At 41.5% G+C, this 63,027-nt stretch overlaps 1 protein-coding gene across 2 annotated transcripts; it reads left to right on the top strand.

The window, feature by feature from the left end:
- The first annotated feature begins 28,320 nt into the window (after positions 1–28,320).
- Positions 28,321–51,336, top strand: LOC110288135 (cytochrome P450 4A10). Of its 2 annotated transcripts, XM_085839073.1 has the most exons (13): positions 28,323–28,599; positions 29,718–29,862; positions 30,348–30,392; positions 30,974–31,101; positions 34,174–34,298; positions 34,651–34,805; positions 35,228–35,334; positions 35,423–35,613; positions 35,710–35,843; positions 46,918–46,982; positions 47,125–47,201; positions 50,205–50,378; positions 50,823–51,336. In XM_085839073.1, the coding sequence occupies exons 1-12, from the start codon at positions 28,411–28,413 to the stop codon at positions 50,371–50,373; spliced, it is 1,530 nt and encodes a 509-aa protein (XP_085695199.1). In that variant the 5' UTR covers positions 28,323–28,410; the 3' UTR covers positions 50,374–50,378; positions 50,823–51,336. The 2 variants fall into 2 exon arrangements, with proteins under 2 accessions (XP_085695200.1, XP_085695199.1); XM_085839074.1 differs by lacking the exons at positions 46,918–46,982; positions 47,125–47,201; positions 50,205–50,378; positions 50,823–51,336 and adding an exon at positions 37,508–38,818 and having other exon boundaries at positions 28,321–28,599.
- Positions 51,337–63,027: the final 11,691 nt, after the last annotated feature.

Below are 63,027 nucleotides of genomic sequence, written 5' to 3'. Positions count from 1 at the left end.
TGGCTCCCAGCCCTCAATTCCCTACACTGGGGCATCTATTGAGCCTTCATCGAACCAAGGACCTCTCCTCCCATTGATGCATGACAAGGCCATCCTCTGCTACATATGCAGCTGGAGGTGTACTCCTTGCTTAATGTCTTAATTCCTGGAAGCTCTGGAGAGTCTGGTGAGTTGATATTGTTGTTCTTCCTATGGGGTTGCAAACGCCTTCAACTCCTTCAGTCCTTTCTCTAACTCATTTATTGGGGACCTGCCACTCAGTCCAATGGTTGGCTGTGAGCATTTGCCTCTGTATTTGTAAGGCTCTGGCAAGGCCTCTCAGGAGACAGCCATATCAGGCTAATGTCAGCATGCACTTCTTGGCATCCACAATAATGTCTAGGTTTGGTAACTGTATGTGGGATGAATCCCCAGGTGGGACGGTCTCTGGATGGCCTTTCCATCAGTCTCTGTTTTACACTTTATCTCCATATTTGCTCCTGTGAGTATTTTGTTTGCTTTCTAAGAAGAACTGAAGCACCCGCACTTTGGTCTTCCTTCTTATTGAGCTTCATGTGGTTAGTGAATTGTATCTTGGGTATTCCAAGACTTTGTGCTAATCTCCACTTAACAGTGAGTGTATACCCTGTGTGTTCTTTGTGATTGGGTTACCTCACTCAAGATGGTATTTTCTAGTTTTATCCATTTGCCTAAGAATTTCATGTAATCATTGTTTTTAATAGCTGAGTAGTACTCCATTGTGTAAATGTACCACATTCTCTGTATCCATTCCTCTGTTGAGGGACATCTGGATTCTTTCCAGATTCTGGATATTATAAATGAGACTACTATGAATATAGTGGAACATGTGTCCTTATTACATGTTGGAGCATCTTCTGGGTATATGCCCAGGAGTGATAAGGCTGGGCCCTCAGGCAGTATTATGTCCAGTTTTCTGAGGAACAGCCAGACTGATTGCCAGAGTGGTTGTACCAGCTTGCAATCCCAACAGCAATGCAGGAGTGTTCCTCTTTCTCCACATCCTCCTCAGCATCTGCTGACACCTGAGTTTTTCATTTTAGCCATAGTGTGAGGTAGAATTTTAGGGTTGTTTTGATTTGCATTTCCCTGATAACTAAGGATGCTGAACATTTCGTTAGGTGCTTCTCTGTCATTCGATATTCCTCAGTTGAAACATCTTTGTTTAGCTCTGTACCCCATTTTTAATAGAGTTATTTGGTTCTCTGGAGTCAAACTTCTTTTTTTGTTTTTGTTTTTTCAAGACAGGGGTTCTCTGTGTAGCCCTGACTGTCCTGGAACTCCCTCTGTAGAATAGGTTGACCTCGAACTCAGAAATCTACATGCCTATGCCTCCTAAGTGCTGGGATTAAAGGCATGCACCACCACTGCCCTGTGGAGTCTAACTTCTTGAGCTCTTTGTATATATTGGATATTAGCCCTCTATTGGATGTAGGATTAGTAAAGATCTTTTCCTAATCTGTTGGATGCCTTTTTGTCTTATTGACAGTGTCCTTTGCCTTACAGAAGCTTGGCAATTTTATGAGGTCCCATTTATTGATTCTTGATCTTAGAGCATGAGCCATTGGTGTTCTATTCAGGAATTTCCCCGGGCATCCATGTGTTCGAGGCTCTTACGCACTTTCTCCTCTACAAGTTTCAGTGTCTCTGGTTTTATGTGGACATCCTTGATCCATTTGGACTTGAGCTTTGTACAAGGAGATAATAATGTTTCGATTTGCATTCTTCTACACACTAACCACCAGTTGAACCAGCACCATTTGTTGAAGAGGCTGCCTTTTTTCCACTGGATGGTTTTAGCTCCTTTGTCAAATATCAAGTGATCATGTGTATGTGGGTTCACTTCTGGGTCTTCAATTCTATTCCATTGATCTTCCTGCTTGTCTCTGTACCAATACCATGTACTTTTTTTTTTTATCATTATTGCTCTATAAAACAGATTAAGGTCAGGTATGGTGATTCCCCCAGGTGTTCTTTATTGTTGAGGATAGTTTTCACTATCTTGAGTTTTTTGTTATTCCAGCTGAATTTGCAAATTGCTCTTTCTAACTCTATAAAGAATTGATTTGGAATTTTGAAGGGGATTGCATTGAATCTGTAGATTGCTTTCTGCAAGATGGCCATTTTTACTATACTAATTCTGCCAATCCATGAGCACAGAAGATTTATCCATCTTCTGAGATCTCTGATTTCTTTCTTCAGACACTTGAAGTTCTTGTCATACAGATTTTTCACTTGCTTGGTTAAAGTCATACCCATGTAATATTTGTGTTTATTGTGAAGGGTGTCATTTCCCTAATTTCTTTTTTATTTATTTATTTTTTTGTTTTTTGTTTTTTTGGTGTTGTGGAGTTTTTTTGTTTTTGTTTTTGTTTTTTTTGTTTTGTTTTGTTTTGTTTTGTTTTTTCGAGACAGGGTTTCTCTGTGTAGCCCTGGCTGTCCTGGAACTCACTCTGTACACCAGGCAGGCTTCGAACTCAGAAATTCACCCGCCTCTGCCTCCCAAGTGCTGGGATTAATGGCTTGTGCCACCATGCCCAGCATTTCCCTAATTTCTTTCTCAACCTGTTTATCCTTTGAGTAGAGGAAGGCTACTGATTTGTTTGACTTAATTTTGTATCCAAACACTTTGCTAAAGTTGTTTATCAGGTTTAGGAGTTCTCTGTTGGATTTTTTGGGGTCACTTAAGTATATGATCATATCATCTGCCAATAGTGATATTTTGCCTTCTTCCACTTCATGGTACTGGTACAATGACAGACAGGTAGATCAATGGAATAGAATTGAAGACCCAGAAATGAGCCCACACACCTATGGTCACTTGATCTTTGACAATGGAGCTACAGCCATCTAGTGGAAAAAAGACAGCATTTTCAACAAATGGTGCTGGGACAACTGGCAGTTATCATGTAGAAGAATGTGAATTGATCCATTCCTATCTCCGTGTACAAAGCTCAAGTCTAAGTGGATCAAGGAACTTCCTCTCCAATTTGTATTCCTTTGACCTCCTTTTGTTGTCTAATTTCTCTAGGTAGAACTTCAGGTAGTATATTGAATAGATAGGGAGAAAGCGGGCAGCCTTGTCTAGTTCCTGAATTTAGTAGGATTGCTTCAAATTTCTCTCCATTTAGTTTGATGTTGGCTACTGGTTTGCTATATACTTCTTTTACTATGTTTAGGTAGGGGCTTTGAATTCCAGATAATTCCAAGACTGTTAACATGAAGGGATACTAAATTTTGTCAAATGGTTTTTCAGCATCTAATGAGATGATCATGTGGTTTTTTTTCTTTACGTTTGTTTATGAAGTGGATTATATTGATGGATTTCCGTATTGAACCACCATGCATCCCTGGGATGAAGCCTACTTGATTGTGGTGAATGATCACTTTGATATGTTCTTGTTTTCGGTTGGCAAGAATTTTGAGTATTTTTGCATCAGTGTTCATAAGGGAGATTGTTCTGAAGTTCCCTTTCATTTTTTTGTCTTTGTGTGGTTTAGATATAAGTGTATTTGTGGATTCATAGAATGAATTGGGTAGGATTCCTTCTGTTTCTATTTTATATACTAGTTTGAAAAGTATTGGTATTAGGTCTTCTTTAAAGGTCTGATAGAATTATCCACTAAACCCATCGGTCCTGGGCATTTTTTGGGTGGGAGACTATTAATGACTGCTTCTATTTCTTTAGGGGTTTTATGAGACTGTTCAGATGGTTTATATGATCCTGTTTTAACTTTGGCACCTTGTATGTGTCTAGAAAATTGTCTATTTCATCCAGGCTTTCTTATTTTGTTGAGTATAAATTCTTGTAGAAGAATCTCATGATTTTTTTAATTTCCGCTGTTTCTGTAGTTAAGTCTCCCTTTTCATTTCTGATTTTACTAATTTGGATACTGTCTCTGTGCCCTCTGGTTAGTCTAGCTAGGGGTTTATCTATCTTGTTGATTTTCTCAAAGAACAAGCCCCTGATTTTGTTGAGTCTTTGTATAGTTTATTTGGTTTCTATTTGGTTGGTTTCAGCCCTGAATTTGATTATTTCCTGCCATCTAATCCTCTTGGGTATATTTACTTCTTTTTGTTCTAGAGCTTTCAGGTGTTCTGTCAACCGGTTAGTGTAAGCTCTCTCTAGTTTCTTTTTGAACACACTTAGAGCTATGAGTTTTTCTCTTACCACTGCTTTCATTGTGTCCCATAAGTTTTGGTGTGATATGTCTTCATATTCATTAAATTGCAAAAAGTCTTTAATTTCTTTCTTTCTTTCTTCCTTGACCAAGTTATCATTGAGTAGAGCATTGCTCAGCTTCCATGTGTATGCATGTTTTCCATTGTTTTTTGTTGGAATGTAAGACCAGCCTTAGTCCATGGTGATCTGATCGGGTGCATGGGATTATTTCATACATCTGTTAAGGCCAATTTTGTGACAAATTATATGTTCAATTTTGGAGAAGTTACCATGAGGTGCTGAGAAGAAGATATATTATTTTGCTTTAGAATGAAATGTTTCAAATACATACATACATACATACATACATACATACATACATACACACACAGACACACACACATACACACACACACACACACACACACACACACACACACATAATCAGTAGTTAGATCCATTTGGTTCATTACTTCTGTTAGTTTCACTGTGTCACTCTTTAGTAGTTTCTTTTTCCATGATCTGTCTATTGCTGAGAATGGGGTGATAAAGTCTCCCACTATTATTGTGTGGGGTGCAATGTGTGCTTTGACCTTTAGTAAAGTTTCTTACATGAATGTGGGTGCCCTTGCATTTGGAGCATAAATGTTCAGAATTGAGAGTTCATCTTGGTAGATTTTTTTCCTTTAAGCAGTATATAAGTGTCCTTCCTTACCTTTTTTGATAACTTTTGGTTGAAAGTCAATTTTATTTGATATTAGAATGGCTACTCTGGCTTGTTTCTTAGGACCATTTGCTTGGAAAATTGTTTTCCAGCCTTTTACTCTGAGATAGTGTCTGTCTTTGTCACTGAGGCATCTTTCCTGTATGCAGCAAAATGTTGGGTCCGGTGTATATATCCAGTCTGTTAGTCTATTTCGTTTTATTGGGTAATTGAGTCCATTGATATTAACTGATATTAAGAAAAAGTGATTGTTACTTCCTGTTATTTTTGTTATTATAGGTGGAATTATGTTTGTGTGGCTATCTTCTTTTGGGTTTGTTGAAAGATTACTTTCTTGCTTCTTCTAGGGTGTAGTTTCCCTCTTTCTACTGGTGTTTTCTATCTATTATCTTCTCAGGACCTTCTGGCTTTCATAGTCTCTGTTGAGAAGTCTAGTGTAATTCTGATAGGTCTGCTTTTATATGGTACTTGAATTTTTCCCCTTACTGCTTTTAATATTCTATCTTTATTTAGTGCATTTTGATGTTTTGATTATTATATGACAGGAGATATTTCTTTTCTGGTCCAGGCTATTTGGAGTTCTGTAGGTTTCTTGCATCTCTTTCTTTAGGTTGGGGAAGTTTCCTTCTATAATTTTGTTGAAGATATTTACTGGCTCTTTAAGTTGGGAATCTTCACTCTCTTCTATACCTATTATCTTTAGGTTTGGTCTTCTCATTGTGTCCTGGTTTTCCTAGATATTTTGGGTTAGGAGCTTTTTTCTTTTTTTTTTTTTTTTTTTTTTTTTTTTTTTTTTTACTTTCACTGTTGTGTCAATGTTTTCTATGGTATCATCTGCACCTGAGATTCTCTCTTCTCTCACTTATATTCTATTGTTGATGCTTGCATCTATGACTCCTGATCTCTTTCCTATGTTTTCTAACTCTAGGGTTATCTCCCTTTGTGATTTAATTATTATTTTTTCTTTCCATTTTTAGATCCTGGATGGTTCTGTTCATTCCCTTTATCTGTTTGACTTATGTTTTCCTGCAATTCTTTAAGGGATTTTTGTGTTTCCTCTTTAAGGGCTTCTAGCTGTTTTCCTGTGTTCTCCTGTATTTCTTTAAGAGAGTTATTTGTGTCCTTCTTAAAGTCCTGTATTACTGTCATGAGAAGTGATTTTAGATCCGAGTCTTTCTTTTCCAGTTCTGATAGTGTATCCAGGACTTGCTATAATGGGAAAATTAGGTTCTGATGATGCCAAGTAAACTTGGTTTCTGTTGCTTATGTTCTTATTCTTGCCTCCCACCATTTGATTATCTCTAGTGCTACCTGCCCTTCATGTATCTGACTGGAGCCTGTCCTTCGTGGGCTCCTGGTTGTGTCAGAACTCCTCAGAGTCCATCTTTCTCTGGGATCCTGTGATTCTGGGATCCTGGGATCCTGAGATCCTGGGTGTGTCAGAGTTCCTATGGGTCAAACTACCCCTGCTACCCTGAGATCCTGGTTTGACCAAGCTCCTGGGATCCTGGGATTCTGTGATCCTGGGTATATTAGAGTGCCTGGGAGTGGAGCTTACTCTAGGTGTTGTGAGACTGTCTGAGGAGTTTGCACGCAAGGTAAACCAGTGCAGGCCAGGCCACTGGTTAGGTTGGGTTCCTGTGTCCTTGGATTCCTCTGGTCCCAGTTACTCCTGGTGGTGTTGGAACAGATGTTGTGTCCTCCTCACCTCAACCCTATGATCCTGTGCCTGTTAGAGTACCTGGGAGTGGAGCTTCCTCTGGGTGTTGTGGGACTGGCAGTAGTCTGGGCACCTGTTATCTTTGTAGCACATTCTATATTACTGGTACTGTCAGACCTCATGGTCATCAGTCTTCACCTGATTTTAAGTGTCTTCTGCACAGTTTGGTGTTGTTGCTGACAAAGAAGCTTGTTTTATTCTCACTGAGGGATTATTGTGGTATTAGAAGCTGACCTTTCAAAAACAAGATTTTCAGTGTGAAGATCCCATTTCAAATAGGAGAAATACTCAAACTAACAGATGTGAAAAACATAGCAAAGAAGTGCTAGGAACACGTAAAAGCAAGACAGCATGTCTCCTCCTCAACCATTAAACTCAGATACTGAAATAAGTAAATGTTAAGTGATGAGTCAAACGTTTTCTAGAAAAATATGACTGTGACCAGAAAGAGTATACAGGGAAGCAGAGGCAGAGAAATTTAATCCATGACTTCATGACCTGAGAGAAACAGCAAAAAACAAAAAGCAAAACCAAAACAAAAATAACAACAAACAAACAAACAAACAAAGCCTAAGGTAGTTCATGACCATGAAGCTAGTACTGTAGAAGATACTTGAAAATATTATACATAGGGAAGAAATAAAAACAGTTGGTACCCAACACAGTAAAACAACCAACTCTTGATCTGAATAGTGATAAAAGTAAAGAACAGTAATACAACCAATCAAAAAACAGACAACTGGGGCTGGAGAGATGGCTCAATGGTTAAGAGCACTGACTGGTCTTCCTGAGGTCCTGAGATCAATTCCTTTCAACCACATGATGGCTCACAACCATCTTTAATGGGATCTGATGCTCTCTTCTGGTGTATTTGAAGACAGCAGCAGTGTACTCACATAAATAATAAATGAACCTTTAAAAAAAATCAACTAAACTTCAGAAATCAGTAAATATCTCTCAGTAATAATTTCAAGTGTAAGTGGTCTTGATTCACTAATAAAGAAATGCAAACTAATTGATATAATTTTAAAAACTAAATACAACAATCTTCTTCAAGAAACACACATTGTTGTTCATAGCACTATAGTCTGGAATCAAAAAATAGAAAAAAAAATCTATCACTAAATGGAAACTGAGAAACAAGCTGGTGTGTAGTTATTTTGATATCTGATGAAGGAAACTTCAGAAATTAATGAGAGAGAAGAGATAATGAAGGCAACTAATGTTTGTAGAGAGAATAACTGACCAAAACGGGATAATTATAAATAAATATGGAGCAAATGCTTAGGCATTAAATCTCATAAAACAAACAATAATGTACATAAAATGTCAGATAAATCATGATACAATATTATTCAGAAATCTCAGTACCAACTCTATACAAGCATAAGTCATCCAAACAATAAAGAAATCAAAGTTAATGTACACCGTAAAGCAAATGGACTTAGTGGGTACATACAGAACATTCTAAACAACAAACACACAATACACATTTTTCTTTTTTTTTTATTAGGTACTTTCTTCATTCACATCTCCAGTGCTATCCCAAAAGTCCCCCACACCCCCATTAGATTTGACCTTAGTACAGGCAGGCAGAATTCTGTAAGTTCAAGGCCAGTCAGAGTTCAGCAGTAAGACTGGGTGGGGGGGTTGGCAGAGAGAACAGGAGAGTGAGGAGAAGGGAGAAAGGGAGAGAAAAAGAGAAAGGGAGGGAGAGGGAGAGGGAGAGGGAGAGGGAGAGGGAGAGGGAGAGGGAGAGGGAGAGGGAGAGGGAGAGGGAGAGGGAGAGGGAGAGGGAGAGGGAGAGAGAGAGAGAGAGAGAGAGAGAGAGAGAGAGAGAGAGCCCAAATTAGACATAGAGACTAAAGGTGGGGGAGTTACAATTGATTCCATATAAAGATTCATTCAAGAATAATTTGAAAGCATGTAACTTTTTGGTAAAATAAAAGCACAACTTTAGTAAATAGTTATTTTAGACAATTTGGACATCAATATAATTAAACTTGTAAAAAAAAAAAACATTATAAAAAGGTTGGATGGACTTTTCAGATTTCCAAATCAGAGTCAACTGCACATTTACACAGAATTGTCTTTACATGAAGCCCAAAGGGAACAGCATAAAAATGAGTGTTTCTGTAGCCCCTTAAGTTTTGCCAACCAACAGTTTGTTTTGAAAAGCAGCTGCAGGTTTGTTAGTCAAGGTCTGAGGCAGTAGAAGAGTCAAATGTGTCATGAATTCACTTGTATGTAACTTCATGCCTGAATATCAGCCACTCTGGAGGAGGTGGAGTCTTAATGTGCTTGTTCTCAGCTTGAAGGTCTTCAGGTCTGGCATTTGTGCCCAACAGACTGTGCAAATATATATTAAGGTTTTGGCAGCCTGCAGAATTTTGGTCTTTGTTTCTTTTGTCCAGCCTGCTTTTAGGCAATGTTTTGCTGAGTTTGAATCTTCTGGTGTCTATAAACTGACCGGTCTGGCATCAGGAAATGAAGGCCTGAGCCCTTGCACCACTAAGGGCCTCCAACATCTGCCAAGGAAAGAGTGGGTAGACCTGGGAGTACAACCCACGTATTGCATGCCACCATGCCTAAAGTTCTCTTTTTTTATCATGCAATCCATATTTATTATTTCAATATTTTTTATTCACTTTACATCCTGATCACAGATCACCCATCTTCCTTTCCTCCCAGGCCCACACTTACAAATTCCTTTCCTAAATTGGTCCCTTAATTTCTCCTCAGAGAAGGGGGAGCCTCATCTTGGGTATCATCCCACCATTGGACATCTAGTCACAGTGGGATTAGGAACGTCCCCTACCACTGACTCTGAATCAGGCAGTCCAAATAAGGGGAAGGGGATCCAATGGAGAGCAACGTGGACCTAGACAGGCCAGTTCCACTTGCCAAGGGTCTCACATGAAGACCAAGCTGCACATTTTCTACAAATATGTAGGGAGCCTAGGTCCAGAACTTGCTTGCCCTCTGGTTGGTGGACCACTCTCTGTGAGCCTCCTTGGGCCCAGGTTAGTTGACTCTGTAGGTCTTGTGGTGTCCTTGACCCCCCCCCCCCCCCAGCTTGCTCAGTTCTATCCCTGTCTCTTCCACCCGAGTCCCCGAAATCCACCTGCTGTTTGACTGTGGAACTCTGCATCTGCCTCCACTTGCTGATAAAGCCACTCAGAAAACAGTTATGTGAGTTCCTGAATGCAAGCATACATAGCATAGTATCATATATTCTTTAGAATATATTCTTTAAGAACAAAAACAGAAGAAAACAACAAAGGTAGGGAGAGAAATGCAAGCTTGTGATCCCAACCTTTCAGGAGGCTAAAAAAATAGGATCAATAGTTCAAGAGCATCATTAAAAAGTCTGACTTCAAGGGCAGCCTGGGTAATTTGATAAAACTCAGCCTCAAAGTCAAAAGTCAAAAGAAGACTGGAAATGTAGCTAAGTGGTAAAGTACTTACCTAGCATTGGTGAGGCCCTGGACTCAACCCTACTACTTCAAAAGGCATAAATGAAAATAAAATAGAAAGCAAATGTGGGGTAATCCCCACCCCACAGGAGTATGCTATTCAGGATGCCATTGTGGGGAGATGCTAAACCATTAAGTGTATTAAAAAATATCGATTTATTTTTTAAATGATAGTATCACAAACAAAAGCACCCCTGTTTAAGATGGATATCCAACCATTTCAAAGTCTTCCTTAGGTTTGGGACTGATGTTAAGTAATAGAGCATTTGCTTAATATACTCAAGGCCAACATTCAATACCCAGTTCTTCCCACCCCCAAAATAGTTTACTCAGCTCCACTTCACCTTTTGCCAAATCAGTCAATATATTGGATATCATTAATGGGCATTAGTAGATTTCTTATCCATTCTGCAGAAAGTGTACAGAGATGAACTATCTGGGCAGCAGTTAAAAGGGAAACTTGTTTTGTTAATAAATCTTGATGCTAACCAGACTTTTTTTAAGTTATGCTGATAATTTACATGTGACTACATAGTATGCTTTCTTGTAAATTTGGCTTATACACTTCCAAGTCACTCATGGGAATCATTGAGAAGACAACACAGCCAGCATCTAGTCACAGGTTGTCCATACACCCTACGAGAGCTTCCTGAAAACTTTGTGCCAACACAGATCATCTCTGACATCTTCTGCTCTGTGGGAATATTAGGGGAAACATGAAATGGCTTCTGAGAAATTCATGGGCTGCCATGTGGACAAGAGGCTCTGCCTAACCACCATCTTCGTTACATCCATAGCTAGCCACAAAGTCCCACAAACAGACTACCTGGGTTAGAATCTAGCCTGTACCTCTAACCAGTGAGGTGATCCTGTGAAAACAAATAATTTATTATACTTAGTATTTTGCAAGGAAATATGTGAAACTTTTTATTCAATACTTGATCCTGTAACTTACTAAATAAATGCTCACTCTGACCAAATAGGTGGCCCAATAGGAAAGAACACCTTGGAGTTTTTTTTTCTTTTCTTTTTTTAATTTTCTTTTTCTCATCATTTTGATAATTTTATACATGAGTACTGTACGTATATCATTTACATACCTCCTGCTCCCTATTCAATTCCTCCCATGTCCCATCTCTCAGTCTCTGTCAAATTCAAGATATTCTTTCATTATATATGTGGTATGAAGATTCATTTAGGGCTGATGACTTGACCTATCAAGGGTATCATCCCCAGATAAAGCTAATTTTCCCCTTCTCATTTGTTGCCTAAGGCTCTTTACCAAGAGATGAATTCTTCTGACATTTTCCCTATTGATGTTTACATATTAACTGATTAAGCAGGACTTATTTAGGTAACTACATTGTTGAGATTTCATAACTACAACTCCCCTGCCATGTCTAAAAGACTTTCTAACCACAGGTTTCATGGTCTTCTGACTCTTACAATCTTTTCACCACCACAGCTATGATGGTCCCTAAGCCTCAGGTAAGCTTGTGTTGCAGATGCACTAACTGTCACTGAGCACCCTGAGCTCACTTATTCTCTGCACTTTGACCAGAGCATCTGCCTGTTGTGAGGAGCTAGAGGAGTAGGAAGAAGAGGAGGAGAAAGAGAAAGAAGTTGTTTCTTTAATGAGGGATGGGAGTGACATTTGTCAGTGGGTATAAGATTAACTATTCAGAATACAGTTAGAAATTATATGGGCTTAGGAAAGTGGATGTAATAAGTTCTCGCCAAAGATGACACCAAAAGACTTGGTAACATGGAAGGAGAAAAGCTCATAAGGACATGCATAGGCATACAGGAAGCTAAGGAATACTGAGAGCAAGGGAAATGGTCTTCTCCAGGGAAGAGTACATTTGATTATCCAATAACAAATAGTAAACTCACAAAACATACAAGTAACATTATATGAACTGATCAGGTTGTATTTCTGTATTAGGCACACACATACACACAGAGAGAGAGAGAGAGAGAGAGAGAGAGAGAGAGAGAGAGAGAGAGAGAGAGAGAGAGAGAGAGAGAGAGAAAGAGAAAGAGAGAGAGAGAGAGTTAAAAACCACAGAAAACAGAAACCATGAGCTAGAAAGAAAGTAAGAGAATTTGTGGGAAGGAGGAAAGGAAAGGGGGAAAGTGTAAATTATAATTTCAAAAAATAAAAATAGACTATGTATATGAGCAAAAATTTCCAAAAAGAACAAATAAAAAGGGCAAGAAGATACTGTCAAAGTGTTCAACATTGCTAATTTTGAGATATCATCTTATGCCAGACAGAATAACTAAGATCAAGGAAACAACTGTCAACAAATTCTAGCAAAGATATAAAGAAAAGGGTCAACCCCTGGCAGGTTGACTATGTCCCAGCAAATGGCCACACACACAGGAGTATATGTATTACACTAACTGGACTTGATTGGTTTAGGGTCACAAGAAGAAGACAAGGAATTCAGTCTATAGGGAAATGGAGTAGAGATCTAGAAGGAACTGTGAGAGCATGAATGTAATCAAAACATGTTGTATAACATTTTCAAAGAATTTTTTTTTTTTTTTGGTTTTTCGAGACAGGGTTTCTCTGTGTAACCCTGGCTCTCCTGGAACTCACTCTGTAGACCAGGCTGGCCTTGAACTCAGAAATCTGCCTGCCTCTGCCTCCCGAGTGCTGGGATTAAAGCCGTGAGTCACCATGCCCGGCAAAGATTCTTTTTTTTTTTTTTTAAATTTAATATTTTTTATTACATATTTTCCTCAATTACATTTCCAATGCAATCCCAAAAGTCCCCCATACCCCCCCTTCCCTACCCACCCATTCCCATTCTGTTGGCCCTGGCATTCCCGTATATTGGGGCATATAAAGTTTGCAAGTCCAATGGGCCTCTCTTTCCAGTGATGGCTGACTAGGCCGTCTTTCGATACATATGCAGCTAGAGACAAGAGCTCCGGGGTACTGGTTAGTTCATCATGTTGTTCCAACTGTAGGGTTGCAGATCCCTTTAGCTCCTTGGGTACTTTCTCTAGCTTCTCCATTGGGAGCCCTGTGATACATTCAATAGCTGACTGTGAGCATCCACTTCGGTGTTTGCTAGGCCCCGGCATAGTCTCACAAGAGACAGCTATATTTGGGTCCTTTCAGCAAAATCTTGCTAGTGTATGCAATGGTGTCAGAGTTTGGAAACTGATTATGGGATGGATCCCTGGATATGGCTGTCTCTAGATGGTCCATCCTTTCATTACAGCTCCAAACTTTGTCTCTGTAACTCCTTCCATGGGTGTTTTGTTCCCAATTCTAAGAAGGGGCATAGTGTCCACACTTTGGTCTTCATTCTTCTTGAGTTTCATGCGTTTAGCAAATTGTATCTTATATCTTGGGTATCCTAAGTTTTGGGCTAATATCCACTTATCAGTGAATACATAGTGTGTGAGTTCCTTTGTGATTGTGTTACCTCACTCAATGATGCCCTCCAGGTCCATCCATTTGGCTAGGAATTTCATAAATTCATTCTTTTTAATAGCTGAGTAGTACTCCATTGTGTAAATGTACCATAATTTCTGTATCCATTCCTCTGTTGAGGGGCATCTGGGTTCTTTCCAGCTTCTGAATATTATAAATAAGGCTGCTATGAACATAGTGGAGCATGTGTCCTTCTTACCGGTTGGAACATCTTCTGGATATATGCCCAGGAGAGGTATTGCTGGATCCTCCGGTAGTACTGTGTCCAATTTTCTGAGGAACCGCCAGACTGATTTCCAGAGTGGTTGTACAAGCTTGCAATCCCACCAACAATGGAGGAGAGTTCCTCTTTCTCCACATCCTCGCCAGCATCTGCTGACACCTGAATTTTTGATCTTAGCCATTCTGACTGGTGTGAGGTGGAATCTCAGGGTTGTTTTGAGTTGCATTTTCCTGATGATTAAGGATGTTGAACATTTTTTCAGGTGCTGCTCTGCCATTCGGTATTCCTCAGGTGAGAATTCTTTGTTCAGTTCTGAGCCCCATTTTTTAATGGGGTTATTTGATTTTCTGGAGTCCACCTTCTTGAGTTCCTTATATATATTGGATATTAGGCCCTTATCTGATTTATGATAGGTAAAGATCCTTTCCCAATCTGTTGGTGGTTTTTTGTCTTATTGATGGTGTCTTTTGCCTTGCAGAAGCTTTGAAGTTTCATGAGGTCCCACTTGTCAATTCTCGATCTTACAGCGCAAGCCATTGCTGTTCTTTTTTTTTTTAATATTTTTATTACATATTTTCCTCAATTACATTTCCAATACTATCCCAAAAGTCCCCCATAGCGCCCCCCACTTCCCTACCCACCCATTCCCATTCTTTTGGCCCTGGCATTCCCCTATATTGGGGCATATAAAGTTTGCAAGTCCAATGGGCCTCTCTTTCCATTGATGGCCGACTAGGCCATCTTTCGATACATATGCAGCTAGAGACAAGAGCTCCAGGGTTCTGGTTAGTACATCATGTTGTTCCAACAATAGGGTTGCAGATCCCTTTAGCTCCTTGGGTACTTTCTCTAGCTTCTCCATTGGGAGCCCTGTGATACATCCAATAGCTGACTGTGAACATCCACTCCTGTGTTTGCTAGGCCCTGGCATCGTCTCACAAGAGACAGCTATATTTGGGTCCTTTCAGCAAAATCTTGCTAGTGTATGCAATGGTGTCAGCGTATAGAAGCTGATTATGGGACGGATCCCTGGATACAGCAGTCTCTAAATGGTCCATCCTTTCATCACAGCTACGAACTTTGTCTCTGTAACTCCTTCCCTGGGTGTTTTGTTCCCAATTCTAAGAAGGTGCACAGTGTCCACACTTTGGTCTTCATTCTTCTTGAGTTTCATGTGTTTATCAAATTGTATCTTATATCTTGGGTATCCTAAGTTTTGGGCTAATATCCACTTATCAATGAATACATATTGTGTGAGTTCTTTTGTGATTGTGTTACTTCACTCAAGATGATGCCCTCCAGCTCCATCCATTTGGCTAGGAATTTCATAAATTCATTCTTTTTAATAGCTGAGTAGTACTCCATTGTGTAAATGTACCATAATTTCTGTATCCATTCCTCTGTTGAGGGACATCTGGGTTCTTTCCAGCTTCTGGCTATTATAAATAGGGCTGCTATGAACATAGTGGAGCATGTGTCCTTCTTACCGGTTGGAACATCTTCTGGATATATGCCCAGGAGAGGTATTGCTGGATCCTCCGGTAGTACTGTGTCCAATTTTCTGAGGAACCGCCAGACTGATTTCCAGAGTGGTTGTACAAGCTTGCAATCCCATCAACAATGGAGGAGAGTTCCTCTTTCTCCACATCCTCGCCAGCATCTGCTGACACCTGAATTTTTGATCTTAGCCATTCTGACTGGTGTGAGGTGGAATCTCAGGGTTGTTTTGAGTTGCATTTTCCTGATGATTAAGGATGTTGAACATTTTTTCAGGTGCTGCTCTGCCATTCGGTATTCCTCAGGTGAGAATTCTTTGTTCAGTTCTGAGCCCCATTTTTTAATGGGGTTATTTGATTTTCTGGAGTCCACCTTCTTGAGTTCCTTATATATATTGGATATTAGGCCCTTATCTGATTTATGATAGGTAAAGATCCTTTCCCAATCTGTTGGTGGTTTTTTGTCTTATTGATGGTGTCTTTTGCCTTGCAGAAGCTTTGCAGTTTCATGAGGTCTCACTTGTCAATTCTCGATCTTACAGCGCAAGCCATTGCTGTTCTTTTTTTTTTTTAATATTTTTATTACATATTTTCCTCAATTACATTTCCAATACTATCCCAAAAGTCCCCCATAGCGCCCCCCACTTCCCTACCCACCCATTCCCATTCTTTTGGCCCTGGCATTCCCCTATATTGGGGCATATAAAGTTTGCAAGTCCAATGGGCCTCTCTTTCCATTGATGGCCGACTAGGCCATCTTTCGATACATATGCAGCTAGAGACAAGAGCTCCAGGGTTCTGGTTAGTACATCATGTTGTTCCAACAATAGGGTTGCAGATCCCTTTAGCTCCTTGGGTACTTTCTCTAGCTTCTCCATTGGGAGCCCTGTGATACATCCAATAGCTGACTGTGAACATCCACTCCTGTGTTTGCTAGGCCCTGGCATCGTCTCACAAGAGACAGCTATATTTGGGTCCTTTCAGCAAAATCTTGCTAGTGTATGCAATGGTGTCAGCGTATAGAAGCTGATTATGGGACGGATCCCTGGATACAGCAGTCTCTAAATGGTCCATCCTTTCATCACAGCTACGAACTTTGTCTCTGTAACTCCTTCCCTGGGTGTTTTGTTCCCAATTCTAAGAAGGTGCACAGTGTCCACACTTTGGTCTTCATTCTTCTTGAGTTTCATGTGTTTATCAAATTGTATCTTATATCTTGGGTATCCTAAGTTTTGGGCTAATATCCACTTATCAATGAATACATATTGTGTGAGTTCTTTTGTGATTGTGTTACTTCACTCAAGATGATGCCCTCCAGCTCCATCCATTTGGCTAGGAATTTCATAAATTCATTCTTTTTAATAGCTGAGTAGTACTCCATTGTGTAAATGTACCATAATTTCTGTATCCATTCCTCTGTTGAGGGACATCTGGGTTCTTTCCAGCTTCTGGCTATTATAAATAGGGCTGCTATGAACATAGTGGAGCATGTGTCCTTCTTACCGGTTGGAACATCTTCTGGATATATGCCCAGGAGAGGTATTGCTGGATCCTCCGGTAGTACTGTGTCCAATTTTCTGAGGAACCGCCAGACTGATTTCCAGAGTGGTTGTACAAGCTTGCAATCCCATCAACAATGGAGGAGAGTTCCTCTTTCTCCACATCCTCGCCAGCATCTGCTGACACCTGAATTTTTGATCTTAGCCATTCTGACTGGTGTGAGGTGGAATCTCAGGGTTGTTTTGAGTTGCATTTTCCTGATGATTAAGGATGTTGAACATTTTTTCAGGTGCTGCTCTGCCATTCGGTATTCCTCAGGTGAGAATTCTTTGTTCAGTTCTGAGCCCCATTTTTTAATGGGGTTATTTGATTTTCTGGAGTCCACCTTCTTGAGTTCCTTATATATATTGGATATTAGGCCCTTATCTGATTTATGATAGGTAAAGATCCTTTCCCAATCTGTTGGTGGTTTTTTGTCTTATTGATGGTGTCTTTTGCCTTGCAGAAGCTTTGAAGTTTCATGAGGTCCCACTTGTCAATTCTCGATCTTACAGCGCAAGCCATTGCTGTTCTTTTTTTTTTTAATATTTTTATTACATATTTTCCTCAATTACATTTCCAATACTATCCCAAAAGTCCCCCATAGCGCCCCCCACTTCCCTACCCACCCATTCCCATTCTTTTGGCCCTGGCATTCCCCTATATTGGGGCATATAAAGTTTGCAAGTCCAATGGGCCTCTCTTTCCATTGATGGCCGACTAGGCCATCTTTTGATACATATGCAGCTAGAGACAAGAGCTCCAGGGTTCTGGTTAGTACATCATGTTGTTCCAACAATAGGGTTGCAGATCCCTTTAGCTCCTTGGGTACTTTCTCTAGCTTCTCCATTGGGAGCCCTGTGATACATCCAATAGCTGACTGTGAACATCCACTCCTGTGTTTGCTAGGCCCCGGCATCGTCTCACAAGAGACAGCTATATTTGGGTCCTTTCAGCAAAATCTTGCTAGTGTATGCAATGGTGTCAGCGTATAGAAGCTGATTATGGGACGGATCCCTGGATACAGCAGTCTCTAAATGGTCCATCCTTTCATCACAGCTACGAACTTTGTCTCTGTAACTCCTTCCCTGGGTGTTTTGTTCCCAATTCTAAGAAGGTGCACAGTGTCCACACTTTGGTCTTCATTCTTCTTGAGTTTCATGTGTTTATCAAATTGTATCTTATACCTTGGGTATCCTAAGTTTTGGGCTAATATCCACTTATCAATGAATACATATTGTGTGAGTTCTTTTGTGATTGTGTTACTTCACTCAAGATGATGCCCTCCAGGTCCATCCATTTGGCTAGGAATTTCATAAATTCATTCTTTTTAATAGCTGAGTAGTACTCCATTGTGTAAATGTACCATAATTTCTGTATCCATTCCTCTGTTGAGGGACATCTGGGTTCTTTCCAGCTTCTGGCTATTATAAATAGGGCTGCTATGAACATAGTGGAGCATGTGTCCTTTTTACCGGTTGGGACATCTTCTGGATATATGCCCAGGAGAGGTATTGCTGGATCCTCCGGTAGTACTATGTCCAATTTTCTGAGGAACCGCCAGACTGATTTCCAGAGTGGTTGTACAAGCTTGCAATCCCACCAACAATGGAGGAGTGTTCCTCTTTCTCCACATCCTCGCCAGCATCTGCTGTCACCTGAATTTTTGATCTTAGCCATTCTGACTGGTGTGAGGTGGAATCTCAGGGTTGTTTTGATTTGCATTTCCCTGATGATTAAGGATGTTGAACATTTTTTCAGGTGCTTCTCTGCCATTCGGTATTCCTCAGGTGAGAATTCTTTGTTCAGTTCTGAGCCCCGTTTTTTAATGGGGTTATTTGACTTTCTGGAGTCCACCTTCTTGAGTTCTTTATATATATTGGATATTAGTCCCTTATCTGATTTAGGATAGGTGAAGATCCTTTCCCAATCTGTTGGTGGTTTTTTTGTCTTATTGATGGTGTCTTTAGCCTTGCAGAAGCTTTGTAGTTTCATGAGGTCCCACTTGTCAATTCTCGATCTTACAGCACAAGCCATTACTGTTCTATTCAGGAATTTTTCCCCTGTGCCCATATCTTCAAGGCTTTTCCCCACTTTCTCCTCTATAAGTTTCAGTGTCTCTGGTTTTATGTGAAGTTCCTTGATCCACTTAGACTTGACCTTAGTACAAGGAGATAGGAATGGATCGATTCGCATTCTTCTACATGTTAACAACCAGTTGTGCCAGCACCATTTGTTGAAAATGCTGTCTTTCTTCCACTGGATGTTTTTAGCTCCCTTGTCGAAGATCAAGTGACCGTAGGCGTGTGGGTTCATTTCTGGGTCTTCAATTCTATTCCATTGGTCTATTTGTCTGTCACTATACCAGTACCATGCAGTTTTTATCACAATTGCTCTGTAGTAGAGCTTTAGGTCCGGCATGGTGATTCCACCAGAGGTTCTTTTATCCTTGAGAAGAGTTTTTGCTATCCTAGGTTTTTTGTTATTCCAGATGAATTTGCAGATTGCACTTTCTAATTCGTTGAAGAATTGATTTGGAATTTTGATGGGGATTGCATTGAATCTGTAGATTGCTTTTGGCAAGATAGCCATTTTTACAATGTTGATCCTGCCAATCCATGAGCATGGGAGATCTTTCCATCTTCTGAGATCTTCTATAATTTCTTTCTTCAGAGACTTGAAGTTTTTATTATACAGATCTTTCACTTCCTTAGTTAGAGTCACGCCAAGATATTTTATATTATTTGTGACTATTGAGAAGGGTGTTGTTTCCCTAATTTCTTTCTCAGCCTGTTTATTCTTTGTGTAGAGAAAGGCCATTGATTTGTTTGAGTTAATTTTATATCCAGCTACTTCACCGAAGCTGTTTATCAGGCTTAGGAGTTCTCTGGTGGAATTTTTAGGGTCACTTATATATACTATCATATCATCTGCAAAAAGTGATATTTTGACTTCATCTTTTCCAATTTGTATCCCTTTGATCTCCTTTTGTTGTCGAATTGCTCTGGCTAGGACTTCAAGTACAATGTTGAATAGGTATGGAGAAAGTGGACAGCCTTGTCTAGTCCCTGATTTTAGAGGGATTGCTTCAAGCTTCTCACCATTTACTTTGATGTTGGCTACTGGTTTGCTGTAGATTGCTTTTATCATGTTTAGGTATGGGCCTTGAATTCCTGATCTTTCCAAGACTTTTATCATGAATGGGTGTTGGATCTTGTCAAATGCTTTTTCCGCATCTAAGGAGATGACCATGTGGTTTTTGTCTTTGAGTTTGTTTATATACTGGATTACGTTGATGGATTTCCGTATATTGAACCATCCCTGCATCCCTGGGATGAAACCTACTTGGTCAGGATGGATGGTTGTTTTGATGTGTTCTTGGATTCGGTTAGCAAGAACTTTATTGAGGATTTTTGCATCAATATTCATAAGGGATATTGGTCTGAAGTTTTCTATCTTTGTTGGGTCTTTTTGTGGTTTAGGTATCAGAGTAATTGTGGCTTCATAGAATGAGTTGGGTAGAGTACCTTCTGTTTCTATTTTGTGGAATAGTTTGTGAAGAACTGGGATTAGATCTTCTTTGAAGGTCTGATAGAACTCTGCACTAAACCCATCTGGTCCTGGGCTTTTTTTTAGTTGGGAGACTATTAATGACTGCTTCTATTTCTTTGGGGGATATAGGGCTGTTTAGATCATTAACCTGATCTTGATTCAACTTTGGTACCTGGTATCTGTCTAGGAACTTCTCCATTTCATCCAGGTTCTCCAGTTTTGTTGAGTATAGCCTTTGGTAGAAGGATCTGATGGTGTTTTGGATGTCTTCAGGATCTGTTGTTATGTCTCCTTTTTCATTTCTGATTTTGTTAATTAGGATGCTTTCCCTGTACCCTCTAGTGAGTCTGGCTAAGGGTTTATCTATCTTGTTGATTTTCTCAAAGAACCAGCTCCTTGATTGGTTGATTCTTTGAATAGTTTTTCTTGTTTCCACTTGGTTGATTTCACCCCTGAGTTTGATTATTTCCTGCCCTCTACTCCTCTTGGGTGAATTTGCTTCCTTTTGTTCTAGTGCTTTTAGGTGTGTTGTCAAGCTGCTAATGTGTGCTCTCTCTAGTTTCCTTTTGGAGGCACTCAGAGCTATGAGTTTTCCTCTTAGAAATGCTTTCATTGTGTCCCATAAGTTTGGGTATGTTGTGGCTTCATTTTCATTGAACTCTAAAAAGTCCTTAATTTCTTTCTTTATTCCTTCCTTGACCAAGGTATCATTGAGAAGAGTGTTGTTCAGTTTCCACGTGAAGGTTGGCTTTCTATTATTATTTTGTTATTGAAGATCAGCCTTAGTCCATGGTGATCTGATAGGATGCATGGGAAAATTTCAATATTTTTATATCTGTTGAGGCCTGCTTTGTGACCAATTATGTGGTCAATTTTGGAGAAGGTACCATGAGGTGCTGAGAAGAAGGTATATCCTTTTGTTTTAGGATAGAATGTTCTGTAGATATCTGCCAGATCCATTTGATTCATAATTTCTCATAGTTTCACTGTGTCCCTGTTTAGTTTCTGTTTCCATGATCTGTCCATTGGTGAAAGTGGTGTGTTGAAGTCTCCCACTATTATTGTATGAGGTGTAATGTGTGCTTTGAGCTTTACTAATGTTTCTTTAATGAATGTGGCTGCCTTTGTATTTGGAGCATAGATATTCAGGATTGATAGTTCCTCTTGGAGGATTTTACCTTTGATGAGTATGAAGTGTCCCTCCCTGTCTTTTTTAATGACTTTGGGTTGGAACTCAATCTTATCAGATATTAGAATGGCTACTCCAGCTTGTTTCTTCAGACCATTTGCTTGGAAAATTGTTTTCCAGCCTTCCATTCTGAGGTAGTGTCTATCCTTTTCTCTGAGATGAGTTTCCTGTAAGCAGCAAAATGTTGGGTCTTGTTTGTGTAGCCAGTTTGTTAGTCTATGTCTTTTTATCGGGGAGTTGAGTCCATTGATATTAAGAGATATTAAGGAAAAGTAATTGTTGTTTCCTGTTATTTTTGTTGTTAAAGTTGGCATTTTGTTCTTGTGGCTGTCTTCTTTTAGGTTTGTTGAGGGATTACCTTCTTGTTGTTTCTAGGGCGTGGTTCCTGTCCTTGTATTGGTTTTTTTCTGTTATTATCCTTTGAAGGGCTGGATTCGTGGAGAGATAATGTGTGAATTTGGTTTTGTCGTGGAATACTTTGGTTTCTCCATCTATGTTAATTGAGAGTTTGGCTGGGTATAGTAGCCTGGGCTGGAATTTGTGTTCTTTTAGTGTCTGTATAACATCCGTCCAGGATCTTCTGGCTTTCATAGTCTCTGGTGAAAAATCTGGTGTAATTCTGATAGGCTTGCCTTTATATGTTACTTGGCCTTTTTCTCTTACTGCTTTTAGTATTCTATCTTTATTTAGAGCATTTGTTGCTCTGATTATTATGTGTCAGGAGGTATTTCTTTTCTGGTCCAGTCTATTTGGAGTTCTGTAGGCTTCTTGTATGTTCATGGGCATCTCTTTCTTTAGATTTGGGAAGTTTTCTTCTATAATTTTGTTGAAGATGTTTGCTGGTCCTTTGAGTTGAAAATCTTCATTCTCATCCACTCCTATTATCCGTAGGTTTGGTCTTCTCATTGTGTCCTGTATTTCTTGGATGTTTTGAGTTAGGATCTTTTTGCATTTTACATTTTCCTTGATTGTTGTGCCGATGTTCTCTATGGAATCTTCTGCACCTGAGATTCTCTCTTCCATCTCTTGTATTCTGTTGCTGATGCTCGTATCTATGGTTCCAGATTTCTTTCCTAGGGTTTCTATCTCCAGTGTTGCCTCATTTTGGGTTTTCTTTATTGTGTCTACTTCCCTTTTTAGGTCTAGTATGGTTTTGTTCATTTCCATCATCTGTTTGGATGTGTTTTCCTGTTTTTCTGTAAGGACTTCTACCTGTTTGATTATGTTATCGTGTTTTTCTTTAAGGATTTGTAACTCTTTAGCAGTGTTCTCCTGCAATTCTTTAAGGGATTTTTGTGCTTCCTCTTTATTGTCTTCTGCCTGTTTAGCAGTGTTCTCCTGCATTTCTTTAAGTGTGTTATTAAAGTCCTTCTTGAAGTCCTCTATCATCATCAGGAGATATGCTTTTAAATCCGTGTCTAGCTTTTCCGGTGTGTTGGGGTGCCCTGGACTGGGCGAAGTGGGGGTGCTGGGTTCTGATGATGGTGAGTGGTCTTGGTTTCTGTTAGTAAGATTATTACGTTTACCTTTCGCCATCTGGTAATCTCTGGGGTTAGTTGTTATCGTTGTCACTGTTTAAAGATTGGAGCAGAAGCTGTGTTCCACTCACCAGCAGTCTCTAAATCCTGCGGCGGGGGTCGTGGGTAGCTGACAGTACCCCGGTGCTGGTCCAGCCGGAAGAGGCCTGTGGTCCTACTCAGGCCGTTTTTCTGCTTCCCTAACTAATGCAGTCTCTGGTCCCGCGCGCAATTGGATTGGGGCAGAAGCTGTGTTCCAGTCTCCAGAAGTCTTAAGATCCTGTGGTGGGTGTTGTGGGTAGCTGGTGAGTGTCAGCCGACCCTGCGCCCCAGCTGCCCCGGTGCTTTTCTGACCGGAAGAGGGTTGTGGCCCTATGTAGGCCGGATTTCTCTCTCCCCAACCAGAGCAGTCTCAGGTCCCGCGTGATTGGACTGGAGCAGAAGCTGTGTTCCACTCACCAGCAGTCCCAAAATCCTGTGGGGGGGGTCGTGGGTAGCTGGCGGGTGTCAGGCAACCCTGCGCTCCCGCTACCCTGGCGCTGATCCGGCCGGATGAGGCCTGTGGCCCTACTCAGGCCGGCTTCTGCTTCCCTAACTAATGCAGTCTCAGGTCCCGCGCAATTGGATTGGAGCAGAAGCTGTGTTCCACTCACCAGCAGTCCCCAATCCTGCGGCGGGGGTCGTGGGTAGCTGGCGGGTGTCAGGCAACCCTGCGCTCCCGCTACCCCGGCGCTGATCCAGCCGGATGAGGCCTGTGTTCCTACTCAGGCCGGTTTCTGCTTCCCTAACTAATGCAGTCTCAGGTCCCGAGCCCCGGCAAAGATTCTTAACAGTAACTGACAAGCAAATTTAAATTCTGAAATTCTTTACAATATGTTCCTTCATTTTAGGGGTAAAAAAAATGGGTTATTGGGTAAAGAAGTGAAAGGGCACAGTCTAAAAGTCCTAGGTCGGGGGAGAAGAGTACAATGTGGATAGAAAAAGTAAGCATGAAACTGGGGTAAAGTTCACTTTGATGGAGTGTTAGTTATTCCATTTCCCTTTGCTCTAGTTTTTGACAGAGCATAAGGATTTGGGAGAAAAAGAAAAGACCTTTGGCCCTAGGAGTTGAGAAATAAATCCCTTGTTATTAGAAAAGCAGAGGAGAAGCCTTTGAGAGCATGTCAGCAAATTCTGGGGGAGGCTGCCTTCTAGTCCAATAGGGAAGGTTAAAATACCACCATGGACTCTCAATGATTGTTTTCCTTTGAACACTATTACTTGGACTCTATCAGCTTCTTATCACTGAAATAAGGGCAAGGGTAAAAACAATCATATTTATTGGATATTTGGTAAACTAGACTGAGTTCTTTTAAGTCAAGGTTTGAGTCTATTTTTCTTGCTTCTGTGCACGCCCCTTACCACCCTGTCTGGCACACAGCAGGTAGTCAGTGGAGTGAAACCAACAAAATAGGTGATTAGAATTATCTGTCCTGATTCCATCCATAACAAGGTCGAAAACCAAGAAAAAGCAAGTATTATTCCACTAACAAATATTACACAGAGCCCAGAGACCCAGAATGTCTTTGTAAAGAGGGTAATAGAGCACAGAACATGTACTGTTAAAGTTACCCAAATGAGATCAAGCTGTAGGGAATGTATATGTCTTGGTGTCCAGCAGTTTCTGTTTGAACCACAGGCAACTAAAATATGTGCCCTTAGAGAAGTGCAAGCCCAGTTTGCAGCACTGTCAGGTAATCTTATCCCTGCAGCAATAACTCAGGCCACCACTCAAGCTTCTCCTGCACAACACTGTCTTGAGGTCCACCCTTCACCCAGCATCCCATGATGAATCCTGCCAGCACCAATAAACCTCCTAATTTTCCACAAAGCATCCATACAGCTCTGAGCATCTCAGCTTACCAAGGCCATAGGAAACAGCTGAGAGACCCTTCCCCCAATCAGAAGCTCTCAGGGTAATTGGGCAGCCTACCCTGATCAATTCAGTGAGTGAAGTCCCCATGAAGATCGTGTGCAGCCAATGAACACTATCTGGTCTCCTACCTGAGACTACTATGTATACCTCAGTCCAGGCATGATGCTGAGACTATGATGAGGAGTAGCAAAACCCTGAATAAATGGACTCTTGAGAGAATGTGTGCTGTTGACATGGGTGTGACCTTATCAAGGATCCTACACTCAAAACCATAAGAATACGATACAGCTTTACTTCCTGGTATGAGGGCAGTAGGGATAGCAAAGCTGTATACAGATGTTGATAGTGTGTGCAGAAAGTGTCCACCATAGCCTTCTCCCCATGGAGAGCCTGAAGAGCTCTCCCCTATAGAAACTGCACCTACCATGGTTAACTAACCCTACCCCCTTGATTCATGTGCGCAAAAACCCCTCCTCTCTGTGTAAATAAACACAGTGAGCCTGGGGAGAAAAGCTTCAGCCTCTCTATCAGAGACCCCAGTCCACTCAAGCCCAGCTCTTTCTGGATGTCTGTTCCCTTCTATGCATGTGTTTGTCATTTCCTCATTCCCTTGCCACTCCAGTCAGGTCTGTCCTGTACAAGGACTGAGTAGAAACTAAGGAATACCCAATTCCTGGGGCCAGGCTGATCAGAACATCCAGAGGCCTGGCAGTGGTGTCACATGCCTTTACTCCCAGCTTTCACAGGACAGAGGCAGGAAAGTCTATATGAGTTTGAGGTGAGCCTGCTACACAAAGCGTTTCAAAGAGAAGGAGAAGGAAATGAGGAGGAGAAGGAGAAGAAGAAAAGGAAAGAAGAGGAAAAGAAAGAGGAAAAGTCAAGGAGGAGGTGGTCCTTCCTCTGCATCCTCTTCCCTGGAGGGTCTCTGAAACTGACTAGCACCCTTTCCTGCTTGGACTGTGGCAAAGCAGGCATGCATTGCTTTCCTGGGTCCATCAGATCAGCCCTACCTAGTGAAAGCAACAGAGACGAAAATTTGACCTCCTCATCCTCATACAGAAGAGCATGCATTGTGCTCAGTGGTACAAAAAGGCTAGCTTCCTACGGAGAGTCTCAACAATAGCCCTTAAATACCTGAGGGTCAAGCCACTGAAACACTCACACAAGTAACTGAAGACGCTGCATGGGAACCATAAAACTGGAATTAAGATCACTGTAACCACACTACCAACACCTTGCACAACTCCAGGACAAAGTACCTTGCTGGGGGAAAAAGCTATCCTATAAAAGTAGCAAAGGCAAGTGACATGGATCTGGATAAATGCACAGCTAACATAATAAAAATATATTTCTAGTAAGTGCCACAGAACAAAAAATATCAATAGGTTGCCATCAAGAAAATAAAGCTTGACATGATGAATTTAAGGAAACCTGACAAGATGTGGAAGAATACACGCTTTGTTAAAAACAAACGAAAAGTATCACTTGAATGAGAAACTCAGAAAAAGAAATACAGACCATAAAAGAGAAGCCACAGAGGATTTAATAAATCAATTAAAGATACAGTTGAGTTGCAGTAACAAATTATATCACACAGAAGGAAGAATCCTGAGCTTGAAGACAGGTTTTTGAGATGACCTAGCCAGACAAAAGAAAAAGAAATAGGATAAAGGTAAAGACTAAAGTCTATATGACCAACAAGATATGATTAAGTGAAAAATTATCACATTATAGGAGTTACCAAATGAAAAGAAACCTGTTTCATGAGGGTTGATGAGGTGGCTTGGTGGTTAGAGGTGCTTGCTCCCAAGTTTCATCTGGACCAAGACCTGAGTTCCATGTCTGGAACCTACATGATAGGAGAAAACTGACTCCTGCAAATTGTCCTCTGACCTCCACACATATGCCATTCATGTAGCACATGCATACAAGTATATCATAAGTAATCACATAAACAAATAAATCTGTACTAGTTTGAATATGCTTGGCCCAGGGAATGGCACTATTTGGAGGTGGGGCTTGTTGCAAGAAGTGGGACACTGTAAGCACTGGTCTTTATGACCCTCATCCTAGCTGCCTGGAAGCCAGTCTTCTTCTGTTTGCCTTCAGAACAATATGTTCAACTCTCAGCTTTTCCTGTATCATGCCTGCCTGGATGCTGACATGTTCCTGCCTTGATGATAATAAACTGAATTTCTAAACATGTAAGCCAGGCCTAATAAAATTTTGTCCTTGTAAGAGTTGCCTTGGTCATGGTGTTTGTTTACAGCACTAAAACCCTAAATAAGAAAAGCTATTTAGCTAAATAATAGCTGAAAGCTTTCCAGTATTTATTGAGAAATACATGGGCACCCAAGTACAGTAAATTCAAAGGGCCCATTTAGATTCAATTGATTTGGTCCTGTTGAAGATACACTATATTCTAGCTCTCAAAAGTCCAAGACAAGAAATTCTAAAACCAAGAGAAGTATTCCAAGTCCCATATAAGCAAGGCCTTGGTAGACTAACACTAGAGTCTGCAGAAAAACGTTTCAAAAGTGAATTAAACTCTCCAAGTAAAAGAGTTAGGTTGGCTGAATAGATTTTTTTAATGAAATTCAACTGTATGCTATATATATATTAAAAAAAAATCCCACAAGAAGTTGACGAGGAATGGAAAGAAACCTGTTACCTCCCCAAAAGCAAAACAAGCATGAGAACCCTTGGCATTTCAAGGCCTGGACTGCCCACGAGACTGATCTGCCTACATGGATAAGAGCAGCAGTGCCTACATGTTCTCCAGTCTGAATCAGTAACCACTTACCAACCATTTGGCATGGACAATTCAAAAGAAACTATTAGATACTTGGTCTGCCATGGAAACCCAAGGACCTCCCCCAAACAGCAAATAAAGCCACAAACTTAAGCTATGGAGTTTGGGAAAGAGCCAGTGTGTGCGGATCCCCTTATCACACAGACTTCAACAAGATATCTATTTTTATATGACAACCTTGTTTGATATTTAATAATTTAATAAAACTGTGCAAGAAAAGATTAAAAATAAGTGGATTAATGTTTAAGGAAATTATAATTGTTCTGCTTAATTTATGTGTGCAGTACCCAGGTGTTGAAATATCACTCTGTACCCATAAGTTTAGACAGCAAATACAATGAAAAGGGAAATAAAAGGGAAACAAGTCAATATTCTTGACTCATACAACGAGAGGAAAGTGGGCACAGGTAGGCACTGGCAGCTGGAAAAAAAATGTTGACTCTGATTCCTAAGGTTAATGATTCCTGTTATTTATATTTAACCAACTGAACTTTGAGATCAAGATTGGTCAGCCTCACCATTCTCCCACAGGTAGGCGGGCAATCCTTACAGGATTTAGGCAGGAGGTAGAAAGGATTAGTGAGAGTGAGGACAGCAACAGAAGAGTGGCTGAACTATGAGTGTCTCTGCTCTAAGCCCGACCCAATTTGCAGGCAGCCTCTCTGGATTCCTCCAAGTGGCCTCTGTGCTCTGTCTGCTCCTGCTGCTGGTGAAAGCTGTCCAGTTCTACCTGCACAGGCAATGGCTACTCAAGGCTCTCCAGCAGTTCCCATCACCTCCCTTTCACTGGTTCTTTGGGCATGAGGTATGAAGGAAAGGAAGGATGGGTGGGAGAGCAGGGAAGATGGGTGTCTCAGAGACCAGCCATCAAATTCACAGGGCAAAGCCTGATATATAAAGAGTCCAAGTGTCTCATAAGATGCCCAGCTCAGGCTGAGGCATGTCATCCTAACAATAGGGTTACTATCTGGCTGTTGCTCAACTCTATACTGATAGTCTTGCACTTTGAAAGCTTTGGTTGGTCCTACCTAGTCTCCTCCTCCTCTTCTGGCTGAGTACCTTTAATATCTCTTCTGTTCTCAGACAACTTTTAAGTAGTTCCTTGACAAGTTACTTATGGCTATTCTCTCCCAAGCTCTGTGTTTGCCTGGGAATGCAGACATCAGAGAGATGGAAACCTTGCCCCCAGGAGTTCTTTGTGTAACAATGGTGCACATCTTAGAAATTATCAGGCACAGAAAGGGTTCACACTGCTGGGATGAGTCAGTGGCTGACCCAGACTAGAATTTTCAGGATGGGTGAATTACAAATTGAAATTCCATAGTCATGGCACATTAAAGGGAAAGGGTGGGTAGCACCCTCATATGAGAACAATAATGTTAGTATTTCCACAGGGCTATGTGGCTCGTCTTCCTCTTTCCACACACCCTGCAATGTAAGATACTTGGATTCAAGCACAGCATCACTTCCTTGTCCCACAGGGTTCAGCTAAAGAGCCTGGCACAGGTGTATGAAATTACCCAGAAAGGCAACTGGGAAGGGACTGAACTGACCCATTGCATTTTCACCCCAGGAAATAAAGTACAGGGCTAAATAGGAGGATACATGGAAAGGTGCACAACAAAGGATTGTGCAATAGATGCTCTTAGAAAGACATGGGTATGCCGTGTTCTCTGAAGATCTGATGATCTGACACTGTGATTCCTCTGAGGAACACAGCTCCATCCAACAGAACTCTCAAATCCAGCTCAGAACCCGTACCCATATAGTAAAGCTATGAGTGATAGCACAGAGAGTTCATCGAACTGCCCCACCTTCCTGGCAACTTCAAAAAAACAGAGCTATGTTCCTGTGCTTGCTCTACTCTTGTCTCCAGTCCAAAAACTAGGCAAGAGTCCCACCACCTTATCTTTCCTTCAACAGCAGTTCAAAGGTGACCAAGAACTACAGGAAATTGTGTCATGCATAGAGGAATTCCCAAGTGCCTTTCCTAGATGGTTCTGGGGGAGCAACGCCTACTTAACTGTCTATGACCCTGACTACATGAAAGTGATTCTGGGGCGATCAGGTGAGCATGACATGCTGTTGTGAAGAGATAAGCACTTTCCTCTTTGTTACTTGCCCTGTCAAATTCTGGTAGAGTATGACCCTACACACTCTACCATTCTCTCAGGCTACAACCTAGCATGTGGCCAACAACACACAGTACTGAAAACCAAATCCCTTAGCCTAATGTCTTTATCTTTGTTTGTTATTTAATCAAATTAAGATGTTAAGTCTTGTTAATTGTTCCAGGTTTGAAATATCTAATTGTTTCCTTCCAGGACACATAGGATAACTAAGCCACCACACACACACACACAAATCCTCCCTTCCTAAGCCTGACTGTTAAGACAGAGCTTCAGGGGGATATGAGAAAATGGACAGTGACTTTAGACAGTTTGCCAACAGACAGTTTCTATGGGTATCATAGAAACCCATGGCTTCAACCACAGTTACCTTGGGGTTGCCTTATTTATGCCTTTTCTTTTTAAGTCATTGTTTCCCTTTCAGATCCGAAGGCTAATGGTGCCTACAGATTGCTAGCTCCTTGGATTGGTATGTATGTATAAACTGGAAATGTGTTGTACTTCTAATTAGCTTTTCCAAGTGTTGTGTCTCTGGTTCACAGAGAATGAAATGTGACAGACTACCACTGTCATGGTCTACCCCCAAAGCTCTACTCTGACTCTTCACTTCGCCAAACAGTCCTATATGAACATCAATTTGATCTACCTTCCTCTTTGGCAATTTTTATCTCACAGCTGTCATAATCACAGCATGTGACACTAGCTGGGAAATCCACCTTCTTTGATGTACCATTCTTCAGAGTTTTCTTTAACAGTTCCACTTTGTAGCTCCTTGCCCCAATTTATCTAATGGTCTCTCTGATTTGTTTTTTGTTTTTTTTGTTTGTTTTTGTTTTTATGGTATTTTAGGTATTTTTGGATTTTCAAGACAGGGTTTGTCTGTAGAGCCCTGGCTGTCCTAGATCTCACTCTGTAGACCAGGCTGGCCTTGAACTCAGAAATCCACCTGCCTCTGCCTCCCAAGTGCTGGCATTAAAGGCATGTTCCACCAGTGAGCGGCTGGTCTCTCTGATTTGATCTCACATACACAAACACCTCTCTCTGGCCCAGGGTATGGTTTGCTCTTGTTGAATGGACAGCCATGGTTCCAGCACAGAAGGATGCTAACCCCAGCCTTCCACTATGACATTCTGAAACCCTATGTGAAAAACATGGCCGACTCCATTCGATTGATGCTAGTGAGTTTATTTTACCTTATTCTCCTACACCCCACAGCTCTGCTGTCCTTTCTACATCAACTGCTTCTTCTTCTTCTACTACTACTGCCACAGCTGCCAGATCTGCTGCTGCTGCTTCTCCTCTTCCTCTTCCTCCTTTTCCTCCTCAAACTCTTCCTCCTTTCTTGTCTTCTTATTGCTTATATTCTCTTCTCTCTTTCTCTCTCAATCTCTCTCTTCACCTACTCAGTGCATGCATCAACAAGCTTCACATATATATTCTACTACGTTCTTCAAATGTAGTTGGAAGAGAAAATTACCAGCTGCTAGGATATGGTAATGCTTGCTCATTGCCAAAGGCAAAGAGCATCAGAGTACTCTTCTCCCTCTTCAAATCTTCAACTTCAGAGAGACTTCTCAGGATAATACTTAGTTGTGGTTTCCTTTGGGTCTCAGTGTTTCTGCCCAGACTTGAGTGACTCATCAGGGAGATGGACTCCAGATCCACATTGTCATAGCAAACCTTCCATACCACCACCTTTCAATGGGACTCTGGATTATGCCTTTTTAGCTAATTGAAGCTAGCTTACAGTTCAGAAGTTTAGTTCATTACCATCACAGTGGAAGTCACAGTAGAACATATGTATACATGATATGCTGGAGAGGTAGCTGAGAATTCTACATCCTGATCCAAAGGCAGCAGAAAGAGAGTGAGACATTAGGTGTGCCTTGAGCATCTGAGTTCTCAAAGCCTACCTCCAATGACCACTTCCTCCAGCAAAGCCACACATATTTTAACAGGGCCACACCTCTGAGTGGAACTTTGGGGAACATTTTCATTCAAACCATCAACCACATTCCACTCCCTGATCCCCCTCCCCGCGTGGGCTTGTAGTCATATCCTAATGCAGAAATACATTCAGTCCAACTCCAAAATTCCCCCTAGTATATCATACCACTGTTCCAAAGTCCAAAGTCTAAGAGACTCATGCAGTCTAACTTTAATCCCCTGTAAAATCAAAATGAAATGGCATATCATATACTCCTGACAGGTACAGGATGTATTTTACAATTCCAAACAATTGAAAAGCAAGCATAGTAAAGGAATACTGAACCAAAACAAGACTGAAAACAAGTTGGTAAACTCCAAAATCTGCATTTCAATATCTTATATCAAAGTGCTCTTGAAATATCTGACTTGTTTCAGTGTTGTTGGCTTGTTCCAGTCCCTGTTAGCAGCCCTGCTCAGCAGATAGCCCACAGATCTAACATCTCCAACATCTTGGGGTTCTAAGGCAATTGAGGCTACATCTTCACAAATTCACACAATAGCCTCTTTAATTCTCTATATAAGGACACACAAGACATGCCTGGCCTCAGCAGATTTCCTTAGTTATGGAGAGAAATTCCATAATCCCTTTCTTCTTTCCTTGACTCTAAAGACAGAACCATGTGGCCAAACTGCTAAGTTCTGATGCTTGATAGGCCTGGACATGGACCCCTCATTAAATTACATTTCACCAGCTGAATTTGATGGTTTTCTTTACTGCCTAAGCTTGGCTGTCCTAAAACTCAATCTGTATACCAGGCTGGTCTCAAACTTAGAGATTCATCAACCTCTGCATTCTGAATGTTTGGATCAAAGGTATGCACCTCCAGACCTAGCCCTAGGCTTTTCTTTAATTCTTTTCACCTTTCTTTAATGTCTTTTTACAAAATGGAAGTTTATCTGGGTGGGGTTATGATTTGAGGGCACTACTTCCTTTATTCCACTTAGCATCAATTTTTTTTAATTGGTTTATCTCTTTCAACACAGGCCTTAGCTACATTTCTACTCTCTGGTGCCTTCTTTCTCCTCAACGTGTACATTTTGTATTTTTTTTTCTTGCTCAGGTTGCTCCTTTTCATTATAGATCTGCATAAGAGTAAATACTAATAACCATATGACAGAATTCATACTAAGCTATTTTAAGATATCCTTTACCAATGCAATTAATCCAAAACTCTTCGCTTTAGCCTTAGGCAGACTTTTTTTGAACAAGGGATAAAAGCAGCCACATTCTTTGCCAAAATATCACAATAAGAGTCCCAAGGCCATATACTAAAATTCTTCTCCTCTGAAACCTCTTGAGCCAGGACCCCACAATTCAAATCTTTCTCAGCACCACTGTCCTTCTACTAGAATATGACCCATTAAACCCCACTTAAACATTCAACTGCTTGCAAATTTCCAAAGTCCATATTAGTCCACACAAAGAATGGTCAGGTCTATCATAGTTACACCCTACTCCTGGTACCAACTTCTGTCTTAATTAGAGGTCACATTACTGTGAAAAGGTACCAGAAAACATGTAATTGGGCCAGCTTACAGTTTAGAGTTTTAGTCTATTGTCATCCTGGGAAGCATGGGTGCACATAGGCATACACGATGCTAGCTAGGTAGCTGAAAGTTTTACATCAGATCCAAAAGCAGGCAGAAGAGAGTGAAACACTGTGCATAACTTGAGCATCTGAGAACAAAAAGCCTGCCCCCCAGTGATCACCTCCTCCAACAAGGACATACCTACTCCAACAAGTCCACACCTCCTAATAGTGCCACTCCCTGTGGACATATGGAGGCTATTTTCATTCAAATCACTACATGAACCAATTGTTCTCAGCAAGCTTTTGATGAATACATAGTAACTGGGGTCACTGGAGACCCCCATTAAAAATGCCATCCTGGCTACTCATGATTTTTGTGCTCTAAACATAGAAGCGCTGCTGTTAGCTCAGGCTGAGCTCAGCTTACCATACACTGATATATTCTCCCTTTTACTCCTGAAAACAGCGTTGCTTATCAGATAAGACATCTTAACTAATTATAAACATGTGAAACTTGCTTTCTTTCTTATGAGTTTCTATATTTAATTTTGAAGTAATTTACAATAACATAAGTGTCCTTTCACATAGATTTGTTTTGCAATCTGTAAAATATCTGTTATCTAAATTGAAAGACTTAGAAGACAGTATATTAAAGTATAGGGAAAGAATTCAGTCAACTGAACACATGTCTTCTGGAGAAATTAAGTCAATGTTTCTCTCCCACTACAGGACAAATGGGAACGGCTGGCTGATCAGGACTCCTCTATAGAGATCTTTCAACATATCTCCTTAATGACCCTAGACACTGTCATGAAATGTGCCTTCAGCCACAAGGGCAGTGTTCAGGTAGATGGGTGAGTGACAAGCCTTGAACTTCAGGACCTTTGTCTTACCAACTGATATGGACTATTCTGTGATGCAAGTGGGATATCTAGGACACACAATAAAGAGTATTACCCCAGCCTCTGTTTAATATCTGACCCAATCCAATCTTAACTCCACCATAGACCAGGGATCCCTAGCTGGGGTGGATTCCTATACACTCATGCCACCTTTTAATGACTTGAAATTTACAAGGGTTATAAGACAGAGTTAATGTGTTCCTCAATGTTGTCTGTTCCTACCATATAGAAATCTCCCAGAGTCCATTCTATCTATGGGTCAAATCTCTCTACAGTCTAATCTGTTCTTTATCTTCTTCTTCAGAAATTACAAGACCTACCTCCAGGCCATTGGGGACTTGAATAACCTATTCCACTCCCGTGTGAGGAATATCTTTCATCAGAATGATACCATCTACAAACTTTCTTCCAATGGCCGCTTGTCCAAACAAGCTTGTCAACTTGCCCATGATCACACAGGTTCTGTTTGTACATTCTGTCTCCCTCATTTCCTAGGATCAGCTCAAAGGGATTATTGATGATTTCTGAGGCATATCCAGACCCTTCAGTACACTCTCATTTAGGACCTGGATCACATACATACTTGATACTTTTACACTGACAGTGTTGGGAGTTGGAACATCAGAATTCTAGGTACTCCGTGAGTGTCATCATATTGATAATGTGTAGTGAGACTTGACCCAGCAAGTCAAGCAGAGCTTCCATTGCCCATGGTGCTAAAAGAGGTCTGACCTACATCAGATGTCACCAGTCTTCTAACACTGCCCACTCCTTACTCACTGACCTATGTAGAGCACATAGCTTCAGGCAAGGAGACACATGAAGCTACATGGGGCTACTATAGCTCTCAGGTCTGTGTGATAATTGATGTTCTGGAATAGATGGAGTGATCAAGCTAAGAAAGGATGAGCTGCAGGATGAGGGAGAACTGGAAAAGATCAAGAAGAAGAGGCGTTTGGATTTTCTGGATATCCTCTTATTTGCCAGAGTGAGTATGTTCAGCTGAGTCCTGAGAGTCTTCCTGGGAACACACAAGGAACAAGCATAGCTCTGACGATGCCTTTTGCTTCCCTGAGATGGAAAATGGGGACAGCATGTCTGACAAGGACCTACGTGCTGAGGTGGACACATTCATGTTCGAGGGCCATGACACCACAGCCAGTGGAGTCTCCTGGATCTTCTATGCTCTGGCCACACACCCTGAGCACCAACAGAGATGCAGAGAGGAAGTTCAGAGCCTCCTAGGGGATGGATCCTCTATCACCTGGTAAGAGTCCAAGAAGTAGAAATGCCCTTATTCTTTAGGTAGGGAGGAGCCCCTGGTCTCCAGTCTACCTGACCTTAAGGATTGAATTTATTTCAGGGATCACCTAGACCAGATTCCCTATACCACAATGTGTATCAAGGAGGCCCTAAGGCTCTACCCACCTGTCCCAGGCATTGTCAGAGAACTCAGTACATCTGTCACCTTCCCTGATGGACGCTCTTTACCCAAAGGTATGAATTGCCCAAGCCCTTCATTCCAGAGATAATTGATGGTCAGTAATCTATGTCCTTCACCTGTTCTGAATCTCTGAGTGCCTGTTTCCTTTTCAGTAAATGCTTCTTACTTATAAAGTACAATAATAAGCCTAAATGACCTACTATACAGTTAAATGATCTCCCTTTCAACTGTTCTGCATCAATACCATTGCAAGCATCTCTTCTTTTATCAGCAAACACTCATTTTTCATTTGAATCTATTGTCTCACCATGGTGAATCCATTCTAATTTGGGAACAGTGACATTCTTCAATTTTTATACTCCAGACTCAATTCCAGATGCTAACACTGTATAATTCAAGGCTACACTTATTCTTCAGATGTCCTCACTGTCACATGTGCGTTTTCATGTTGGGGCTGTAAACACAGGCATATGTTTGTACACACAAGTGGGAACCAGAGAATCAATGTTAGTTATCATTCCACAGGTAATGTCCAGGAGCCTTGGACTGGCCTGCAAGTCACCTATTAGGCTAGGCTGGCCAGTGAGTGGAAGGAACCTGCCTGTCCCCACCTCACCAGCATTGAGATAACTAGCATGTGCCACCACACAGCTTTTTTTAAAATTAGATATATTCTTTATTCACATTTCAAATGTTATCCCCTTTCCTAGTTTACCCTCTGAAAATCCCCTATCCCTTCCCCTCCTCGCCCTGCTCCCCAACTCACCCACTCCCATTCCTGGTTCTGGCATTCCCCTGTACTGGGGCATAGAGCCTTCACAGGACCTAGAGCCTCTCCTCCCATTGATGACTGACTAGGCCATCCTCTGCTACATATATAGCTAGTGATACAAGTTGCACCATGTGTTTTCTTTGATTGATGGTATAGTTCCAAGGAGCTCTGGACTGTACTGGTTAGTTCATTTTGATGTTCTTCCTATGGGGCTTCAGTCCCTTTCAGCATCCTGGGTATTTCTCTGGCTCCTTTATTGGGGACTTTGTTCTCTATCCAATGGATGACTGTGAGCATCACCTTCTCTATATGCCTGGTACTGGCAGAGCCTCGCAGAGACAGCTATATCAGGCTCCTCTCAGCAGGCTCTTGATGACATCTGAATAGTGACTGTGTTTGGTGGTTATTTATGCGATGGACCGCCAAGTGGGTCAGTCTATGGATGGTCGTTTCTTCATGATCTGCTCCGAACTTTTTCTCTGTAACTCCTTCCATGGGTATTTTGTTCCCCATTCTAAGAAGGAATAAAGTATCCACACTTTTGTCCTCCTTCTTCTTCAGTTTCATGCTCACAGATTTTTTTATATGGGTTCTGCAGATCCAGCTTAGGTCTTTCTCTCAATCCCCAATAGTCACATATTTTTATCATCCTCTACATTTGATATAATATGTAGGTTTCTTATATAAAGAACTACTATTTATATATGGATGAGCAAATACAATGTGACTCTAGACTCTTGCCGAGTTTAAATTATTGATTACTCTCCATACAGAAAATGACCTGATGCCCAACTAGCAGCCCTAATTCTTTACCCAAATAGTGAATACAGGGTTTTTTAAAGCTTATTGAACTAATAGTTTTACATTATACATGCATAGAACACACACAGAGAGAGGGGGTAGGGACAAATTTAAACAATATAGAATGGGCTTTTTTTCTTGCAGAACTCCTTGGAATCTTCAATTTGTCTATCTGGATGTCTGTGAAGGAAAGAATGAAGGAGTTTCCTCACTCCCTGATGACTGACTTCTTTGTCTCTAGCATATGATAGAAGTGGAACCCCACAGCTGTTTTCTGCTGACCTTTTGCTGTGGCTTGGTATTTGTTCCCTCAAAAACTCATACATTTATGTAATTTCCAGAGTCACACGTTAATGGAGTTGGGAGGGTGAAAGCTTTGTTAATTTATGTTGATCTTGGTGGTGCTGTAAATTGTACAGAAGGATTCTTGGTTGCTAAGCATGTGCCCTAGGACTGACCTACTTATCCCAACCCAAGATGGATAAACTTAGCTTGACTATGTTTAGAGGTAGATCCACTAGGTAGTGGATGGATTAGATTAGGGTTGGTCTCTCATTGTTCTATATAGTGGATTCAGAAACAGAAAGAGAGAGACCACAAAGAGATTTACAGCTGTCCTCACCATGATAGGATGAAACCAAGGGGAGGGAGCGGTTTGAACTTTCAACTCCAAATCTGTGACTAGATAAGCATCTTTTATTTACAAAGTAGTGTGTGTGTGGGGGGGTGAAAATTCTTCTCAAGGAAACCTTTGAATATGTTATTTTTACTTTATCTATCAAGTACTATTCACTGGGATGTACAGGATAAAGAACCAGTCAGGGTCTAGGAAGATGTGTTCCTTTTATGACACAAAGCAAGTGAAAGAGATCAATGAATTCCATGTGAGTCATATGTGATTCCATCTCTGAGAAGCACTAGGGTTGATGGCAAAGATGAACTGATCAACAGATACAAGACCCCTGCAATGTCAGGAAAGTAACCCTTCTCTCAGCTCATTATGTCAAAACCCTAGGACTGCCACTTCCTGCTTTGGTGATATGTAATCCCTCTCTGAAACTTTAGTACCTATCTTAGTTAGGGTTTCACTGCTGTGAACAGACACCATGATCAAGGCAAGTTTTATAAAAAACAACATTTAACTGGGGCTAGCTTACAGGTTCAGAGGTTCAGTCCATTATCATCAAGGTGTGAGCATGGCAGCATCCAGGCTTTCATGGAGCAGGCAGAGCTGAGAGTTCTATGTCTTCATCCAAAGGCTGCTAGTGGAAGACTGACCTCCAGGCAACTGGGGTGAGCGTCTTAAGCCTACACCCACAGTGACACATCTACTCAAACCAGGTCACATCTATTCCAACAAGGCCACACTTCCAAATGGTGCCATACCCTGATCCAAGAATAAACCATCACAGTACCTCACCTGAAAAACCAGAATAAACCAACTCAATGTCAGAACTTAATATACATCTTTAGTGGAAATCCTTCATCAAATTTAAGTTCTAATGATATTTATTCCAAAAACTCAGGTTCATCTTTCTTTTTTTTTTTTTGTGGGTTTTTTTAACCTTTATTATTTATTTCGTGGTGTGTGTGTGTGTGTGTGTGTGTGTGTGTGTGTGTGTGTGTGTGTAGATGTGTATATGCTGTGTTGCCTGTGTGGAAACAGAGGCTAGCCTCCACTGTTTTGTGCTCTCCTTCCTTTACATGATTATTGAACCCAGGACCTCAGGCTTGGTGGCAACTATCTTGCAGGCCCTGAATAGCACTTTCTGGGGAAATCTGACTCCTGTGGCATCAGATCACTGAGGGAAAACAAGGTTAAATAATATTTAGCATGCCTCTGGTGTAGAGTCCGGCCCTTTTCCATTCATGGGAATGGCCTTTGATCCCAGTAAGGGGAGGAGAGTGGGTGGTGAGCTACAAGCCACCTAAGAGCCTGCGCCTGTGAACTGCTGTGAGGTCACACAGCTTGCACATTCCTGGGTACTTGGATCTCTATGTCCACCCCAGATACACGGAGGGAAGAAGAAACTGCCAATGAATGTGAGTGGCCTAATTCCCACTTGGGTAAAGTACACAGAGACCAGCTTACAAAAGCAGAGTGAAGTCAGACTCATTTGCATGGGTGGCTGGGATTGGTATATCATTGTTTTCTCCCTTGCCTGCTCCCCCTCCTCCCTCTCCTCTCCCTCCTCTTCCCTTCCTCCCCCTCCCCCTCCTCCTCCTTGGCTCCTCCTTCCTTCCCCCTCTCTCCTTTCTGCCTTCAATTTCTTTTTTTTTTTAATATTTTTATTACATATTTTCCTCAATTACATTTCCAATACTATCCCAAAAGTCCCCCATAGCGCCCCCCACTTCCCTACCCACCCATTCCCATTCTTTTGGCCCTGGCATTCCCCTATATTGGGGCATATAAAGTTTGCAAGTCCAATGGGCCTCTCTTTCCATTGATGGCCGACTAGGCCATCTTTCGATACATATGCAGCTAGAGACAAGAGCTCCAGGGTTCTGGTTAGTACATCATGTTGTTCCAACAATAGGGTTGCAGATCCCTTTAGCTCCTTGGGTACTTTCTCTAGCTTCTCCATTGGGAGCCCTGTGATACATCCAATAGCTGACTGTGAACATCCACTCCTGTGTTTGCTAGGCCCCGGCATAGTCTCACAAGAGACAGCTATATTTGGGTCCTTTCAGCAAGATCTTGCTAGTGTATGCAATGGTGTCAGCGTTTAGAAGCTGATTATGGGACGGATCCCTGGATACAGCAGTCTCTAAATGGTCCATCCTTTCATCACAGCTACGAACTTTGTCTCTGTAACTCCTTCCCTGGGTGTTTTGTTCCCAATTCTAAGAAGGTGCACAGTGTCCACACTTTGGTCTTCATTCTTCTTGAGTTTCATGCGTTTATCAAATTGTATCTTATATCTTGGGTATCCTAAGTTTTGGGCTAATATCCACTTATCAATGAATACATATTGTGTGAGTTCTTTTGTGATTGTGTTACTTCACTCAAGATGATGCCCTCCAGGTCCATCCATTTGGCTAGGAATTTCATAAATTCATTCTTTTTAATAGCTGAGTAGTACTCCATTGTGTAAATGTACCATAATTTCTGTATCCATTCCTCTGTTGAGGGACATCTGGGTTCTTTCCAGCTTCTGGCTATTATAAATAGGGCTGCTATGAACATAGTGGAGCATGTGTCCTTTTTACCGGTTGGGACAACTTCTGGATATATGCCCAGGAGAGGTATTGCTGGATCCTCCAGTAATACTATGTCCAATTTTCTGAGGAACCGCCAGACTGATTTCCAGAGTGGTTGTACAAGCTTGCAATCCCACCAACAATGGAGGAGTGTTCCTCTTTCTCCACATCCTCGCCAGCATCTGCTGTCACCTGAATTTTTGATCTTAGCCATTCTGAGTGGTGTGAGGTGGAATCTCAGGGTTGTTTTTATTTGCATTTCCCTGATGATTAAGGATGTTGAACATTTTTTCAGGTGCTTCTCTGCCATTCGGTATTCCTCAGGTGAGAATTCTTTGTTCAGTTCTGAGCCCCATTTTTTAATGGGGTTATTTGACTTTCTGGAGTCCACCTTCTTGAGTTCTTTATATATATTGGATATTAGTCCCTTATCTGATTTAGGATAGGTGAAGATCCTTTCCCAATCTGTTGGTGGTTTTTTTTGTCTTATTGATGGTGTCTTTAGCCTTGCAGAAGCTTTGTAGTTTCATGAGGTCCCACTTGTCAATTCTCGATCTTACAGCACAAGCCATTACTGTTCTATTCAGGAATTTTTCCCCTGTGCCCATATCTTCAAGGCTTTTCCCCACTTTCTCCTCTATAAGTTTCAGTGTCTCTGGTTTTATGTGAAGTTCCTTGATCCACTTAGACTTGACCTTAGTACAAGGAGATAGGAATGGATCGATTCGCATTCTTCTACATGTTAACAACCAGTTGTGCCAGCACCATTTGTTGAAAATGCTGTCTTTCTTCCACTGGATGTTTTTAGCTCCCTTGTCGAAGATCAAGTGACCATAGGTGTGTGGGTTCATTTCTGGGTCTTCAATTCTATTCCATTGGTCTATTTGTCTGTCACTATACCAGTACCATGCAGTTTTTATCACAATTGCTCTGTAGTAGAGCTTTAGGTCCGGCATGGTGATTCCACCAGAGGTTCTTTTCTCCTTGAGAAGAGTTTTTGCTATCCTAGGTTTTTTGTTATTCCAGATGAATTTGCAGATTGCACTTTCTAATTCGTTGAAGAATTGATTTGGAATTTTGATGGGGATTGCATTGAATCTGTAGATTGCTTTTGGCAAGATAGCCATTTTTACAATGTTGATCCTGCCAATCCATGAGCATGGGAGATCTTTCCATCTTCTGAGATCTTCTAGAATTTCTTTCTTCAGAGACTTGAAGTTTTTATTATACAGATCTTTCACTTCCTTAGTTAGAGTCACGCCAAGATATTTTATATTCTTTGTGACTATTGAGAAGGGTGTTGTTTCCCTAATTTCTTTCTCAGCCTGTTTATTCTTTGTGTAGAGAAAGGCCATTGATTTGTTTGAGTTAATTTTATATCCAGCTACTTCACCGAAGCTGTTTATCAGGCTTAGGAGTTCTCTGGTGGAATTTATAGGGTCACTTATATAAACTATCATATCATCTGCAAAAAGTGATATTTTGACTTCATCTTTTCCAATTTGTATCCCTTTGATCTCCTTTTGTTGTCGAATTGCTCTGGCTAGGACTTCAAGTACAATGTTGAATAGGTATGGAGAAAGTGGACAGCCTTGTCTAGTCCCTGATTTTAGAGGGATTGCTTCAAGCTTCTCACCATTTACTTTGATGTTGGCTACTGGTTTGCTGTAGATTGCTTTTATCATGTTTAGGTATGGGCCTTGAATTCCTGATCTTTCCAAGACTTTTATCATGAATGGGTGTTGGATCTTGTCAAATGCTTTTTCCGCATCTAAGGAGATGACCATGTGGTTTTTGTCTTTGAGTTTGTTTATATACTGGATTACGTTGATGGATTTCCGTATATTGAACCATCCCTGCATCCCTGGGATGAAACCTACTTGGTCAGGATGGATGATTGTTTTGATGTGTTCTTGGATTCAGTTAGCAAGAACTTTATTGAGGATTTTTGCGTCAATATTCATAAGGGATATTGGTCTGAAGTTTTCTATCTTTGTTGGGTCTTTTTGTGGTTTAGGTATCAGAGTAATTGTGGCTTCATAGAATGAGTTGGGTAGAGTACCTTCTGTTTCTATTTTGTGGAATAGTTTGTGAAGAACTGGGATTAGATCTTCTTTGAAGGTCTGATAGAACTCTGCACTAAACCCATCTGGTCCTGGGCTTTTTTTAGTTGGGAGACTATTAATGACTGCTTCTATTTCTTTGGGGGATATAGGGCTGTTTAGATCATTAACCTGATCTTGATTCAACTTTGGTACCTGGTATCTGTCTAGGAACTTCTCCATTTCATCCAGGTTCTCCAGTTTTGTTGAGTATAGCCTTTGGTAGAAGGATCTGATGGTGTTTTGGATGTCTTCAGGATCTGTTGTTATGTCTCCTTTTTCATTTCTGATTTTGTGAATTAGGATGCTTTCCCTGGGCCCTCTAGTGAGTCTGGCTAAGGGTTTATCTATCTTGTTGATTTTCTCAAAGAACCAGCTCCTTGATTGGTTGATTCTTTGAATAGTTTTTCTTGTTTCCACTTGGTTGATTTCACCCCTGAGTTTGATTATTTCCTGCCGTCTACTCCTCTTGGGTGAATTTGCTTCCTTTTGTTCTAGTGCTTTTAGGTGTGTTGTCAAGGTGCTAATGTGTGCTCTCTCTAGTTTCCTTTTGGAGGCACTCAGAGCTATGAGTTTTCCTCTTAAAAATGCTTTCATTGCGTCCCATAAGTTTGGGTATGTTGTGGCTTCATTTTCATTGAACTCTAAAAAGTCCTTAATTTCTTTCTTTATTCCTTCCTTGACCAAGGTATCATTGAGAAGAGTGTTGTTCAGTTTCCACGTGAAGGTTGGCTTTCTATTATTTATTTTGTTATTGAAGATCAGCCTTAGTCCATGGTGATCTGATAGGATGCATGGGACAATTTCAATATTTTTATATATGTTGAGGCCTGTTTTGTGACCAATTATGTGGTCAATTTTGGAGAAGGTACCATGAGGTGCTGAGAAGAAGGTATATCCTTTTGTTTTAGGATAGAATGTTCTGTAGATATCTGCCAGATCCATTTGATTCATAATTTCTCTTAGTTTCTCTGTGTCCCTGTTTAGTTTCTGTTTCCATGATCTGTCCATTGGTGAAAGTGGTGTGTTGAAGTCTCCCACTATTATTGTATGAGGTGCAATGTGTGCTTTGAGCTTTACTAAAGTTTCTTTAATGAATGTGGCTGCCTTTGTATTTGGAGCATAGATATTCAGGATTGATAGTTCCTCTTGGAGGATTTTACCTTTGATGAGTATGAAGTGTCCCTCCCTGTCTTTTTTAATGACTTTGGGTTGGAACTCAATCTTATCAGATATTAGAATGGCTACTCCAGCTTGTTTCTTCATGCCATTTGCTTGGAAAATTGTTTTCCAGCCTTTCATTCTGAGGTAGTGTCTATCCTTTTCTCTGAGATGAGTTTCCTGTAAGCAGCAAAATGTTGGGTCTTGTTTGTGTAGCCAGTTTGTTAGTCTATGTCTTTTTATCGGGGAGTTGAGTCCATTGATATTAAGAGATATTAAGGAAAAGTAATTGGTGTTTCCTGTTATTTTTGATGTTAAAGTTGACATTTTGTTCTTGTGGCTGTCTTCTTTTAGGTTTGTTGAGGGATTACCTTCTTGTTGTTTCTAGGGCGTGGTTCCTGTCCTTGTATTGGTTTTTTTCTGTTATTATCCTTTGAAGGGCTGGATTCGTGGAGAGATAATGTGTGAATTTGGTTTTGTCGTGGAATACTTTGGTTTCTCCATCTATGTTAATTGAGAGTTTGGCTGGGTATAGTAGCCTGGGCTGGAATTTGTGTTCTTTTAGTGTCTGTATAACATCTGTCCAGGATCTTCTGGCTTTCATAGTCTCTGGTGAAAAGTTTGGTGTAATTCTGATAGGCTTGCCTTTATATGTTACTTGGCCTTTTTCTCTTACTGCTTTTAGTATTCTATCTTTATTTAGAGCATTTGTTGCTCTGATTATTATGTGTCGGGAGGTATTTCTTTTCTGGTCCAGTCTATTTGGAGTTCTGTAGGCTTCTTGTATGTTCATGGGCATCTCTTTCTTTAGATTTGGGAAGTTTTCTTCTATAATTTTGTTGAAGATGTTTGCTGGTCCTTTGAGTTGAAAATCTTCATTCTCATCCACTCCTATTATCCGTAGGTTTGGTCTTCTCATTATGTCCTGTATTTCTTGGATGTTTTGAGTAGGATCTTTTTGCATTTTACATTTTCTTTGATTGTTGTGCCGATGTTCTCTATGGAATCTTCTGCACCTGAGATTCTCTCTTCCATCTCTTGTATTCTGTTGCTGATGCTCGTATCTATGGTTCCAGATTTCTTTCCTAGGGTTTCTATCTCCAGTGTTGCCTCATTTTGGGTTTTCTTTATTGTGTCTACTTCCCTTTTTAGGTCTAGTATGGTTTTGTTCATTTCCATCATCTGTTTGGATGTGTTTTCCTGTTTTTCTGTAAGGACTTCTACCTGTTTGATTATGTTATCATGTTTTTCTTTAAGGATTTGTAACTCTTTAGCAGTGTTCTCCTGCAATTCTTTAAGGGATTTTTGTGCTTCCTCTTTATTGTCTTCTGCCTTTTTAGCAGTGTTCTCCTGCATATCTTTAAGTGTGTTATTAAAGTCCTTCTTGAAGTCCTCTATCATCATCAGGAGATATGCTTTTAAATCCGTGTCTAGCTTTTCCGGTGTGTTGGGGTGCCCTGGACTGGGCGAAGTGGGGGTGCTGGGTTCTGATGATGGTGAGTGGTCTTGGTTTCTGTTAGTAAGATTATTACGTTTACCTTTCGCCATCTGGTAATCTCTGGGGTTAGTTGTTATCATTGTCACTATTTAAAGATTGGAGCAGAAGCTGTGTTCCACTCACCAGCAGTCTCTAAATCCTGCGGCGGGGGTAGTGGGTAGCTGACGGTACCCCGGTGCTGGTCCAGCCGGAAGAGGCCTGTGGTCCTACTCAGGCCGTTTTTCTGCTTCCCTAACTAATGCAGTCTCTGGTCCCGCGTGCAATTGGATTGGAGCAGAAGCTGTGTTCCACTCTCCAGAAGTCTTAAGATCCTGTGGTGGGTGTTGTGGGTAGCTGGTGAGTGTCAGCCGACCCTGCGCCCCAGTTGCCCAGGTGCTTTTCTGACCGGAAGAGGGTTGTGGCCCTATGTAGGCCGGATTTCTCTCTCCCCAACCAGAGCAGTCTCAGGTCCCGCGTGATTGGACTGGAGCAGACGCTGTGTTCCACTCACCAGCAGTCCCAAAATCCTGTGGGGGGGGTCGTGGGTAGCTGGCGAGTGTCAGGCAACCCTGCGCTCCCGCTACCCTGGCGCTGATCCGGCTGGGTGAGGCCTGTGGCCCTACTCAGGCCAGTTTCTGCTTCCCTAACTAATGCAGTCTCAGGTCCCGCGCAATTGGATTGGAGCAGAAGCTGTGTTCCACTCTCCAGAAGTCTTAAGATCCTGTGGTGGGTGTTGTGGGTAGCTGGTGAGTGTCAGCCGACCCTGCGCCCCAGCTGCCCCGGTGCTTTTCTGACCGGAAGAGGGTTGTGGCCCTATGTAGGCCGGATTTCTCTCTCCCCAACCAGAGCAGTCTCAGGTCCCGCGTGATTGGACTGGAGCAGAAGCTGTGTTCCACTCACCAGCAGTCCCAAAATCCTGCGGCGGGGGTCGTGGGTAGCTGGCGGGTGTCAGGCAACCCTGTGCTCCCGCTACCCTGGCGCTGATCCAGCCGGATGAGGCCTGTGGTCCTACTCAGGCCGGTTTCTGCTTCCCTAACTAATGCAGTCTCAGGTCCCGCGCAATTGGATTGGAGCAGAAGCTGTGTTCCACTCACCAGCAGTCCCAAAATCCTGTGGCGGGGGTCGTGGGTAGCTGGCGGGTGTCAGGCAACCCTGCGCTCCCGCTACCCCGGCGCTGATCCAGCCGGATGAGGCCTGTGGTCCTACTCAGGCCGGTTTCTGCTTCCCTAACTAATGCAGTCTCAGGTCCCGCACAATTGGATTGGAGCAGAAGCTGTGCTCCACTCACCAGAAGTCTTAAGATCCTGTGGCGGGTGTTGTGGGCAGCTGGCGAGTGTCAGCAGACCCTGCGCCCCAGCTGCCCAGGTGCTTTTCTGACCGGAAGAGGGTTGTCCAGGTTCATCTTTCTTGCTTCTCTCTCTTACACTCCATTTTTTATACTCCTCACTGGTGCCTCAAGTTTTTTCCCAACTCATGCACATGTGCAGAAAGTGATGTTCTATAGCACCCAAGTATCTTGTGCGGGCATATCATCCCTTGCTGTCTCATGAACCAAGGAGTTACCCCTGGGTGTAACCCATCTTCTCACATATTCGTATCTTCCCCTACAGGTGTCCAGGTCACACTCTTCATTTATGGTCTCCACCACAACCCGAAGGTGTGGCCAAACCCAGAGGTAGGAGTCCCCCACAGAGGGCAGAGAAGTTGGTCTCAAGACCAATATATACCTCCTATTGTTCCCACCTCTGGGCATATTGTCCCCTTGTGGGTTGCCATTGACCTCTACCTGTTCTAACTGAGGTGCTGTCTCCCTGCAGTTGTTTGACCCTTCCAGGTTTGCACCAGACACTCCCCGACACAGCCATTCATTCCTGCCCTTCTCAGGAGGAGCCAGGTGAGACATCTTGTATATGATGATGGAATATACTGTGGAGAATATTTGCAGCATACCTTGTTTTTGGTCTCCTGCATATATGACATCCCCAGGTACATCCTGATAGGTGGCTATGGGAGGGGGAGGAGCTTCTTGAGGATGTTTCTGTGCACTAAAGGAGTGTAGCACATCAGGACACACTATGAATACATCAATCAATTGGTCAAACAAATTTATGTCAGTGGTTGCCATTCACTTGCATGTGTTCTGATATTTTCCTCTCCTTAAGGGCAGGACTTTACATTGATTTTATTTTAAGTGATTTTAACTTTAGGTGTCCACCTTGTCTAATTTTAGGGCACTTTAAAAAAGTGTCTTTTCCATACCTCAACTTGACCCATCACCATTCCTAGGTAGTTCTTTATTTCGGAATCATTGTGCAAGTAATTCATTTGCTTGCATGCCTGCCTGCCAATAACATGCAAGCAACTATCCAATGAGATATGTGAAGTGTTACAGTGGTTCATTTGAGGCAGCTGTTCAATGAGATACGTAGAGTGTTACAGTGGGTCATTTGAGGCAAGGTTCATACCAGGATATGCTGATCCCACGTTTGCACTCTTTCCTAACAGAATTTTTGAATCGATGTTGATACTCACATCTCTTGCAGTTGCCCAATGACCAAAACTTGACAGATAATGTATATTCCTCAAATTTACAAGTAGAGGCTATGTAGTCTAATTTCAGACAAAAGGCGTTATAGAGGAGGAGATTAGTCTGCTTTTAAGTAAATCCTCTGTTTTACATATAACATAGCAGTTTTTAATGTCTCTAGTGAGTTGAAATAGCTCCTGAACTGGACAAAGACTTTCTGATGCCTTCTAGGGAAATTGTCCCTTGGGACCTGACTCACTGTAAGCTTTCAAAGGTGGTACAGAAGAAGGTTTCATGAATTCATGAAGTGGCAAATCAGCTGTCACAGAACAGGTTATAAGTAAGTTGTTCTTTGAAGCACAGGCTATGCACACACACTTGGTGTACTTCAGGATTGAATGCTCTGCTTGCCACTCACTGCAAGCCATGTCTCTGCCACTAGAAGACAGGAGAGTATTGGGCAACTCAGCTTAAGTTGGAACAAACCATGCTTCTGCTGATGCTTTCTAAGACAGAGTCTCAGGCTTGTCTGGAGCTCATGGTCTCTCTCCCTCTACTTCCCAAGTACTGGGATTCAGTCATAGGTTTCCACAGCTTGCTTTAATCTGAAGGTAATTAATTTTTGTTGTATTTCATTATATATTTTTCATTCCTTAAATTCAAATAAATTAAATTTTAAGAACCAAGAAAAAATAATTATTTCAAATGTAAAATAAAGTTTAAACCACTCCTATGTGTCAGGTGAAATGCTACATAAAAACATAGGAATAGTGATACTATCCCTTCCTGCCTCTAAGAGTTCAAAACTGTCATCTACAAAGAAAAATATATCTGCAATTAAAATATATTCATCCTCCATTCTTTCACTTGCCCACTTAGCAGGTTGCAGAACATTCCATGTTCCTGTCATCATCCCATGCCCTGATTGTGGCATGCCCTTGAATATGGCACTTAGGAGGAACAGGGACAGTCATGAAACACTAAGAGCCAGCTAGCTACTCATTGAGCTGAGCTTTGGAAATATGAAGCCTAGGGGTGGGGTGGGGGAGTGGAGGCAGAGGAGACATGCTCAAACACCACAACAGTTTGATCTTAAGTAGGAAGTGGGAGAGGCAGGAAAGAGATGAGAGCAACAGCCAGAAGAGGATAGAGCTGCAGCTAGGAATTTGTTGTTTTGGTATGAATTGTTTAATTTTCTTTTTACTTATTCACTTTATATCCCACTCACTGACTCCCTTCCAGTCATCCCTCCCACAATTCTTCCCCCTTCCCCCTTCCCCCTTCCCCCTTCCCCTCACATCTGAGCAGGTGGGGGTCGCCCTGAGTAGCCCCCCTCAACTCTGGCACTTCAAGTCTCTGTGAAACTAAGCACTTCCTCTCCCACTGAGGCCAGACAAAGCAGGCCAGCTAGAAGAACATATCTCACATACAGGCAATGGCAAAGCTCATCAAGAAGAAAGGCCCAAATGACAGAGAATTTTACTTAGAAGGAGGAATAAAATAGTCATAAGAAGCAGATGGAGGGGGGAACTAGGAGGGAGGATGAAGAGGGTAAAAAGGGTTGAGGATCAGGTGTGGAGAAGAACTAGCCATCAGGAGAGATGGCTAGTTGGCCATGAAAATGAATGGGTATTTGAAACTGATTTGGGTGAGGAGGTAGGGGGCATCTCCACAATGAGACATAGACCTGGGACACAGGAAGAGCCCAAGAATCAATGGGAATGACCTTATCTGTGACTCACTACACTGGGGATATGTAACCTGAAGAGGCAACTAGGCACTGAACACAGCCTTACCTTGATGAGGTATAGAGGGTGAGCTCAGAAGGAGGGTCAGGGAGACCAAAGAAGACCAGGAAAGGAAACTGAAGAAGGAATTGCAAACATTTCTAAAGTAGAGTTAGAAGTCTATAGATGATGCTGGATTAAGGAGGTGGGCTACCCTAATTAGGAAGCAGATGGGGCAGCCACTTGAAGATCCTCAACACAGTCTTCCTGTAGGAACTTTTCTACTGATAATCTGATTCCACTCTGTGGAAGCTATGTGCTAGATCTCCCTGAATGGAGTAAACTAAGCAAGGATTAACATATTAAATTATCCATAAGTTTGACCTCTAGTCCTTAAAATGCTGGCCTAACAGATTTCATATCACTAAAAGAAGTAGGGTCAAAGTGGCCTTGAAAAATGTTGAGGCTATGTCAAAAATTCAGGAGAGCCAAGACCTAGGGTGAAAGTATGTATGACCTGTAGTCACAGCTGTTAGACTGAACCTGTGACAGTAGGCCCTGAATGTTGTTCTGGGTTGTTTCAAGAGTCAACCCTTAAAAGAGGTGAGAGGCTAATGAGTTGTATTGTCCCTTTCTGACCCAGGAACTGCATTGGGAAACAATTTGCTATGAGTGAGATGAAGGTGATTGTGGCCCTGACACTGCTCCGCTTCGAGCTACTGCCAGATCCTACCAGGGTCCCCATGCCCTTAGCCCGACTTGTGCTGAAGTCCAAAAATGGGATCTACCTACATCTCAAGAAACTCCACTGATTCTGGTAAGGACAAGGACAGACTCTATAAACATGCTGCTTGACATCTTGTCCTGTCACCATCTTCCTCTGTCTGCTCATCTTTCTTCACACCTATTTGTTCCATGCCTACTACTCTCTCTCTCTCTCTCTCTCTCTCTCTCTCTCTCTCTCTCTCTCTCTCTCTCTCTCTCACACACACACACACACACACACACACACACACACACACACACACACATATACATACATACATACACCTTGCTCTAGATTACCCATTTGTCTTTCTGTCTCCTGCTATCCACATCTGACTGTGCACCTGATCATGAACCTCCTCTCTCCTCCAGCCTTCTCTCCTTGCCTCTTCACTTCCCACCATCTTATTTTTCCCTACATGACTTCTTCATTTTACCAATAATCAATTGTCACAACCTTGGTAGCCTGAAATAATTGAAAGCTATTATCTTACAGTTTTGGAGCTCCAATGCCTGAGATGAGTTTCACTGGCAGAAAGCTAAGTTGTTGGTGTGACCAACCTTCTTCAGAAGAGGACTCCAGAGAGTCCTCTCCTCTGTTCAGTACAGATCATCATTCCTTGACACTGGAATATTCCCTTGCTTCAAAGCCAGCACCCTCCTCATCCCCTCTCTTCTAATGTCCTTCCCTTTCACAAACGCTTATGACAACATCAAGATCCCTAAAAGCTCCAAGATAGTTTTCCCATCTAAATGTATCTTATTCAACCTAACCTACTAAGTTCCTTTTGAATTATGAGGAATTATTCAATATGTACCATGGGCTCGAAAACCCAAGGCCTGAACATCATTGTGAAGCCATTATTCAGCCTAGTATCATTTTCACATGACAGTTACCTAATGCGTTCATGTAAATCTACCCTGCATAGTCTCTCTCTACCTGACTAATCCTCACACAAGTTTGTCCATCTTCCCTCCTTTCTGCAATAAAGTTCGCAGTGTCATACACAGCATTTGTCTTCTCGTGATGGATCTGAACACAGGTTCCCATATTGCTTGAAACTGTTCCTGGATCAGGATCCATGATGGGTTCTCTGCCTTCCCTGGTCTGCCATGTTTAATTTGCAAGGATAATCAACACTGATCAGTTGGGAATGAAGAATCAGCTCTGATTAGTAAGGAACCATCATCATTGTGACAAAATCTTCTGTTAAGCAGAATATGGGGCAGAAAGGTTGTAAAATTGGAGGACTAGGGAGTTTGCTATGAGAGTTTATCTCTTATATAAAGAAGCTATAAACATAAAAGTTCACCAACATGGCCACATAAATGTGAGCTCAACAAAGATTACATCTAAGAACATGTCAAAGCCACAAGACCTCAACCCTACATAAAGACTCTAGGCAACTAAGGGGAGCTGGGAGCAGAACGGGTGCCTTCCACAGGGAAGAGTACACCAAGTGGTTGTCCAGTGCCAAATGTTCAGCCCTGAAAACAAATGTACATATGTACAAATAACATTGTTCAAACTAAGTAGATTATATTTCTCTCTCTCTCTCTCTCTCTCTCTCTCTCTCTCTCTCTCTCTCTCTCTCTCTCTCTCTCTCTCTCTCTCTTTGTGGTGTGTGTGTGTGTGTGTGTGTGTGTGTGTGTGTGTGTGTGATAGTGATTCATGAAAAAGGACATCATGAATTTGAAGGAGAGTGGAAAGAGGTATATAGAAAGGTTTGAGGGAGGAAAGGGAAGGGAGGAATGTTGTAATCATAATCTCAAACATTAACAAAAATTAAACCTTCGGTTAAGTGTTTCTTCAGGGTCAGCACACAGAGGCTGTGGTCCAAAGGGGTCCAAGTCTATATCTTGTGCTCCCAGGTGAACGTGTATTGTATAATAGACACCTAAGTAGTACTTATTTTGAAGACAAGAAGGGGTCATGAAGAGGACCTGAGGCTTGGCACCAAGAGAGGTTAGGAGAGACATTGTTAAGGTACCTCCTCAATTGCACTTGAAACCCCAGGATGGAGGGGTCATGGAGGGAAGTTAAGGCTTGGCTCCATGTGATGGGGTCAAAATCACTGAAGAGAGGCCAGAAGAGGCTATTGGTAAGTTTTAGCAAAACTTCAACAGAGACTCCAGCATATTGGAGATACCAGTACTATTGGACAACCCTGAAGGACAGCAGCATCTATGGAGTGGGAGTGGCTTGAGTCTAAAAGACAAACTGGATGCTGTGAATGGCAGAGGCATAGAAAGTGAAACTTTCCAAGCTCTTTGAAGCCCAGATGATCATAAATGAATCCCACATATCGGAACATTGGGCCCTGAGTTATTTACACTGTTAGAGTTTGGGTTTGTTTTGATTATTTTTCTAATGACTGTGCCCTAGTTATTTCCTTTTGGAGTAAAATATATATACTTATTTTGATTTGACAGGAGCCTGTGGCTCTCCCTTCTCCCTGGGGGCTATTGGGCACTGGCCCAAGAGGGCACCAGAAGAGGAAGGTGGTTCGGTCAGCATGCATACTATTAAGCAGATTGACTCCTGGGATCAGCTTCTGTGAGATGGCTCAAATTTATTTGGGATGAGCAAGGGCTATATAGATTTAGGGGAGTGGGTAGGGAATTCCAAGGTGGATATACTTTACTGGCTAGGATGGAAGCCTGGGAATTCTTCATTCACATAAAGAAAAATCCCTAGAACCTGGCAGACAGGTTCTTATTGGAGGTGGAGGCATTGAACCTTTGATCTGGCCATAGATTACTTGACTCCTCAAAGGTGAGAGAGGTAGATGTCCTGTTCCAAAACAGATAGGCTGATATCAGGGAGAGAGGGGCCCTAACTCCTACCACTTTCAGAATGAGATTTGTGGGGTTTGGGGCACCTCTTAGTCTTGATCTGCCCCAGGCCAGCTCCTCGGTAGTGCTTCCCTACAAGAGCCCACAGTTAAGAGGCTTTGGATATTTTAAAGAGAATAAACTTTAGAGTGTTTTTGAACTTCTAAAGACCGTGGATCTTTGAAAAGTTACAGTATTGTATAATGTGATATTATTATTAACATTAGATCTTGAGGGTGAGCAAGAAAGGAAAGATTATGGTTTAACAGTAATGTGTTTGTATGTCAAGAAGTCAATTGTGCTTGCTAGTTTTGTGTCAGTTTGACACAAACTAGAGTCATTTGGAAAAGGGAACCACAATTAAGAAAATGTTCCCACCAAATTGGCCTGTATGAAAACTAGTGGTGTATTTTCCTAATTAGTGATTGAAGTAGGAGGTCTCATGCCATTGTGAGTGATGATTACCTTGGGTAAGTGAGCCTGATAAGACACAGAGAACTAATAAAAGCAAGATCCAGCATTTCTCCACAACTTCAGCATTACTTCACACCTCCAGTTTACACTCCTGCTTGAACTCCTGACCTGCTTTCCTTGGATAATATACTACAACCTGTAAGATGAAATAAACCCTTTCTCCCCAAACTATTTTTGGTCATAGTATTTTATCATAGTCATAGAAATCCTAACTAAAATAGTGATTATTGCACCATCTGTCTTAGTTAGGGTTTTACTGCTGTGAACAGACATCATGACCAAGATACCTCTTAAGGAACATTTAATTGGGGCTGGCTTACAGGTTCAGAATTTCAGTCCATTATCAAGGCAGGAACATGGCAGCATCACATGATGCAGGAGGAGCTGATAGTTCTACATCTTCATCTAAAGGCTTCTAGAAGACTGGCTTCCAGGCAGCTAGGCTGAGGGTCGTAAGGCCCACACCCACAGTGACACACCTGTTCCAACAAAGCCACAACTCCTAACCGTCCCACTCTCTGGGTTAAGCATATCAAACCATCATAATCCACTCCCTGGTCCCTATAGGATGGTCAAACATGAGTCTATGGGGGCCATACCTAAACATAGCATAATGCAAAATACATTTAGTCCAACTTCAAAAGTCCCCATATTCTACAGCAGTCCCAAAATGTTAAAGTTCAGAGTCTCTTTTGGGATTCACCTAATCACTTAACGACAGTCCCCAAAGCAAGACCCATGTCTTCTTGGGCCAGATGGGCAAACTCCAAACTCTGCACCTCCATGTCTGATGTCAAAGTGGTCTTCAGATCTCCAACTCCTTTTTTTATATTTGTTGTTTCTTACTGCTGGGTCTGGTTCTACTCCCTGTTATCAGGTTTTCTCAGCATATCTCCCACAACCCTGGCATCTCAAACATCTTGGGATCTCCAAGGCAACTTCAAAGGTATAACTTCTTGTTCCAACATCTGGAATCCACAGATAATCATCTGGGCTCCTCCAAAGGACTTGATCTTCAGCTCTGCCCTAGGTAGCATTCTAAATTCTGGTTGACTCCACTCCACTGCTGCTATTCTTCGTGATCATCTTATGGCACTGGCCTCGCCAATTCTTTTTTTTTTTTTTTAATTTTTAATATTTTTATTACATATTTTCCTCAATTACATTTCCAATGCTATCCCAAAAGTCCCCCATAGCGCCCCCCACTTCCCTACCCACCCATTCCCATTCTTTTGGCCCTGGCATTCCTCTATATTGGGGCATATAAAGTTTGCAAGTCCAATGGGCCTCTCTTTCCATTGATGGCCGACTAGGTCATCTTTCCATACATATGCAGCTAGAGACAAGAGCTCCGAGGTTCTGGTTAGTACATCATGTTGTTCCAACAATAGGGTTGCAGATCCCTTTAGCTCCTTGGGTACTTTCTCTAGCTTCTCCATTGGGGGAGCCCTGTGATACATCCAATAGCTGACTGTGAACATCCACTCCTGTGTTTGCTAGGCCCCGGCATCGTCTCACAAGAGACAGCTATGTTTGGGTCCTTTCAGCAAAATCTTGCTAGTATATGCAATGGTGTCAGCGTTTAGAAGCTGATTATGGGATGGATCCCTGGATACGGCAGTCTCTAGAAGGTGCATCCTTTCGTCACAGCTCCAAACTTTGTCTCTGTAACTCCTTCCATGGGTGTTTTGTTCCCAATTCTAAGAAGGTGCACAGTGTCCACACTTTGGTCTTCATTCTTCTTGAGTTTCATGCGTTTAGCAAATTGTATCTTATATCTTGGGTATCCTAAGTTTTGGGCTAATATCCACTTATCAGTGAATACATATTGTGTGAGTTCCTTTGTGATTGTGTTACTTCACTCAAGATGATGCCCTCCAGGTCCATCCATTTGGCTAGGAATTTCATAAATTCATTCTTTTTAATAGCTGAGTAGTACTCCATTGTGTAAATGTACCATAATTTCTGTATCCATTCCTCTGTTGAGGGACATCTGGGTTCTTTCCAGCTTCTGGCTATTATAAATAGGGCTGCTATGAACATAGTGGAGCATGTGTCCTTTTTACCTGTTGGGACATCTTCAGGATATATGCCCAGGAGAGGTATTGCTGGATCCTCCGGTAGTACTATGTCCAATTTTCTGAGGAACCGCCAGACTGATTTCCAGAGTGGTTGTACAAGCTTGCAATCCCACCAACAATGGAGGAGTGTTCCTCTTTCTCCACATCCTCGCCAGCATCTGCTGTCACCTGAATTTTTGATCTTAGCCATTCTGAGTGGTGTGAGGTGGAATCTCAGGGTTGTTTTGAGTTGCATTTCCCTGATGATTAAGGATGTTGAACATTTTTTCAGGTGCTTCTCTGCCATTCGGTATTCCTCAGGTGAGAATTCTTTGTTCAGTTCTGAGCCCCATTTTTTAATGGGGTTATTTGACTTTCTGGAGTCCATCTTCTTGATTTCTTTATATATATTGGATATTAGACCCTTATCTGATTTAGGATAGGTGAAGATCCTTTCCCAATCTGTTGGTGGTTTTTTTGTCTTATTGATGGTGTCTTTAGCCTTGCAGAAGCTTTGTAGTTTCATGAGGTCCCACTTGTCAATTCTCGATCTTACAGCACAAGCCATTACTGTTCTATTCAGGAATTTTTCCCCTGTGCCCATATCTTCAAGGCTTTTCCCCACTTTCTCCTCTATAAGTTTCAGTGTCTCTGGTTTTATGTGAAGTTCCTTGATCCACTTAGACTTGACCTTAGTACAAGGAGATAGGAATGGATCGATTCACATTCTTCTACATGTTAACAACCAGTTGTGCCAGCACCATTTGTTGAAAATGCTGTCTTTCTTCCACTGGATGTTTTTAGCTCCCTTGTCGAAGATCAAGTGACCATAGGTGTGTGGGTTCATTTCTGGGTCTTCAATTCTATTCCATTGGTCTATTTGTCTGTCACTATACCAGTACCATGCAGTTTTTATCACAATTGCTCTGTAGTAAAGCTTTAGGTCCGGCATGGTGATTCCACCAGAGGTTCTTTTATCCTTGAGAAGAGTTTTTGCTATCCTAGGTTTTTTGTTATTCCAGATGAATTTGCAGATTGCACTTATAATTCGTTGAAGAATTGATTTGGAATTTTCATGGGGATTGCATTGAATCTGTAGATTGCTTTTGGCAAGATAGCCATTTTTACAATGTTGATCCTGCCAATCCATGAGCATGGGAGATCTTTCCATCTTCTGAGATCTTCTGTAATTTCTTTCTTCAGAGACTTGAAGTTTTTATTATACAGATCTTTCACTTCCTTAGTTAGAGTCATGCCAAGATATTTAATATTATTTGTGACTATTGAGAAGGGTGTTGTTTCCCTAATTTCTTTCTCAGCCTGTTTATTCTTTGTGTAGCGAAAGGCCATTGATTTGTTTGAGTTAATTTTATATCCAGCTACTTCACCGAAGCTGTTTATCAGGTTTAGGAGTTCTCTGGTGGAAATTTTAGGGTCACTTATATATACTATCATATCATCTGCAAAAAGTGATATTTTGACTTCATCTTTTCCAATTTGTATCCCTTTGATCTCCTTTTGTTGTCAAATTGCTCTGGCTAGGACTTCAAGTACAATGTTGAATAGGTATGGAGAAAGTGGACAGCCTTGTCTAGTCCCTGATTTTAGAGGGATTGCTTCAAGCTTTTGACCATTTACTTTGATGTTGGCTACTGGTTTGCTGTAGATTGCTTTTATCATGTTTAGGTATGGGCCTTGAATTCCTGACCTTTCCAAGACTTTTATCATGAATGGGTGTTGGATCTTGTCAAATGCTTTTTCCGCATCTAAGGAGATGACCATGTGGTTTTTGTCTTTGAGTTTGTTTATATACTGGATTACGTTGATGGATTTCCGAATATTGAACCATCCCTGCATCCCTGGGATGAAACCTACTTGGTCAGGATGGATGATTGTTTTGATGTGTTCTTGGATTCGGTTAGCAAGAACTTTATTGAGGATTTTTGCATCAATATTCATAAGGGATATTGGTCTGAAGTTTTCTATCTTTGTTGGGTCTTTTTGTGGTTTAGGTATCAGAGTAATTGTGGTTTCATAGAATGAGTTGGGTAGAGTACCTTCTGTTTCTATTTTGTGGAATAGTTTGTGAAGAACTGGGATTAGATCTTCTTTGAAGGTCTGATAGAACTCTGCACTAAACCCATCTGGTCCTGGGCTTTTTTTAGTTGGGAGACTATTAATGACTGCTTCTATTTCTTTGGGGGATATAGGGCTGTTTAGATCATTAACCTGATCTTGATTCATCTTTGGTACCTGGTATCTGTCTAGGAACTTCTTCATTTCATCGAGGTTCTCCAGTTTTGTTGAGTATAGCCTTTGGTAGAAGGATCTGATGGTGTTTTGGATGTCTTCAGGATCTGTTGTTATGTCTCCTTTTTCATTTCTGATTTTGTTAATTAGGATGCTTTCCCTGTGCCCTCTAGTGAGTCTGGCTAAGGGTTTATCTATCTTGTTGATTTTCTCAAAGAACCAGCTCCTTGATTGGTTGATTCTTTGAATAGTTTTTCTTGTTTCCACTTGGTTGATTTCGCCCCTGAGTTTGATTATTTCCTGCCGTCTACTCCTCTTGGGTGAATTTGCTTCCTTTTGTTCTAGTGCGTTTAGGTATGTTGTCAAGCTGCTAATGTGTGCTCTCTCTAGTTTCCTTTTGGAGGCACTCAGAGCTATGAGTTTTCCTCTTAGAAATGCTTTCATTGCGTCCCATAAGTTTGGGTATGTTGTGGCTTCATTTTCATTGAACTCTAAAAAGTCCTTAATTTCTTTCTTTATTCCTTCCTTGACCAAGGTATCATTGAGAAGAGTGTTGTTCAGTTTCCACGTGAAGGTTGGCTTTCTATTATTTATTTTGTTATTGAAGATCAGCCTTAGTCCATGGTGATCTGATAGGATGCATGGGACAATTTCAATATTTTTGTATCTGTTGAGGCCTGTTTTGTGACCAATTTTGTGGTCAATTTTGGAGAAGGTACCATGAGGTGCTGAGAAGAAGGTATATCCTTTTGTTTTAGGATAGAATGTTCTGTAGATATCTGCCAGATCCATTTGATTCATAATTTCTCTTAGTTTCTCTGTGTCCCTGTTTAGTTTCTGTTTCCATGATCTGTCCATTGGTGAAAGTGGTGTGTTGAAGTCTCCCACTATTATTGTATGAGGTGCAATGTGTGCTTTGAGCTTTACTAAAGTTTCTTTAATGAATGTGGCTGCCTTTGTATTTGGAGCATAGATATTCAGGATTGATAGTTCCTCTTGGAGGATTTTACCTTTGATGAGTATGAAGTGTCCCTCCCTGTCTTTTTTAATGACTTTGGGTTGGAAGTCAATCTTATCAGATATTAGAATGGCTACTCCAGCTTGTTTCTTCATACCATTTGCTTGGAAAATTTTTTTCCTGCCTTTCATTCTGAGGTAGTGTCTATCTTTTTCTCTGAGATGAGTTTCCTGTAAGCTGCAAAATGTTGGGTCTTGTTTGTGTAGCCAGTTTGTTAGTCTATGTCTTTTTATCGGGGAGTTGAGTCCATTGATATTAAGAGATATTAAGGAAAAGTAATTGTTGTTTCCTGTTATTTTTGTTGTTAAAGTTGGCATTCTGTTCTTGTGGCTGTCTTCTTTTAGGTTTGTTGAGGGATTACCTTTTTGTTGTTTCTAGGGCGTGGTTCCTGTCCTTGTATTGGTTTTTTTCTGTTATTATCCTTTGAAGGGCTGGATTCGTGGAGAGATAATGTGTGAATTTGGTTTTGTCGTGGAATACTTTGGTTTCTCCATCTATGTTAATTGAGAGTTTGGCTGGGTATAGTAGCCTGGGCTGGAATTTGTGTTCTCTTAGTTTCTGTATAACATCCGTCCAGGATCTTCTGGCTTTCATAGTCTCTGGTGAAAAATCTGGTGTAATTCTGATAGGCTTGCCTTTATATGTTACTTGGCCTTTTTCTCTTACTGCTTTTAGTATTCTATCTTTATTTAGAGCATTTGTTGTTCTGATTATTATGTGTCGGGAGGTATTTCTTTTCTGGTCCAGTCTATTTGGAGTTCTGTAGGCTTCTTGTATGTTCATGGGCATCTCTTTCTTTAGATTTGGGTAGTTTTCTTCTATAATTTTGTTGAAGATGTTTGCTGGTCCTTTGAGTTGAAAATCTTCATTCTCATCCACTCCTATTATCCGTAGGTTTGGTCTTCTCATTGTGTCCTGTATTTCTTGGATGTTTTGAGTTAGGATCTTTTTGCATTTTACATTTTCCTTGATTGTTGTGCCGATGTTCTCTATGGAATCTTCTGCACCTGAGATTCTCTCTTCCATCTCTTGTATTCTGTTGCTGATGCTGGTATCTATGGTTCCAGATTTCTTTCCTAGGGTTTCTATCTCCAGTGTTGCCTCATTTTGGGTTTTCTTTATTGTGTCTACTTCCCTTTTTAGGTCTAGTATGGTTTTGTTCATTTCCATCATCTGTTTGGATGTGTTTTCCTGTTTTTCCTTAAGGACTTCTACCTGTTTGATTAGGTTATCTTGTTTTTCTTTAAGGATTTGTAACTCTTTAGCAGTGTTCTCCTGCAATTCTTTAAGGGATTTTTGTGCTTCCTCTTTATTTTCTTCTACCTGTTTACCAGTGTTCCTTTGTATTTCTTTAAGTGTGTTATTAAAGTCCTTCTTGAAGTCCTCTACCATCATCAGGAGATATGCTTTTAGATCCGTGTCTAGCTTTTCCGGTGTGTTGGGGTGCCCTGGACTGGGCGAAGTGGGAGTGCTGGGTTCTGATGATGGTGAGTGGTCTTGGTTTCTGTTAGTAAGATTATTACGTTTACCTTTCGCCATCTGGTAATCTCTGGGATTAGTTGTTGTTGTTGTCACTGTTTAAAGATTGGAGCAGAGGCTGTGTTCCACTCACCAGCAGTCTCAAAATCCTGTGGTGGGGGTCGTGGGTAGCTGGCAGTACCCCGGTGCTGGTCCAGCCGGAAGAGGCCTGTGGTCCTACTCAGGCCGGTTTTCTGCTTCCCTAACTAATGCAGTCTCAGGTCCCGCGCGCAATTGGATTGGAGCAGAAGCTGTGTTCCACTCACCAGAAGTCTTAAGATCCTGTGGTGGGTGTCGTGGGTAGCTGGCGAGTGTCAGCCGACCCTGCGCCCTCTCGCCAATTCTTTAGGGTCTTCCCCTACAGATAGTCTTCACCAATAGTTGCTCATAGGCTCCCTTCGTGGTGCCAAGCATCAACTTATTTGTATGACTCCTTCAGCCCTGGGCCATCAATTGCAACTGAGGATGTACTGTAAGACCCTAAGGCCTTACACTGAGTGTGCAACCCCCAAAAACAAAATATGATGACAGATAGCTGCAATGGCAAGAGGTTTATTGTTCTGATGTGCATGGGGTTGCTCAGCCTCGCAGGGAGAGTCAACCCTGAATTCAAAAAGCACAGCTCTTTTATACTCTTTTTATGGTGGGTTATTATGATTGGTCAGCGAAGCAGCAGTATGTTTTGAACTTATGAGTCAGCTATTAATGTCACAGCTATTAACATCACGGGGGATTCTAGCGACAAGATCAGGACAGTTTGTGTTTTTTCTCAGAATTCAGTGTGGGGCAGTGTAGGGCTTTTTTTTTTTTTTTTTTTTTTTTTTTTTTTTTTTTTTTTTGGAACTGCTAATCTTGTTTTGGCAGCTTCAGGCCTCCTCTGGTCATTTTGACTAGTAGTTTGGTAAGTCCCTTCAGAAGGGAAGTTTGGAAAGTCCCTTCAGAAGAGAAGGGCCTGGGTGGTCTTAGGTTTATTTTGGATTCTACAGTACCTTCACCAATGGCCTTCCCTGGCTTCTCACAGTACCAAGCCTCAGCCGCTCTCCATGAGCCCTTCATGCCTTCAAAACCAGAATCCTACCCATTACCTAGTATAGCTGCAGTAGGGGTACAACCTTGGCTATCTCTGGAATACAGCTTCTTTGCCCTCTCAAAAATGATTCCCTGAATTCATCTCAGCGATGCTGGTCTTTTCTTAATTACTGCTAATTTCTTAGCTCCAGTTGCTTGCTGGGGTTGGAGCATGGTTCCCCTTATTCTATTACCATCTTTCTTTTTCCCAGCATCCTCATTGACTAAGTTGGCTGTCATGGAACTTGCTCTGTAAACTTGTTCTGTAGATTGACCTTAAGCTCAGAGATCCACATGGGCTCTGTCTCCTGGGATTAAACGTGTGTACCACCATGCCTGGGCCTAAATTTAGCTGTTGGGATCTTGCCTTGATCTCTTAGGATTCAGCTCCATTTCACTTCCTGGTACCCTTTTATTACTTGCTACATATTTTATATTTTTTTTTTCTTTCTAAGCTTGCTACACTTATTCAATACACTTTTCATGAGACTTAACCAGAGAACAAAGTCTCTGTTCTGCTTTTTTGAGACTTCCTTTGTCAATGCAATTGATATAAATCTGTTTACCTTAGCCTCAGGTAGCCACATTCTTCACCAAAATATCACAAGAACAATCTCTCTGCCACATATTAAAATTCTTCTACTCTGAAATCTCTAGAACCAGGCTTTCAGAGTTCAAATCATCCTCAGCAACAGAACCTACCATATTTATATTAAGATGGCCCATTAAGCCTCACTTAAAGCATTCCACTGCTTTCCAAATCCAATATCCCAAAAGCCATATTCTTCCACACAAAAGCATGGTCAGGCCTATCACAACACTATCTCAGTCCTTGGTACCAATAAAACCACACCTCCTTTAATTTTCTTTTTTAATATTTTAATAGGTATTTTCCTCATTTACATTTCCAATGCTATCCCAAAGGTCCCCCATACCCTCCCCCCCACTCCCCTACCCACCTACTCCCACTTTTTTGGCCCTGGCATTACCATGTACTGGGGCATATAAAGTTTGCATGGCCAATGGGTCTCTCCACTGGTGGCCGACTAGGCCATCTTTTGATACATATGCAGCTAGAGACAAGAGCTGCAGGGTACTGGTTAGTTCATATTGTTGTTCCACCTATAGGTTGCAGATCCCTTTATCTCCTTGGGTACTTTACCTAGCTCCTCCATTGGAGACCCTGTGATCCATCCAGTAGCTGACTGAGCATCCACTTATGTGTTTGCTAGGCCCCAGCATAGTCTCACAAGAGACAGCTATATCAGGGTCCTTTCAGCAAAATCTTGCTAGTGTATGCAATGGTGTCAGCATTTGGGAGCTGATTATGGGATGGAACCCTGGATATGGCAGTCTCTAGATGGTCCATCCTTTTGCCTCAGCTCCAAATTTTGTCTCTGTAACTCCTTCCATGGGTCTTTTGTTCCCAATTCTATGAAGGGGCAAAGTGTCCACACGTTGGTCTTCGTTCTTCTTGA

The sequence above is a fragment of the Mus caroli genome, unplaced genomic scaffold, assembly GCF_978045245.1.
Source record: "Mus caroli unplaced genomic scaffold, Mus_caroli_1 scaffold_6, whole genome shotgun sequence".
Classification (NCBI taxonomy): Eukaryota; Metazoa; Chordata; class Mammalia; order Rodentia; family Muridae; genus Mus; species Mus caroli.
This window is presented reverse-complemented; position numbering and strand designations above follow the sequence as displayed.

Bases quoted from the DNA above. Each gene is read 5' to 3' on its own strand.
- LOC110288135 (XM_085839073.1), top strand. From the start codon at position 28,411: ATGAGTGTCTCTGCTCTAAGCCCGACCCAATTTGCAGGCAGCCTCTCT. The intron at 29,863-30,347 runs GTGAGCATGACA...TTTCCCTTTCAG, and splicing joins AGTGATTCTGGGGCGATCAG to ATCCGAAGGCTAATGGTGCC. The intron at 34,299-34,650 runs GTGAGTGACAAG...CTTCTTCTTCAG, and splicing joins GGCAGTGTTCAGGTAGATGG to AAATTACAAGACCTACCTCC.